The sequence below is a fragment of the Pogona vitticeps genome, chromosome 2 (genome assembly GCF_051106095.1).
Source record: "Pogona vitticeps strain Pit_001003342236 chromosome 2, PviZW2.1, whole genome shotgun sequence".
Lineage (NCBI taxonomy): Eukaryota > Metazoa > Chordata > Lepidosauria > Squamata > Agamidae > Pogona > Pogona vitticeps.
Genome location: NC_135784.1, coordinates 268,537,724 through 268,609,812, shown reverse-complemented (window position 1 = coordinate 268,609,812; position 72,089 = coordinate 268,537,724). Strand labels below are relative to the sequence as shown.

The following is a 72,089-nucleotide window of genomic DNA, read 5'->3' as shown; positions in this document are numbered from 1 at the left end:
CTATCCCATCAGAGAATATTTTCTTAGGCATCATGAGCTCGTTCCCAGAATGTGAAGGTTCATTTAATATGCATGTTGAAATAAATGGGATTTTTTTTTCCTTCTGAATTCAAAGAAAGCAGTGAAAAACAAATTACGAAATTTGGCTGAGGCAGTAGTCCATTGCTGGCTTTCTCCTTCAGCCTTTAGAGATTTCCCAACATCTGAAGACGTCACTAGTGTGAGAAAGTTGACATTTAAGAGAGCGGAAGGAAGGGGAAGCTGTTAACCATTCTCTGACAATACTGTCTGGAACAGTTTTGATTTCCTTTCAGGTTACTAAGTACAATCAGTGTGTTTTCTCTGTTTCCTATGACTTGACTAAGGTTGATTCTGTGCATATTTAATCAGAGGTAAGGCCGTCAATGTCAAGGGCACCTTAGTTCCATGGAGGTATTACAGAGTTACGTCCTTGAGTTTTTAAAAAGCAGATGGGTCACAAAATCCCACCAGGACTCTACACAAAAGGGTATGCTGTACATAGTCAATATTGTACACCCAATGATAGTATGTTTTTCCAGGCACAGAGATCACATGGAACATGATGCAGTGTCCCAATCGTGAAAGTAACTAGTTACAAACTTGCAATTAGTTCCTTTTGCCAATTAGCTAAGGTACAGTATAATGACTCATTATGATTGTAACTTAATGAGGGATAATATTACTGCTTTTGTGTTGTAATTATGATTCTTAATTACATATATAGCTGTAAGAGTATATCCTTAGTAAATTGTGAACAAATATCACATACTTCAAGTGCTGTCTTGCAATGTGCTTCCCATTTTCCTGTGCTCTATTGTGGGTGCTGAGGTAATAATGAGGTGGGTGGAGTGTGTATTATGTACCACACAGAGGCAGTGATTCAGGGCATTGAGATCACCTTGGAAAAATAACTGTTTAAGTTAGTTCTGAGAAAAAGTAAAGAGTTACTGTAAAAAAAAACTATGACTAGAACAGTAAACAGAGATAGAAAATGCTTGGTTTTTGGACTGCAACTCCCAGAATCACCTCCTGGCTATGCTGGCTGTGGGCGATGTAGTCCAAAAAACAAAAAAATTCCAATCCCTAACACTAATTAAATACTTCTTTGGCTTTTGAACTCTAAGTGTAATTGATTACTTTTGAAAAGTAACTTTCCAAGCCCTGGCACTACCATACTTCATTAAGAGCAGGCTCCTGTTGTAACTAAATGCAGTAACTAATCTCTTATGAAAAGCATGGCTACCAAAAGAATCAAAGAGTTCAAAGTAACCCTGAATATTACTTAATCTATGTTAAGAAACCCGTGAGTACTTCAGCTCCTCAAATAGGTGACCTTGTAGCTTTTACTTCAAAACTTCTGAAGGAAACTTTACAGTTTCCCAAGGCAGTCTATTCTGAATGAAATCCAAAGTATATTTCTTTGATATTGTACCTATTTTGTTATGTGCATTTAACCCCCTAGTCTCATTTTTTATCCCAACAGTTCAGTAAATATAATATTCAGTCAATCTGATAGGCTGTAGACCTTTGCAACCTTAAATATTTTTTTAATCTTCATTTTACTTTATCAATGTGATAAAAGAGTCTGCTGCCCTGCTTCTTTCTATTGTGGGGCATGCTGGGCTGGGCAAGGGATAATAACAGTCCCCATAATTCTAAATAATATACGGCAGACATATTTGGCTGACAATAACACAGACACTTAACTGATAAAAGTTATGCTGTCAAGACTATGGCTGGGACAGAGAGGCCTGCAGAAACCACTCAGCCACACGACCCTGACTTTCCTGATGTGGATAACTTGCAGGGACTCAATGAGCTGATGGCTGGGGAAAATCTTCCTGTCCGGTCCCTTCCCAACACCCTGAGCCACTCTGACTCCCAAATGCTCCAGGGAATACTAAGACTCACAAAGCTGTACACTTTAATGTGTACACCAACCATGCTAGGCAGGAAAGCTAAAAATACTAACAAATGCAAAGTGATCCAGTTAATGCCCAGGGTAAGACCTGGATTTAGTAACAACAAAACCATCTCCCAAAATAACCAAGCCTATTCATCCATCTAACCCAGTATTTCTGAAACTGACTAGTGGCTCTTCAAAGTTCCTAGCAAGATTTTCTCCTAGACTTACCCTCAAAATATCAGAAACTGAACTTTGGTGTGTTTTGGATGCAAAATATGTATTCTACCACTTAACTATGCCTCTGTTCATGGTCTTTTTCTCAACAGTCTATGTAGTCTTTGTAGGGTAGGAAAGAGTAAGGATTTCTCCCTTGGAGCAGTCATGATCAAAAGATATGCAGAGCTCCGAGGCATGGATGACAGTGATGAAAACATTTGAGAGTTGACTTTGATGGAAAAGTTTACAGCTATTAAAAATTTAATTCATTTTTTCCTGTCCTTGGAACATTTACTATGAGGAATTATAACTAGCGTTAAGGGTTTCTTCGACACGGAGGGATTTTGTGTTCGGAATGCCATGAAGTTCCTTAGACCTTTACTGAAAGGCAGTATTGCAAATCATAAGAACAAAAGCGGCAAACTGAGGAACGTGAGATCTCATTTCATCCTTTTTTATTCATGTCTTGTTTCACAATCGTGGCTGTGTGGTTGGGGTACAAGAGAAAGGGGGTTGATCACTCCCTTATCTATTGAACCCTCAAATCCGAATCTCTGCTCTCGTAGCTGCAAGAAAGAAGCTGACATTAATGTCAAGGGTATCTTCAAAGCAAGAGCTAATAGCTGATTTTAAGGGTGATGGAACAAGGTGTGTGTGGGGGATCATCTTTTTTTTTTCATCCATAAGATACCTGATTATCTTGTGGAAAGCAAAACTACAGAAAAGCAGAAGAATCCTAGCTGAAGGCTTTCTTTATCTCAAATGAAAAGTCAAAAGGACACCCCCAGCTGCAACTCTGCTTTGGTTCAGAGTTTTTTTACAGTTCTTTCTTTTTAATCAGATAAAAGGACAACAGTTTCAAGGGGCGGTGGGGGGGGAAGAGAAGCATTTCTCCTACAGTCTATTTCCTGAAGCATTTCTCATTGTTCCTCAGTAAGGCCAGGGCTATCATATTCTCTTCAAAAGTTCTCCCTGCACAAGCTGGACAGCATGGACAAAATAGCACAGCAATAAACACACTGCTTCGGCTGATTAATTTTTGAGGATAACAACTTCTAGACTTTCCAAGCTAGCACAAGGGGTTCTGGGAATTGTAACTTCTTAAGTAGACTTTCTAAGATTTAAAAATCCCTCCACTTCTATTTCCTCATGCCATCCCAGGTCGAGATACATAGTGTCCCTGATTGGCCAATTATGAGGTTTTGACATCTTGGGCAAAAAACAAACAAAAAACATGAAACTGCTTACTGTCCTTCTTGCTACAAGAGGCGTCCTCTTTTCTTATTGTAAGGCCAGTCAAAGAACTGGTCAAAACAATTAAGAATATTGACATATCTCAGAAGAAGACTGAGACTAGGAAGGGCAGCAGTGGAGGAATTAGAAAAGATCATCAAGTGTAAAGCTGTACCACTGGAGACCAAGATCATCCATACTCTTGTGTTTCTGATAATCATGCATGGGTGTGAAAGTTGGACACTAAAGAAAGCTGACATGAACAAAGTGATTTGTTAGTAATGTAGTGCTGGAGGAGAGCTTTGCAGATACCCTGGACTGCCAGAAAGACAAACAAGTGGGTTCTAGATCAAATCAAGCCTGAACTATCTCTGAAGGCAAGAATGTTGAAACTGAAGCTGTCCTACATATGTAAAATAAAATACACAGATGTCTTTTGTAACTCCTCAGGCAAATTGGCCAGATGTTTGACAGAGGAGCACTGATGCCCCTGCCCTTCTTTGCTCTGGCAAACATCTAGCTCAGCCTAACTATTAGAATATAAATTATAACCTGTTCAGACATTTTCTGTTTACCAGTTTCTCCTCCTTTTCCTAGTTTCCAATATAAGGACAAGTGGTAGCTTTAAAAATAAATAAATAAAAAGAAATTAAAGAAAGTAAGAGAAAAGAAGAAAAAAGAGAGAGAAAGAAGCCCCATATTCCCATTAAAACATCAGAAAATCAAGGGAGTCATAATATGAATATTGAAATATCCATAGTTTATTTGTCATGCTGTTATTTCAGATTCATCAATATTTCTAAACAAATGACCCCAGTACCTAATCAAAAATCGATAAGAAAGCCATAGTTGGAATACCAACACCATCATCTAGAGAAGCTCACCAGGACAAACACAATTTTTCCAATTCATCTTATGCCAGCAGCAGTCACTGGGTGGGCAACACTCCCAAATTTTAGAAGCCTTTATAAGGTTTCCAGTGTTTCCTGTGATCAAGAAATTTTGAAGTATTAATAAGCAGAATGCCACTGTCAAGCTTTTAAAAGAGAATGAACTGGCTTAAACCTGAGTGATGAAACAGCTGCTTCCTGCCTGAAATCCACACCACTGGATATACATGCTACCAGTTACAATTATTTTAAGGGTCACATTAAAAGCACATTAGAAGCTAAAGCTTTAATTGCTACAGAGCAGACTCCAACAGAATGTTACAATATGTGAAGACATTTGGCTGGAATCTGGATAAAAGCCTTTAATGTCAGAAGAGTATGAAGGCGTTTTTAATGAGTGAACATTTTTGCAGCCTGTAACTGCTCTGAGTCAATTCTTATTCAAAGCAAAGGAAGAAAGTTTCAGCGTCTCATGAATCATCAGCACCACTTCCTGCTACGTGTTGCTTTCCACAGTGACTCCCTAGAAAAAAACTGATGATGATCAAGAGGCTATTTAAAGGGTAATATCCTAGGTGTGTGTAAAGGTAAAGGTTCCCCTTGACATTTAGTCCAGTCATGTCTGACTCTAGGGCATGGTGCTCATCCCCATCTCCAAGCCATAGAGCCAGTGTTTGTCTGAAGACAGTTTCCATGGTCACATGGCCAGCGCGACTAGACACGGAACGCCATTACCTTCCCACCGAGGTGGAACCTATTTATCTACTCACATTTTTACATGCTTTCGAACTGCTAGGTTGGCAGGAGCTGGAACAAGCTATGGGAGCTCACTCCGTCACATGGATTCGATCTTACGACTCTGGTCTTCTGACCTTGCAGCACAGAGGCTTCTGTGGTTTAACCCACAGCGCCACCACGTCCCTATATTGGTGTGTGTACCCGGTAGCTAAAATGATCTACATATTTAGGCCACAGCCTACAGAATTTGAAATACACGTATGTGACCTCTTATTTCCTAGTAATGATATTAAATTTACAGAGTCGCTTTTGTGTATTTGTAAATGCTGTAATATGTAGCAACTTAATGTCCTTATTAATTAGCTTTTTTTACTATCATTGATGTAATTCGCATATTGTGAAACGCAGAAAGTAGTCAAGTAGTAGTCATAATGTCCCTTGCAGGCCTGACATAACATACTTTGACAAAGGTATTAGAAATTCAATCATCATATCAACAACAACAACAAAGAAAAGTGCAAGAATGCTGGATGTAATTAAATAGGCTGGAGACCCACATTTTAATAAAAACTAGAAATACAAATACCTGACAGCAATCAATCCCATCTTGGGGTCTACCAGATGTTCCAGTTTCCAGATGTTCCAACTTCCATAATTTCTGACCAATGGCCATGTTGCCTAGGTATTCTCTAGGACCTGAAGTCTAAAACATCTGTAGGTTGAAAATTATGGTTCCTTACCAGGCACAGGGCATTCTGCATCTTTTTTTTCTACTATAAAAACAGGGGATCCCTTTGGTAATGATAACCTGAATTATGTCAGTAGGAAACGGCAATGGGAGACCTTTGGGAAATCAGTGATCTTCTTATATCAAATTTTGTTATAGCAGTATTTGGATAATAATAAGGACCTGCCATATTTGTTTGTTGCATGGCTAACTCAGATACACACAACAGCCTTGAGCCTTGATTAAAGAAAAGACATCAGACCCTTGTAGCTTGGTCCACTTTGGGGGTGGGCTGGTTTGCTCTTTTTTTTCTAGTGATCTCATAATTCATGGCTGATGGGGTCCTGTCAGAGACTACTTTTTAAGAAAGTGAAAGTAGGGGCTTTGGGAACAATATCAAGAAATTTCACATAGTATTATAAGCAGTTACAGATCTCAGAAATAACACCATCAGAGCAACAAAATGTGGCAATATTAGGAGCAGGATACATATTGCTCTAAGGTTTTTGTTAAGACTTTTATCTATTATATAATGCCAGTCAATGTTTTTATAATTTTGATTGACTGTGCCTGATACTTTTTAATAATAATAATAATAATAATAATAATAATAATAATAATAATAATAATAATAATAATAACAACAACAACAACAACAACAACAACAACAACAACAACAACAACAACAACAACAACAATAATAATAATAATAATAATAATAATAATAATAATAATAATAATAATAATAATAATAATAATAATAATAATAATAAATCACAGCTTTCTTCCACTCCCCCATGAAGGGAGAGACAGAAGGGAACAAGGAGGCACATATTTTTTGTTATTTTTTCTCTGCTTTTCATTCCTTTTAAAGGGAAGAATGGGCTGAACTGGGTCCCTTGTGGTATGGTGTGGATTCTTACCTTGAAACCGTCAAAGCCTTCTTGTGGATGTACTGATTGCCCCAGATGTCATACCTCACCGTGGTTAGCCTAACCCAGTCTGATCCAATTTAGTCACACCTTTTCTTTTTGCAAGGAGAACTGGTTAACATGGCTCTTTACTGCATTTACATCTAAGACACACACAAAAATTCCTTCCTCTAAAGATCTAGTTTTAGATGTAAGGTGTTAACTCTGTTTTCCAGTCCTCGCAGAGACCTATGTCTTGAGAACTAAGAGAAGAGTGTTTGACATAATATATTAAAAAAGAATCTATCACTGCACATGATTCTTTCAAGGAGCAGTCATGATTTTTAGAGACTTCAGTATAAAACTGAGTTTCCCCAAATGCAGCCGGTTACAAATCCAACATGGAAATACTGGGTGGAGAAGGTGGTATGGTGATTGACTCCTACTGGTTGTTGGCTTTTCGACTGGACAGTTTTTGTCTCTTTTTCCTGGAGTGGCTCTTGAATGAACAGACCTCTGGTGAATTTACCTCTTTGTTTGTACATAAAGATAATGATATAATTATAGTACTGGGAACAATACTTAATAGCAGCGTGGATTGGCAATGACTTATTTAGTCTCTAATTACTGATATAAATATTAAAAAATAACTCTTGGGTGTTGTTTTTAAATTAATGTTCATTTAGTTAGTGCTTTAAAAAAGAATTATATGAAGCTAAGTAATAACTGAGTCCAGATCTCTCCCACCTCCCTTCCATCAAACACACATGGTGTGAAACATGTGGAAAAAGGTCTATTGTGTGGGTAGGAAACACATGGCTTCAAAATGTGCACAGCCTTCAAGAGACTTCTCTTGTGCTTCCTAGACTTCTAGCTTTCCGAGAGAGCTTCATGTTGCAGAGCAGTTGTTGCTTATTTGGTTTTAGCCCTGGCTCTAAATATGCACAGTGTGAAGTGCCGTCAGATGTCCCTATGCTTGTTAATGAAGCAGGGGGCCTGCTTGACTGAGGCTTCTTAGTTCATGCCCACTAGCATGCTTAGGGACACATTTCCAATCTTCACACTCCACAAATTTACAGCAGGAAATCCTACCAGGCACAATAGAGACAATTCTCTTCCAAAAAGGGAAGCATGCCTGAAACCCTTTGGACTCAACTGATCAAACGCATTTGGCTCTGTGCTGGGTGGTGGTTGGGATTTGCTCTGTGAACCATTTGGATGCACTGTATGAGACAGAAATGAAATAGTATCAAATTAACCATGTTGACAGCTCAAGCCTGCCTATCCTATACAATGCATCTTCAAGGGGTAAGTGTCATTAGTCCCAAATAATTGTGTATAGCACCGCAGGCTGAGATTCGTATTGATCTAAGATAGTGCCATAATTGTGTGTTTGAGATTTTCCTGAACTTTTTCATGCAAAATGAAATTAAGAATGATGAATTCTACTCAGCACATATTTAAAAAGTGGATTTCGCTCTTCCCATTAGATTCATTTTTTTTAAAAAAAGCACATCATTATTGAATGTGTAGTGCTTTTATTTACTTAAGAAATTCAGATACTCAGTGAGTTAACAATCCACTGTTGCTATGTGCTGTTAAGTTGAAACTGACATACAGCATAGCAACCCTAAAAGGACTTCCAAGGTAAGAGATACACTTCAGGAGTGGTTCTACTAGTTCCACACCTATAGTGAGCTTCCGTGGCTGAATTGGGATTTGAACTCAAGCCTCCTGAGTCCTAGTCCTTCACTCTAGCTACTTCACCACATAGGGTATCCACACTAACATACCATTGGGGCACGACATTTCAAATGAAAAGAAGGAAGATGTTCATTTGCAAGATCAGAATGAATAATTTTATAATTTGTACATTTTAATCAGAAGGTTGTCAGAAAAATAAAATGAGATGCTACATCTGTCTGGAGATGTGACAATTAAGCACAGGTTTGCTGTTGCTTTTTGTTCATGTGTCTTCCAATTGTTTTATAGGATTTCACCTTGGTTTTCCTCTAGTTCTATTTAATTGGATTTATTTTTAAAAAATCTGGTGTAAAATGTTTGGACTTCCAGTGGAATTGAACATATGGATTGCAACCTCATTGGCCAAATGAAAATGGCTAAGTAGTCAACATGGCACAATCTGTACACAGACAAAGAAAGCCAAAGTCATGGGGGAATCCCCATACAGTGGTGCCTCGCACAGCGACGTTAATCCGTGCAGCAAAAAACGCTGCTAAGCGATTTCGTCGCTATGCGATTTAAAAAAGCCCATAGAAACGCATTAAAACCTGTTTAATGCGTTCCTATGGGATTAAAACTCACCTTAAAGTGAAGATCCTCCATACGGTGGCCATTTTCGCTGCCTCTTAAGCGAGGAATTGGCGCAAAAACAGCGGGCGGCCATTTTTTACCCGGCAGCCATTTTGGAATGGTCAATCAGCTGTTAAAAAAAATCATCGCTTTGCGATGATCGGTAAGCGAAACAGGGAACCAATCATCACAAAGTGAAAAAAAACCCATTTAAAACATTACAATGTGATCGCTTTTGCGATTGCAAAATCTTCATTGCTATGCGATTTCATCGCTAAACGGAGTGCCCGTTAAGCGAGGCACCACTGTATTTGGGAAAGTGCAAAAAGTTTGACCACACAAGCACCAAACTCCAAGCACTCGAAGCAGCTTGATGAGGACAGACTATGCTCTGTGGAATTCTGGCTGACCATCGCAGGGATAGAAGGGAAACCAAGGGAGAGTGATTGGCTAGTGGTTTGTCCATATACCACAGGCTGTGGTCGAAATCAAGATGTAGATTTTAAGAGCAGTGAATGCTCCTGAATGAGGTGCAGAAGTTCTTATGTAAGGTGAGATATATTTTATATACATATAGTAATGCTAAGTAAGGTCATATTCTGCTTTTCTTTCCTGAAGCTGTAAGAAGCCCTGTTCTGTGTGTGGCATCTGGATGATTGCTATAATCAACTCTCCTCAGCTATTCTGGCAGGAGAAAGATATGTAACGACTGCAGTGACTCAGAAGAGAGAGAGAAGGGCACAGAGACTGGCTCAAGTAAACATGACTCAGCTTCTCCCTGTAAACTCTTACAAAACACCATTACATTGCATGTCAGCACAGTTCTTAGATTCCATCTTGCTGCTATATAGAGACTTTTCACAAACTCCAAGATGGCATCAAGAGACATTCTTTCCTGTTATACAGATACAGTACTAATTTTTCTCTCCTGTCAAGATCTTGTTCCATACAGAACAAGCATTTGACTGTTGCACTTTCTGAACTTTGCAGATAATATCATTTCACTGAGCATACATAGCACACTCTCTGTCCGGAGCAATTTTAAAAGTTTTTCTTGCAGTACAATCTTATTTGTACTTACACAAAAGCGAATCCCACTACATTCAATACAGCCTACTCTCAGCTAAGAATCCATTGCATTATAGTCTTACAACATTTATTTTAGTATGATAAATACTAGGTGGTAGTATGGTAAGACACTTATTTTAGTACATAATAGGCATGGTGAAAATTTCCATATTTCTCTTATTTCAAATTCTTTCAGGGCTGCCTCTTTTGTTTTTCTTGTTTTGTTTTGTTTTTTCCATGAAAAAGAAAGTCTGTTTTGGGTAATCTGATTCAGATTTCCCACTTCTGTTTTCTAGAACTAGTCCAAAGCACCTAAAAAGGCTTTTTAAAAAAGTAGAGAAGCAAGGCAACAGAGATTCATTCTAGCCCAAAAGCCAGCAACAATGCATGAGAAAGAAAAATCATCATCAGACCTATGTGGACACAAATTTACATTATCGCATTTAATACAATATAAATTCAGTGCCACCCACCCAACAAATCAGATCCTCAGGGCCTGAGCAGCACAATAGGAATGGGGGGGGAAAGGCAAGGTAGCCAGCCAGCTAGGCACTTGGACATCTGCCTCACAGAGACATCTATTCACCAGAACAACTACCAGCGATACAATATTGAGAACAACAAGGGGTAAATGCTCCAAGCTGTGCCCAATCGATCAAAACAGCCACCCAAACAGCCCAGAGGCACACAGTCACAGTCACAAAGTTCAACCCCCAGGCCTGCCCACTCTCCACAGAAGCAAGCAAAACAGTTTCACCCACACACCAAAGATACACCTTTTATAGCATAAATATACAGCAAATTAACCAAATAACAATTTTAAGAAAACAATTTGAGAGTATACCTTACAATCACGTGGGGGGAGATATTAGAATAAAAACCATACAATCTCCTCTCCCTAAAAGCAAGCAAACAAAAATAATACCAATACTAATATTACAAATCATTATCATCATCATCATCACCACCATCACCACCTTGCAACCAAAATTACTACAATATGGTGTTGTTTCTCTCCTCCCTACTACTCAGTGTCTTCACTTCTTTGATTCCAGCTGGCACCAGCAATAATATTCACCCCCCTCATTGAAATATTATTGGAGATAATATTTAAACATTAAAGTAGATACTTAAATGATGTTTGTAGACTTTTCCATGAAGTCTGACTGAAAATCTGATTCAGTCAGACTTTGCACTAAAGCCCCTAACTACTTGTGCTACATTTCAATTTATTATAAAAAGATTGCTGTTTCTTCTGTCATTCCCGGAGTCAAACACTCTGAAAACGTCCCATTCTAATCTATTTTAGTTCATTCACACCGAGTATTGCAATATTTTTATTTATTTAAGTTATTTATTAGCCACTCCCAAAAGAGAGGGAGTTTCCCAAACCATTCCATTTCTTGTTTTATAATTTCAACTTTACTTTGATTCATACTTCTCACAAATATGCAGACCTCTAACAAAGAATATTCATCTGCATCAGGAATATGCCCATTTCCAGTGATCCTTGCATCTCTTTTCTCAATACACACAACATGGTATGTGTGTAGAGATGGGTACTTATATGTACAGGGCAAATGCCACATAGCACATAGATCATGTTTACATTTTTAACTGTATGAGCCAGGGAAGAGGATTCCCCCTGCTTGGTAAAGAGCTATTTAAAAATTGCACACACTTCATGTCATGCAGAGTATGTCGGACGTACCATCTTGCTTTACATTCTTCTACCATTATGTACAGTAGTAAAACCAGCATTGAGACTTTCCCAGCACAACTTTGACATATCCTGTGAGCCCTTCTTGGTGCTTTCAAGTAAATTAGAAGGAGACAACTTTTGGAATAATTTGCCAGAACTATTTTCTTTACTAGCTGTTGCCAATGTAACAGAAAATGGGCAGAGATAAATGAAGCTATTTCAGGCCCGTGTCCCTTTTATCTCTCTTAATTCTTAAGCTCGCCCCATCCTATTCCTGCATCAATCTGTGCTTTAAAATAATTTTTTCCTCCTCAAAGTGTACATATCTTATATTAAAATATGCATTTTTCTATAGATACTGATATATACTGTTTCTTTATAGGCTTGAGCACTGGGCTGAAAACAATGGGATGAAATTTAACAGAGATAAATGCAAAGGAGAAAACCCAAATGCACAGTTACGAAATGGGGGATACTTGGCTCAGTAATTCTGAAAGTGAGAATGATCTTGGAATTGTTGTAGATTAAAAGCTGAATGTGAGCCACCAGTGCAATGTGGCTGAAAAAAAAGGCAAATGCTATGTTAGGATGCATTAACAGAAGTATAGTTTCCAAATCCTGTGAGGTGCTAGTTCCCCCCTCTTCAGCACTGGTTAGGCCTCATTACTGTGTCAAGTTCTGGACACCACACTTTAAGAAGGATGCCAACAAACTGGAGCAAGTTCAGAGGAGGGCAACAAGGATGAACAAGGGACAGGAAAACAAGCCCTATGAGGAAAGACTGAAAGAACTGGGTGTGTTCAGCTTTGAGAAAATAAGTCCGAGGGGAGATCTGATAGCACTTTTCAAATACTGTACTTGAAAGGTAGTTATACAGAGGAGGGGCAGGATCTGTTTTCACTCACCCCAGAGTGCAGGACATGTAATAATGGGCTGAAGCTACAGGATGCCAGATTTAAGCTGAATATCAGGGGGAAATGCTACTGTTAGAATAGTACAACAACGGAACCAATTACCTGGGGAGGTATTCCAACGCTGAAGGCAATCAACAGAAAATTGGACATGTGTTGGAACTGATTTGATTTAGATTCCTGCTTTGAGAATGAGAGTAGACTTGATGGCTTTATAGGCCCCTTCCAACTCAATTATTCAATGCTTCTATGATATGTGCTGATAAGTGAATTGCAAAGATCAGAGAAGTATGTAAAGCAATGGATAATAGTACCATGATTGTAATCTTGCAAATCAGGTTGGCCTGTTTCAAAAGAGAGACCAAACAAAATCATTAAGCTTACCTAGATGTGTCAGTGCCTCCTTTGCACAACCATTGTGCTGAACATCTTAAGCTGCATGTAGAGTCATGAGTTGCTATTATAAGAACTGTCCAGTTTCCCTTCGCTAAGAACTGAAAAAACCTAATAAGGAAATAATGTTGGTGGCTTTTCTCAGCAAAAGGTAGTTTCTTCTGCCATTTAGATGTTCAATGAGCCAATCCCATAAAACAGCTTTTAGCTCCAAAATTAATCCGAGCCTTGACTTAATAGTTAATACCTATACTTTAGGATACAACCAATGGAAGATATGTCACACAAATTGCTATATAAAGTTACATAATTTAAGTCATACATGTGTGTGCACACACATAAACCAAAAGATCCAGCTGAGAAAATGATGGAAAACATGATTTCAAAGCTGGAAAGCCAGTCTTCAAAAGCCATACTGTATAATTAGAAGGGAGGGGGTTTGCGTAAATAAGGATATAAGGTTGATCTTCAAATATTTCCTGCCCTAGAATTAACTAGAATTTCTTAGCCGCATGGGATTTTCCTTCATTGCTGAGGTCTAGAAGGGTGTCACACAGCTGTCCAGATGTTGTTGGACAGCAACTCTTTCACTATTAGCTATGCAGCTTAGTTTGATGGTTGCTACAGTTAGTTGGAGGGCCATGTGTTCCCAACTTCTCTACACACACGCACACACGCACATACACACATGCACGCGCGCGTGCACACACACACACACACACACACACACACACACACACACACACACACACACACGAGTTTCCATGGCTGAGTGGGGATTTGAAACCAGGTGTCCTGGGTCCTAGTTCATCACTCTCTCCACTGTACCCACTGGCTCTCACACCACACTGGTTCTTAGTAATGAAACATCAATAGATTTCAAATCTGTTTAAAAATCCACATCCTTAAAAGCTTTAGCAACCCTTGCTAGTTTACAATTCCAGAGTTTATAGCTGCATTGAATATTTTTAAAACTAGATCATGTCCTATGAGTTTATCCAAATTCTGTTCCTTGTGGATCTATTTAAGGGTCAGTTCAAATGTGCAGAAATGACACATCTTAAAGAGCAAAGGGTCTGTATATGTGTTGGAAAGTGAATATTCATTTCTGATCCTATTCTTGCAAACTGAAATAATTCTACTGAATATGTAAACTTGCCTTAAGTCTATTCAGTTGACATCCTTTTATCAGCAATTGAGGTATGTATGCCTTGCCCTGATAAACATGTCAGACTTTTAGGTCTGGTGGTTAGTAGAAAGTCAATGGTTTAATTCCCCAGTCATAGGGTAATGTTGAGACTTCACAGATTTGTCATGCTGTTCCTGATTACCCCATCTGAATCTTGAAAGAAGGACATTCAAACAGAATAGCATGCTAAGCCACAGACCATAGAAGAGGGGTTACTTCGTTATACTAAGAAGGATTTAGAAGGGCTTCCAGCATCTCCTTCCTAGTATGGCCAGATCTTGCCCACCATCTACCGATGTTTGCTTCACAGGGCCAATTAAATCCCTCTGTTAGGGTCTGTATTAGGGGGTGATTACACTGGAAATTTGATTTACAGTTTGTATTACATTTAGACCCCTTCATGGATTGCTGCCTTGTTGTGGCGAAGGGGCTTGAGTAATTCAGAGAAGCTATGGGCTATGCCGTGCAGGGACATCCAAGACGGACAGGTCATCGTGGAGAGTTCTGACAAAACACGACCCATCTGGAGCAGGACCTGGCAAGCCACTCCAGTATCTTTGCCAAGAAAACCCCATGAAAAGAAACAAAAGGCTAAAAGATATGGTGCTGGAAGATGAGCCCCTCAGGTCGGGAGGCATCCAACATGCTACTGAGGAAGAGCAAAGGACAAGGACAAGTAGCTCCAGAGCTAATGAAGTTGTTGGGCCAAAGCCGAAAGGATTCTCAGCTGCGGATGCGCCTGGATGTGAAAGGAAAGTCCGATGCTGCAAAGAAAAATACTGCACAGGAACCTGGAATGTAAGATCTATGAACCCTGGTAAGCTGGATGTAGTCAAACAGGAGATGGCAAGAATAAACATTGACATCCTGGGTGTCAGTGAACTAAAATGGACGGGAATGGGTGAATTCAATTCAGACTATCATATCTACTATTGTGGGCAAGAATCCCATAGAAGAAATAGAGTAGTCCTCATAGTCAACAAAAGAGTGGGAAAAGCTGTACTGGGATACAACCAAAAATGATAAAATGATTTCAATGCGAATCCAAGGCAGACTTTTCAACATCACAGCAAGCCAAGTTTATGCACCAACCACCAATGCTGAAGAGGCTGAAAATGACCAATTTTATGAAGACTTACAACACCTTCTAGAACTGACACCAAAGAAAGATGTTCTTGTCATTATAGGGGACTGGAATGCTAAAGTAGGGAGTCAAGAGATAAAAGGAACAACAGGTAGGTTTGGCCTTGGAGTTTAAAATGAAGCAGGGCAAAGGCTAATGGAGTTCTGTCAAGAGAACAAGCTGGTCATCACAAACACTCTTTTCCAACAACACAAGAGGCAACTCTACACATGGACATCACCAGATGGGCAATACCGAAATCAGGATGATTATATTCTCTGAAGCCAAAGATAGAGAAGCTCTATACAGTCAGCAAAAACAAGACCTGCAGCTGATTGCGGTTCTGATCATCAGCTTCTTATAGCAAAACTCAAGAGTAAACTGAAGAAAGTAGGAAAAACCACTGGGCTAGTCAGGTATAATCTAAACTAAATCCCTTATGAATACACAGTGGAAGTGAAGAACAAATTTAAGGAACTCGATTTGGTGGACAGAGTGCCTGAAGAACTTTGGATAGAGGCTCGTAACATTGTACAGGAGGCAGCAACAACCATCCCAAAGAAAAGGAAATGCAAGAAAGCAAAGTGGTTGTCCAACGAGGCCTTACAAATAGCAGAGAAGAGAAGGGAAAACAAAATGCAAGGGAGATAGAGAAAGTTACAGAAAATTGGATGCTGACTTCCAAAGAACAGCAAGGAGAGACAAGAGGGCCTTCTTAAATGAACAGTGGAAAGAAATAGAGGAAAATAATAGAAAGGGAAAAACCAGAGATCTGTTCAGGAAAAGTGGAGATATTAAAGGAACATTTTGTGCAAAGGTGGACATGATAAAGGACAAAAAATTGTAGGGACCTCACAGAAGCAGAAAATATCAAGAAGAGGTGGCAAGAATACATAGAAGAACTATACCAGAAAGATCGGGATGTCCCGGAGAACCCAGATAGTGTGGTTGCTGACCTCGAGCCTGAGATTCTGGGAGGCAGTGGAAGACAGGAGGGCCTGGCGTCGTCTGGTCCATGGGGTCACAAAGAGTTGGACACGACTTAACGACTAAACAACAAAATTACATTTGGAATCACAGTGAGTGCTCACACAGGGGTTGATTAGGGAGTTTCCTGTTCATACTAGATGCGATATGATTCTCATTCCAGCCTACAGCCCCATCTTGTTTCCTCTGGTCCCACCTCTGCTGATCCCTTTATGGGGCATAAGGTGATAAGCTGATCTAGCACTAATCTCATATATGTATGGAATATAAATAAAATTTTAAAATTTTGGAGGATAACCAAGGGAGAGGAAAGAATATATCTCAACCATGTCTCAACTGCCCATTTCACCAAAGCACCTCTTCCAGGCATATGCACCATCTTTACACAAACGTATCACAACTGACCACATGTGGGAAAGCCCTTTCAAATAGTTATGGCTTGAAAATATGGAAACCACCCATTGGCAGAGGGGGAGAAAAGGCACTTTGGGAGCAAAACGGGCTAGAGTGATGACTCAAATCAACCTTTGCATCATGTGGTCAATAAAAACAAAACAAAATAAAAAACCTTCAATTTCTCCCTTTTTATAAATTGCATTTTGTAAATCCCATGGTATTTGACCATGTGATCGCAGCCTTAGAATGTGATACCACATTGTTCATTCTAACACCATGACTACATGATCAAATACGGCAGAATCAGTTTGGATCATTAGCTCTTTTCCTCTGATGTTCCTGAGTCTGCACAGCCAGTTAAACAAAGCATGTAAATTCGTAACACAGAGATCTCACTTTTGGACTGAATGATCTCTGACTATCAGAAAGTTAAAACATTTTTCCCTTTTGCAAGATAACCTATTGGCTCACCCGTAAAAATGGGATGATAACTTCTTTCCAGTCCTTTGTTCAACAGAGTTTGAACTGACCCAAGATGCAGCCTTCAAGTGCAAATTCTGCAGCATGTAGGTAGGATTACAGCCATTCATTTCATTTATGTCTTGGTGTATGGTAGTACTACAACACTGCACTGCATTAGACATGATACAGTATATTCCCAACATTGTCTCCATGCAAGGAAAAGCTTTATGTGTTGATTTCTGCTCTATGTAACTGTTAAAGGCATAAAGGTTCTGCTTATAAGAAAGTATGCCAACCAGTCATAGATTGGGGGAAAGACTTTTAATTAGCAATCAACTACAATCAGGCATGGCAGACAAGACATTTTTGAAACTGAAATGAGCACAGTGTGAGAAATACAGAATGTGTACAGTTACTCTAACTTAGCAAGTTTAAGACTCTTATGAACAGAATTACCCATACTCCATTGTATGTTCCCTTAACATACATTATTGCAACTCATCCATACGGTTCTGATGTAAGCATTTGAGTATTTTCAATTGGGTTCTGCAGCTTTTAACAAAGAAGGTGAGAATGGCCTTGGCATAGTTGTGTGATAACACTTTCTTTTTACATTACACATGGATGATCAAGGATAGCCTCGTTGTCTTTTAACAGACATGGCTCTCTGTGACTGTGATTTTCCATGTCCATAGGCACCTCCTCCACCAGTGCAACTGTAATTCATGTTCCACACTCTACTGCTAAATTACTCAAACCCAACTCTGTCTCCTGTTAGCTCCAGCTCACCTACAATTTTGTAGTCTGGGACCATCGCACCTCTCCATTTAAACCTTCCATCATCACTTTACTTAGTGCCTATGTCTGTGTCAAATGTAGTTTTATTATTTGTTTTATACCGTGATAAATCAAGGTGGAGCCCACAGTAGCCTGATGACTGCAGAGTTGTTTGCAGTTTCCTCCCCTTGGAAAACAAGTGTGCTGGGTCAAGTTAGGTCTCATGTTTGAAGTATTAAATTGTGTTCTGAACATGTATATCAGTGTCTGATTTCAGCACTTTTCCAGTGTGGGGGTACCACAAGGTAATGAACTCATTTCTTCCTTCCTTGAAACACTTGATAATGAACTGGAGTTCAGGCTGAAGCATATAATGCTGCTTTATATGTGTATGCCAACGTTAATCCCAATGCCATTTCAGTTTCCAAGAGACAGATAACATTACATGGCTTTTTATATCTGTCTTCCTTTCTTGCAGAACCGGTACTGGAGTCAAGCTGGGACTGACTGTTAACAATACAAAAGTCTGATTTGAAGATACAGAACAAAAAGTCATAAAGTAGCTCTGAGACTAACAACTTTTGTTTGGCATGAGCTTTTTTGCAGACAGTAGCCCACTTCTGCAGATGCTTTGAGTGAGCAAGAATCCCACAGAGCTTCTGCCAAACAGAACTAAGTGTATCTTAAAGACACCACAAGTTTGTCTGTTGTTTTTGTTGCAACAAACCAACTTGGCTATACCCTTGGAAATACCTAGTACTGTATAGGTGTGTGTGGGGCTTCTTACTCCCAATTCCCCCAACTACTCCCTGTACACTTTAGGAGATATTTGAACCTACTCCATTCCAGGGTCCTTGACATTATCTGCCTACTTCTAGATCTCCATTAAAAAGCATCATTCCTGCAAATGGTGGGTGGGGAAATGTAAGCAGCTAAGACTTGGCTGTTTGTGTAATGCAGTGTCCTAATTGTGTGACCTGTCCTTTCAAAGTCCTTACAATAATCACTCTTCCATGGTCTCTCACACACTTCTATTAGTGTAATAATATTTCAGTTAAGTTTAGTAAGCTAAGGTGAGTGAGTGAACAAAGAAAAAGAATATTCTAGAATGCAAAAAGGTATTCTAAACAATGATGCAACTCTTCCTCCTGTAATGCCATGAAACAGCTGTCAGAGTGGGTGCAAATGGACATATTTACAGTAACTGTGCAGAGAAGCTTAGTCTGAACCCTCTTCACCGCCCCAAGGACTGGAGTGTCCAAGGGAGCATTTTGGGGAGAGTTATCCATGGATGCACTGTGAAGATGGTCAAGGAGAGTCCTTAAGCTTCCCTGTGGAATCTTAATTTTGACATTTCTCTAAATGGACAGAAGTGCATTAAACTATCACACACTCTCCAACTTCACAGAAAGAAGTGTAGATAAAGTGTTCACTGAGATCAGTAACCGGAGGCTCCAGCTGTGAGACCCGGATCTCCAGCCATGTTCGTTAGGAAAGTTGACTTGGCTAGCAGGCAGCTTAGTTCTGCTAACTGAAGTCAGGTCAGCAATCCATATGTATAACTAACAAACTTCGTTCCCTGTTTTGAATCATTTCTGTGGATGCTCTTGGAATCATCTGTCATTTGCCTTCTTTTTTGGCATCAGCAGTTTAGTCTACTGTATTGTTTCCATTTCCTCTTTCCTCAGTTCAACTCACTGACTTCTTTTTAACCCTACGAAAGCCAAGGGATGCATTGTGGTGTTGCTCTCTACCAGAAATGAATAGTAGTCCCTTGCTCTGCCACGTAGTTGTCCTGGAATCATATACAGTTACCCCGATTCTGTCCATTCTTCAACATTCATACAAAGAAACTTCACATGTCTAATTTTGAACATGTGTACCCACTTCTGGTTAATACTGTATGTCAGTGTTTAAGGGGGAGGCATGGTCCTGCATGTACATTTCCCAGTCTCATTCACACACAGCTGCAGAGATTTGAGTTTAAATGTAGAAGTTTGGCTGAACAGGGGTAGCAGATTTCATTCTAATATTTCAGGAGTCAGTGGAATTAAATAAAGTACTAATTAATGGAATACCAGATTGCTGAGTGGAATCAATCACTGCACTTAGCTTAGTAATTAAGTACAGTAATGCTGTCTGTCTTCTGCATGAAACAACTCCACAGCCCGGGTCAAAGATTCTTTAGGGAAGATGTGCATGAAAGGAGGGCCTGCACAGACTTTGGTTACAACATTGATGCACACTGATTTAAGCACTGTTCCAAGTGAATTTTTTAGGAATAGGAGAACAAACTTTTGCTTGGACCTTGGTTTAGTACATGCAAATAGTTTGAGATGTGTTAAGTATGAACTGCCAGTTTCCTGTCTCCCCCACATCTATGCCAAAGTTTTGTACCCATTTTGTATTAATTTGATCCACAAACTTCACATTTTGTCTCCCTAACAGTGCAAACACAGCCTCACTATCTAGGGTTCCTTCTTAACACTGCAACCTCCAAATCTCCTGTCTCCCCCAAACTTGTCACAGTTTTGTGCCTGTTTTGTTCCACATAGTTTTGAGGTTGATATAAGATGGTGTGGGTTATACTTAGCATAGCTACTGGGCTGGCAGAAGCAGATTTCCTTGCTCCATCCTTCCCATGACAACCCTCCAGCCACCTACAAATGCTATGCCGAGAGCCAGAAGACCTTGCCTAATAGTAGGGGGAACTGTCATACAGGGAGTGTGGGAGAAAGGGAATCCTTAAAACTGAATCCCTCTTCTTTCAGAAGCTTCTCCAACCTCCAATTTCAAATGCAGCTTAGAGTACATTTGATGGCCTCCAACATCCATAATCCCCCAGCCAGTATGATCCCTGGCTCTGGGGTTCTGAAAGTTGGAGGCCAAAAGGTAACTTTTCTAAATTCTGGTTTCAGGAGACTGGAGAGTTGTTTATTCATATATTTATTGAACTTCTGTACCACCTGATTAGTGCAAAACACTATTCTAGATTGTTAACAATGCAAGTAATACAGTGTAACAATAATAAAGGAATTATAATAAAGTATATCAAATCAATAAACATAACAATAAGTCAATATCAGACAATAGGTGGACAGGCAAGCACAATTTGGCAGTCATCATGAAAGGATGACCTGAAAACCTGACGAAAATTGTCTTCAGGAGTCTCTTGAAGGTTGAGAGGGAAGGGGGACCATGAGCAGCTCAACCAGAAGCCCATTCTGGAGGGCTGGTGCCACAACTGAGAAGGCTCAATTTCTGGTGGAAATCTTTCTGGCCTCTCTCGATGTGGCAATACAAGGGAGCATGGCCAGCAAGGATCTGGTTAAGTAGGGTGTAGAGGTCAAGGTAAGTCCTCTTTCCCCATCCCAGTCACACATGCCTAAATCTGGATACAATCCTTCGAGCCTTGCCCTCCTGTGACAGTAAACATGAGATTTTTATGTACATTCTCTGCCTCCATAGCTGAATTCTACTCATAGAGTAATATGTCTTTATTTCAAGCTAATTCAAGTTATTTTGAAAATTAAAACACCTTTTCCAGGATACATGCAATAGAAACCACATCTGAGTGGACTAAAAACTTTCCATGAGGCATCAGCGAAGATTACTCTTCCAATCAGCTGAACTAAGGGCTGTCAGCTCCATGTGAAAACAGAGCCAAACATCAGCAGTAAGCAGAAGAAACGTGATGACATCATGAAGATGCTTTAGCAAATGGCTCTCATATCTCCGGGTTACTTTTGCATGAATGAGCTGCCACAGGCAATATAACACCAACAGAGGTTAGAGTAACTTCATGTATATGCACTAAAGATTGTACCATCTGGACCTGATACAGGTAATCTATACAGGTGAGACAGAACCAAAAAGGAAACATGGTTTTTCATTTTTAGTCTATGTGCAAGAGCCATTCAGCTGTCTATTTGAATATATGAAGTGATCTAATCTTCTTTCCACCTTCCCACTTGCTATAAGAAGCAACCAGGTTCTGAAACAGAGAAATGTCAGCTGTGAATACTTTTGAAGAAGCCAGTCTAAGTAAACAGATACGTGACCCTGGCTATGGGGACATGCTCAAACGTTTCCTTTGCCGACCTCAATGCAGTAGACAGACTGTGACCACAGGCTTCATCCAAATCAGAAACTATGAGGAGATAATTCTGTGCAGCTCACATGACAGGGAGTGTTCGCCATGTAGGATATGAAAACAAACACACACACCCAAGACTGTATTGTGTTAATAGCTTTATTATGCCAACCCCAAAAGTCACAAAAAGACACACAAGCTTTTGAGACTTTCTAGCACCCTATTGCCAAGAAAGCAAACAGGGAAGGAAGAGGTGTGAAGTGGGGAGACTTGAAAGTCATGTCATGCTTCCTAAATGAGGACTTCATTCTATAAGGATTCACTCCCTCCAGTCACTAGGTAAACTTGCCCAATGTGGCTTCTATTGATTTTCAGCATTTAATCTGGTCTCTAAAATTATCTCCATCCCAGTCACCAGTGACCTGTGCTGAGAAAGGAATGAATGAACTACAAGAAGGGGAAGAACGAGATTGTATTTCTTGCTCTCAGCCGTGCTAGGGGGAATTCTGTGGTCACCCTCATATCATCACATGACCTTATAAGCCCCATTTATGAGTATATAGATCAGGGGTGTCCAACCTTTCACCTTCCCTGGGCCACATTAGAAGATGGAAATTTGGTTTGGGCCACATATAAATTTGGTTTGGGCCGCATGGGGGGGCAGCCCTAGCTGTCCTCCGCAGCTCCGCTCCAAGCGCGCTTACCGGCAGCTGCGATCTCAGACAGCAGAGACTGCCAGCTTCAACTCTGGTGGCTTTATGGGGCCGGGAGGGGGTCCACCTATTGATGGGGATGGCACAATGCAGTCACACAGCCCCCCTCTCCCCTCCCCTCCCACTCCTTCCTTCCCTCTCCCCCCCTACCGTTGTGACGTGCTCCAGCCGCATTCCGGCCGCAAGCGCCAGCAGTGTAACTTGAAACTTGGAGTTTCTTTAAAAATAAAAAATTGCACTGGGCCGCATTATGAGCCAACCTGGGCCGCATGCGGCCCTCGGGCCACAGGTTGGACAAGCCTGATATAGATAATTCCTCCCCATTACATCTCAGAACAACATTAAAATCACATGACTTTTAAGATTAATGCTCCCTCCTCTGCCTGATTTTCTTTGGTAACATCTTGAAGAGATCTGATGCTCTCAAAAGATTGCACATATTTGGTTGGCCCAGTAAAGCTATTATTGCACAATGGATTTTGGAATCCTTAGAAACAAAGGGTTTGGAAACAGAAGCTTTTTAATGTATATAATGCTTCTACTCAATCCAGTTTTCAATAGTGAACAAGCAACTATACAATCCAACACCTGTCTAACTATGCAACTCTCCTTCCAACCTCTTTGGTCTGCTTGAGTGACACTGAGGCTTGACACCTGGCATCTGCTGCCTTTCAACATAAGAAAAACTGACATGGTAAACAGTTACCTTTGCATGTAATCATTGCCTTGCATTACACAAATGGGCCATTGCTAATCCAACTGGCTGCATTTTCTTTTTTCTTCTGGCTGCTCAATCCCTATTTAACCCTTCCAAAAAAGTTAAAGTGTTGGCATTTAAAGGGTGCTTCACGGGGTACTTTCTCTCTTCCCTCCCCCACTCAACTTCTGAACTCTATAGGAGGAGATGGAACAACACCAAGAAGACAATGACACCAGAAGATTTTTCCTCCCATTGCTATCAATATTTTACCTCAAATCAGAGCAATCCAAAAGTCCAAAACCCAAAACATACACAGAATGCCACATGCTTTGTTAGGAGGGCAAAATTCCCAGCCTCTTCAAATAACCCCTTTTGTTGCCCCTTATTAGAAATGTCACCATATTTAGAAAGATCTATGTGCTAAGGAAAGAAAACATCTTCTTATAAGGTTAAAAAACACAACACAGTGTCCCAGCACAGAGAGTCCTTGTTTGAACTTGCAAGAATGATGTTTTGTGTCAGTAATAAACAGACCAAAATCCTATAATGAAGCTCCTGCTCAATCCACTGCCTCTACTTCTTTTTCTCTTTTCTATGCTCATTTCCAGAAACTGGAAGTAGTACCGTCCATTTCTGATGAGATAGCAACTGGGGATTTTTACTCTGTTCTTTACCTTTCCGTAGATAATTTCTAATCCTGAGTCCTAGTCCATCACTCTATCCACATAGGGTACCACTCAAGATCTGCATCTTGTTGTAAACTCCCAGGCAGTTATTAAAAAAAAAAACAGTGGGATTAGAAAGTTATCTCTTTGCTTCATGTAAGATCAAGTCACCTTTTCTCTTTTGTAGGGTTATTCTCCACCCACTCTGGGCTATATTGAATGTCTATAAATGGCTTTAATAACATTTTCATTCTTGGCCAACGAATTGATCCTTCAGGTAGTATTGCCAAGCATTGGAGGAAATATAAATTCTGCAATCCAGGTTCCATTAAATCACACATGCACAACTATGATGGATTAGGAATCCAATTACACCCACTGAAATTTGGAGGGGGCCCCTTTCTGCTTTGAAACAAGATGCGCTCCCCCGTCACAACTTGTTTTGAAACAGAATTGCATTCCTGGGAGGAATGTGGATGCTTCTTGAAAACAAGACATGCTCTTACCGTGTGCCTTCCCTTATAGGAAATCTTCGAGTTTTCTAACTTCTCCACTGAGTGTGTTGGAGAGTGTTGGAGAATTTGGCAGTGACAGTGATGGAAGGCAGCAGTGACCACAAAAACAGTATTTGTGTGTGTGTCTGTGTGTGGGTAAAATCCAGGCCAAGAGCAGTGTGTTGCTTGCTTATCTCTGTACCAGAGAAAGGAAGAAGAACAGGACTCGCAATGACTTTACGGCCACATCACACTTCAGAATCTGAGGCTGTATTCATCAATTTGGGGGGAAAGGGTTATTGGCCTTCATGCTCGTATTGACTTCCCAGATGGATCTGGCTGGCAACTGCAGCACACAGGATGTTAAATTACAGATGTCCTTGGTCTGATCCAACAGATCTTCTCTCATGAAGTGTTTGGGAGTTATTTTGTTTTGTTTTGTTTCTAGTGAACTTTGCACTGCCAATTTTTCCTTTTGGCAGGCAGCCTTCTACTGTATGGCCTTAATAGCTCTGGAACAGAAATTTGTGAAGGGGTCTGCTCATGACCGCTATGGCTGCATCTGCATGTGAGGAAAAGCTTCACTTGCTGAACTACTTATCGTATCGCTCTTACCAGATGCAGGAGACTTGTTTGAACCTAATGTTGTTTTTTTAACTTCTAAATAAATATGCAAGGCATTGCTGTGCCAGCAATCTTTTCAATATGGCCACAACTTTCCATTATGACACTTTCTTCATGGCTCCCTGTACTGCTTATAACATGGATTATTGCAAGTGGACCAAGAAAACACTAAAACAGGTTTCGAGAAGGCAGGGGGCTGGCAACACATCAAGGGGAAGGTTTGTGTGTTCCTTTTAATGACATTCAAACATGTCTACTCCTGAAACCGAGAGGCATGTTTTTATCCTTGCCACCGCAACAGGTTCACCCATGCCACTAAGTGGAAACATAAAGAAAAATTATTTGCTCCTCTGGTTACAGATTTGCAAGGAAAGGGTTAAGTTCAGGACAATGGTAGTCAATGATGTCAGAATTAACATCACCAATACTTCACAGAGAGCCAATCAGGCTCATTTGGGGATCTTAAAACTACTGGGGTGCCATCAGTGGCACATTTAGCCCACTGTTTGGTCTGCTGCAGGGAAAGGTTGGGTCACTTCTTTTCCAGGCAATCACACAATGTAATCACTGGAGTGAACCCAATAATCTCCAAAATATTCCTTCCTGAGCCCTGTCAAGAGCTTCTACTTTTAAAAATGCAGGTAGGATTGTTCTGGTTTGGTCTGCTTCCAGTGCATGTGATTGGCGGAAATGGACAGCAAGAGAGCTTCCTGGCTGTCAAGTCTTATTTCAGTTTGAATTTTTGATAATTGTGAAGTAGGTTAATAAGCGAGCCACTTTGGGATGTCAGCAAAGGGAGGACCTCCTTTGCTCCTTGGCAGACAGGCAGTGGAAATGAATTTTGCATATAATAGACCAGTGCTGATGTACTCTATCACTTATACAAAACATTTTTTTCCTTTGCATGGTCTGAAGGGCTGTCAAGAAACCTTCCACAGCCAAATCTGAAATTCACACTACTGTATCAGGCCAATTTCCTCTTCTGAAAAGATCCACCTGATTTCTTGCAAAGGAATGAAACCTGGAGCCCCCTCTTTCAGTAAACATGGAAAAGAACAGAGAGTCAGCTAAGAAAAGAGGTAGGTGGAAAAGAAGGGGAAGTTACTGATAAAAGTCTGTGAACAGCAGACATGTTGGTGAGGGAAGGAGGAACATTTTGTTGCCTGAGTGAGAGACAGCGAGGGGAATCGGGGATTGTAGGACGAGAGAAGGAAGAAAGTTGTGGTGATCTTGAGTCAGAAGAGGGATCCCTGTTTATACCCTCAGGATGAACTTTTGAACTGAGATAGGAGTTAAAGCTGCCCTTTCAGTCTGAAAGGCCAGGGAGACTGAGTAAGTTCTGGGACAAAATGTGTTTTCCAAAACAGACAGTTCTCACATCATTGAGCAAATCTCTAAAAGGAGCAAGTGGTATTGCTTCTCTTGCCATCAAGGGTGGTGTTTTGAGCTTTGAGGAGCCAAAGATAATCCCCTGTGCCAAGGATAAATCCTTGTGATTGTCTCAGTTCTAATAAACATAGAGACTACAAAGTAGTTGTGTCAGTCTCTGCTAGCATATCAGGAAAAAAAAAAAAAGACAAACATGTTGTGACACATTAAAGACAAACTGCTATATTTTAATGTGAGTTTTTGTGGACAAGCCCACTTCCATTTGGCACTCCTTTTTTGAACTGGAATACTAATCCTAACTAGAGATGGCTCTTACCGCGGTTCGATACTTCAGCGCAATTTGGTGGATCAGGCCCACATGGGCACCCTGGATCCCATGCCCTGTAGCACCCCCCCAACTCCTCTTGCAGGTGCCCCATCAGAAGCAGCGCCAGATGCTTCCCTGCTGCTGCTCCTCCTCCTCTGAGTGGGTGCTCACAGAAAGAGGCAAGATGTGGAATCCAGGTGCTCATGCAACACCTGTGGGCCTAATCCGCTGAACCACAGCAAAGCACAGGAAATGCCCATCTCTAAGCCTGCCTAATCCAAACTGGTAACCATTCACAACATTATGGTGTGATAGTGAATTCCACAGCTATGAGCTATGAAATACTTCCCATTACCTCCCACTGTTCAGCTTCACTTGATGACTAGGACTATGAGAAGGCCAACAGTGCTTCCCAATCTGTTTTGCCACCATGTATATTTTTTTTAAGTTGGTGTAACATGTTTTCCCCTTCCTTGCCTTTTATCTGAACCAAGTGATGTAACCTTTGCTCATAGCAATATTGATTATTTGGCTTGCCCTTCTCTGGCCCTTTTCCAGCTGTTCAATATTCTTTTCTGGGGTCTGGTGAACAAATTGTAAAGTAATCCAGACATGATAAGGGACTCTCTCAAAAGTCAGTTGGACATCCAAATGAACATGTCAGATCACTCCTATCCACATATTATTCACTTTCAAAAACTGCTAAATGATTAGCAAAACAGGATTTAGCATTGCAGAAGCTACGTTGACTCTTTTTTGGCAGGGCTTGCCATTCTACAAGCTTGGAAATTTTCTCTTTAACAACACTTTCCACAGATTTACCTGGAACAAATGTTAAGCTAAGTGGTCTATAATTTCCCAGACACCTCTGGATGCCACTGGCCACTCTCTAGCCTTCTGGTACACAGACTGATTTAAAGGGGGCACCATCAATTTTGTTAGATCTGCAACTTATTGAGAACTCTCACCTGCACACCATGTGGGCCATGTAGTTTGTCTAAACAGTGTGGAACTACTTCTCTTCCCTTGTCACCATTTATTTGTTCAGCTCCTAATTCCCACCTCCCTGAAAGACCATTTCAGGCTCACGTATTTGCTCTTTATCTCCAGCAGTGAATACAGGTAAGAATTCAGGGCTTAACTATGCTGCAATTATACTGTATCAAGCACTTTCAATTTTGAATTACTGTATTTCCTGTCAACTATATGACATAAAGCTATTTACAAGAAAATAATTTTGTACCATAAGGTCATCAACTTTTACTTATGGTGAGCCTTTTTCGGGGTTTTCTAGGTAGAGCATACTCATAAATGGTTTACCATTCCTTTTGGGGGGGGGGGGTCCTGGGACTGTGCAGCTTGCCCAAGGCCACACAGGCTGGCTTTTCCAGGATGCATAGTGAGAAATTGAACTCCCAGTGTCTGGAATCACAAGGAAGCTGTCCTTTTTCAGGATCACTTGTTACATTTTACTTGGTCAGCAGGGTCTACTTTTTTTGTCTTGATTCTTGTACATTGCTTTGTTGTGATTTCTAGCATGTGCTATTGCCTGTATCAGTTTTTTTTTAAATGGTTCTGGCTGTACTGCTCATGGTGATCCCTGTTCCTACAAGCTTTACAGCTGTAGTGGGCTGGACACAACCCAAATTTATAATAAAACCAACTGCTTTCAGTTTCTTTATATAAAACCCTTCAAATGATTTTTTGTAAAAAAAAGTTTTATTATCCACAAGGAAGAGCAATAGGAAAAATTGTTTTCCACGTTTTTTTTTTGAAACAAGAGTCTACAAGGACATATTCAGCACCAAACTGAAAAAAAGAAAATAAAAAAGAAAATATAATACAAACAGCTACTGAATATAACCTATAAAGCAAACATTAAATATTGCACTTTGTTGTTTTTTTTCTAACATTTTGGATTTTACTCATTTCTACCCCCCCTTTTTTAAAAAAAAACAAGAGATATTTTAAGTACTGGACTAGTATTTCTGAACCTTTTATTTTACAATGTCCAGAAACTGACCAATATTTTATGAAATCAGAAATAACAGTAATGCCACAGAATAGATTTTTTAAAAAAAATGTTTAATAGTGTTTACATTTTTAACCAGCTCACAAAATGTGAGGCAATGCCAATTACTGCAATATTGGTCAATCCCACTTCATTTGGAAACATCCATCATATGGTGATAAATGTAATGCTATGCAACAGCAATTGTTCCCTAGTTGCTTGAAACAAAAACTAAGCCCTTCCCACCAAAAAACAAAACAACCCCCCCCCCCCCAAATAGAATCACCAAATGCCCTTTTATGCCACATTCCCACATTTTAAATTAAATCTTCTGTGGAAGAGGGACATTCACAAAATTGCTTAGCAAAATTAAAACGTAAGTTCCATCACTCAATTATTTTATTATCGAGTACATAAAGTCTGCTTGCTGAAGGCGAAACTCTTTATAACAGAATCACATAAAACGTGACTCGTTTTTATACTGTTTATTTTTCACCCTGTTATTGTTCAAACATGAATTCTTGTCCATGTTTTCTTAAAGGCCACTTATGGAAAAGCCTATCCTGTTACAAAGCCTCAACAGCAAGACAGATGTGAATCAGTGGAGTTTTACCTAGGAGAAAGCAAACCTTAAACCAGTCAGGCTGTAAAACACAGGATTAATCAGTACAACAGCTACACTGTTGCCATTTGGAACAAGGATGGGTGGTTTTGGTAAAAATCAGCTATGAGTTTCTTTCGGAAAAGGACAGTTGTGCGTTAATGTACATCTTTTATGCTGATAAACCAGCATTTGAGGGCTTCAAACACATTATTCACCAACTGACCCTTGGTAATCTGTGCTGAACCCGCACTCAAGATTATATAGTCAAAGCAATTTTGTGCCAATTAGTTGGCTACTAATTTCACTCAGTATTTCTTTAGTCTTTGAGAGAACACATTCCAAGTGGTACTTAGTGGAAAATATTTCTGAAAATGCTACTTCATGCACATGTACAGTCATGGAATAAGTACTTATAAAAATTAATTCACTTTTCCTACCCCAATGACTTGAGAAACCCCTCTCCTAAGAGTATATGACTAATACACAACTTTTCCTCAGTAACTCTTAACTGACATATTTGCTGCGTGTTACCTCCCTGTGGCTGTTCTAATGTTTGGAAAGACAATAAGAAATGAAGATGCATTCATTTGTGTATGTCCCTTTCCCAAGTCGCCCTTTTCCAACTAAAACAAGCCATGTAACAAAAACAGGAAAAGGAAAAAACAAAAACAAAATTCAACAGTGCAACATAAACAAATAGCATTTCAACATTTTGGCAAGTGATGAGTTCACCTGAGATTAAGTGATTTTAGGCAGTCTGTAACAAAATTCTTCTTTGCAGTAATAGTAGAAAGGCAACAAATTCTTAAAAAGGAATCAAGAATGTATACAATCTTGACTGAGACTCCTATTAGTTTCCTTCTGTTATTTTTTGCCCCGTATATCTGTTGCTTGTCTACTACAGTAGGCTGCAAAACATACAGCTAGGATTGGCTTGAAGGCATTTGATGTTTGTAATAAATCCACAACAGGATCCAAGCTGAAGAGGTGATATATGGATCAGTTTTACTGGGACAATTCTGAGCATATGTATATGCAGAAAAAGTCCAGACTCTTTATTGTTTGTTTTCTAAATAAAAAAAAATCAGTGCATTTGTCATCAAAGTTTTCAAAGCTTTCTTTTGCTCCTTGTTGTGCGGACCACAAACAAGTCAGAAGGGGTTAATAACAGTCCAACATAAATGAGAAAAAGCTGTAGTGACACTGAACCGCACAACAAAAGCATTGAGCATGTGCAAATTTTCAAATCAAAAGAGGAAATCACCCCTCTTGCAACACAATGAGTGTTTTGACACACGAGTGTAGGCTATTAAGGCTGCTCTTAGCATGTGCCGGTATAAACGGAGGGAAAGCTCAGGTCTTCAAGCATGAAGAGCAGTCCTATGATGTTTACTGTAGGCTTCAAAAGCATTATCACAGGTTGTTTCATTATTTCACCTTTTTCTTCAAGCAACAACTTCCTTTTAAGGTGTGTCTCTCTGTGGGACAACTTTATTCCCATCACTGTGAAAATACAATTCTGACCCAAGTCAACTCTTCTTAGGAAGCATTCCTTCAGCGGGAGGGGCAGGATGGTCTGTCATCTGAAGGCTGATCTGGGTTTGGGTCAATCTAAGGGAAAGGGGCAGGAAACAAGGTAATTAACTGCCTCTTTAAATTAAAAAACGATCAATATTTTTCTAAAGCATTAAAAGAAATTTCATCATGAATATGACCAGCACAATGGAAGTTCCTTTCCCCTTTTGCCCTCAGAACTGTCTCCAGACCAGTGCCAGAAACCTTACTAGCACTGCAGAGCAAGTTTTGGGGTAGATTTCAGACTGCAGTAGAAAAGGCAGATTTCCTCCCCAAACCTCTATGTGTTCTGCTGCTAAGCTAGTAGAAATCAGCATTCTATGCTGCCAGACTGATCACAGATACTAGCAGATAAAAACTCATTATCTCGTCTTGGCACACCTTCATTGGCTCCATTAATTTTCGTACCCAATTCAAGGTGCTGGTCGTGACCTATGAAACCCTTAACAGCCTGGGATCTCAATATTTGTCAGAATGTCTCTCCCACTAAACAGCTACCTGTCCCACCCACTCCTTACAGTCCATGAAGTTAAAAACAGCAACATCTAAGGAGGCTGAAAGAGTTAACACCAGGAACTGCACTTTTCTCACTAGTGGCCTCTGGAATAAGCTTCCAACAGAGATTTGTCAGGCACCATCCCTCTTAGTTTTCAGGAAATCAGTAAAAAACAAACCAGATTTAAAGCTGCCTTTTATTAGTGCTTTCAACCACTGACCTGAGATGCCCGTATTTGTTTTAAATTGCTGATTCCTAGTTAAATACCGGTTTTTAGATAGTGAGTGTTTTATTTATTTTATGGTATTTATTGCATTTTGTAATGCAATAATGTGATTTGTTGTCCTGTGAACAGCCCAGAGAGTGTTCATGCTATGGGGAAGGACTCTATACAAGTTGAAATTATCTACTGCTCTAAGCCAATTAAATAGTAAATTACAAACTAAATTCTACCTTTTTGTTATGAAAACAGTTCTTCCAAATAAATATTGTCCTCCTGAGCTAGCTATGTAAAAGATGCACTGCAGCAGATGGTTGTCAAAAAGATGGTAATCTAGTATGGGAAAATCTGAAGGAGTTGGCTAGCTTAACAAGTGCTAACAGTGTCTGCAAAAGTCTGACCAATATTTACAGAACAAGACCATGCAGAGTGCAGTATAGACTGCATTAGCTGCTCTTGGTATGTTCTGGGACACTTCCCACAAAAAACAGGAAGTGCAAAAATAGAATGCTTTTAAAACGGAAAGCAAGTTTAATATTCATGTGCAAACTCACCTCTGAATAAAGTGGAGGAGGCAGGAATCGGAACTCCTGGATGTAGGCGAATAATGGTCCTTGAAGTGCTCTTTCAAAGTCATCACAAGCAGCTACAGGAGCTAAGTTGGACTGTCTCTGCTCCTCAGTGACCACTTCTGCATAGCTAGGAGGTGCTGAAGGTAAAAGTACACGCAGTTCGAACAATGTTCTTATGCATGTCAAGATATATAACATGACAAATATATTAAATTTTAGTTATGATTTCCACAAGGTAGATACAAAGAAAGGGTAAATTGCTATGTCAGTTTTAACTATCCTGGAGTTCCAGAAATGTGTCAATGGTCTCCAAAACAGCTTTGCCATCAAGTTTAGCCATAGACTACCCACTTGCTTACACTCATTCTCTTATTAGGGGAAGTTAAGTGCAATCACTGCCACCTCTCCAAAATCAAAGTGTAAAATGCAAGTCAGTCCAGTCCTGGGCTCTAGTCCCCACTGAACCATGAAATCTATCCACTGGGCTTTGACCAATCACTTTCTCTCAGTCTGATTATATCACAAGAATGTTGTGAAGATAAATTGGGAGAGAAGAAATCCATGTATGCTGCTTTGAGTTCACTGGAAGTGAGATACAAGTGTGAAATATATATTTTAATAAATATATAAATATGGAGGCACGGAGATCTGAACCTGCAGATACACCTGGATACTGGCAGTTTTTTTCTGAACCAGCCAGCTATGACACCACAGTGGCCAGAATGTTAGACTAGAACCAAGATCTAGTTTACAGTACCCTCGGAGCCATGGAACCCACTGGTTGATTTTGGAACAGCTATTCTCTACCTGATCTACTCTCACAGGGATGCTGTGAGGAGATAATGGAGGAAAAGCAGAATACAAATGTAACAAAATAAAATAGACCTTCAACCATTCAGTCCCTTAAGCCAAGGGTCCCCAACCCCTGGTCCGTGGCCTAGGCAGGACCGGGCAGTGGATACAGATTTCTTGCCCCCCCCCCGAGCACAACACGCTCCCCCGCACATACATGTGAACGCTGCACGCCCCCCCATGAGCGCAGCACACCCCGCGCAAGTATGCCACCCACACCCACCCACCGGTCTGTGGTTGGGAACCACTGGCTTAAGCAACAGCTTAGTCCTATTTTCATGGTTTGTGAGGGGGGAAAACAGGCAGTTGTATTGTCCCTCACTTGGAATGGTAACAAGGAGATCCTTTGTGAAGTGTTCTTTCTATAAATTTTGTTTAGATGACTATCTAGATTTGCATTAGTACACTCTAACAGAATTACAGGTCTGCAAAACATGGAATCTATGCAATCGAATTACCTTCTGGTCTTTCAGGCAGTGTCAGACCAAGCCAATTCATATTCATGCTACATTGACTGCTCACACTCGACGTTCTGCTGCCAAAGGGATGTAAAGGAATAGTACCAATTACAAGTGGTAAATTAAGAAACAAGTCCATTGCACCTGGAATATCCACATATACCTAGAAGACAAGAAAGAAGAAATTATGAGAACCTCAATCAAAACTTTTATAAACCAACTAAGAGGGTGATCACACTGGCATATAGCTGTTTTGCTTTTGGTGCAGTTTGGTTTGCCCTATTTTCTGGCACCCACATGTGTTTTCAGTAAAAGTGATCCATCCCTCCCTCTTTACAAGCTGCCTGATCTTTTCTGACATAGGGTTGGACTGCAATTTATTTGCTGTAATTAGGAGTGCTGCTGATTATCCTATTCTGTAGCGGTTGATTTAATTTGCACCCAAACAGAGCTGTGGGCAGTATTATCTGAGGTGATAGGCTTGTGATGGGTTGTAACATTAAAAGGGAGGATGGGAGAAAAACCCTCCTCTGTTGTTCTTGTTGTTTTTAATATTTTCCTAACTGACGCAGCACAATTCTAATACATTTCAGGTGTGTTTCAGTACATTACATATAATATGTACAGTATAGCATGCTAGACTGATTCATTGCTGCAGTAGTGTGTCACTTACTTTAGGGATGGGGCTGTCAATAATCAAGAGGGAGACAAATCAGAGCAATCCAAAGAACTGTCTGGATCCTTCTCACAGGAGAAGAAATGTCCCCATGTGAATGGAAGAATCACTTAAGTGTGACATAAAATAGCTCAAACTAAAGGTAACGGGCCTTCTAAGCACAAACTAGATCCCTCCAACTTCCCCCTTCTGGTTGTGCTCAAAGTAAATCAGTTCTGATATGCTGAATATTAAAGAAACTACACTAAATTCCTACCATTAGTGAATATTCCACACGGATTATGCTACAGTCGAGAATTGAAGGGGAGACGGGTGGAATTTTTAACTGTTTGCCATTCCAGGTTTCAGTCTTCCCTGATGACAAGGATTCCCCACGCAAGTTGGCAACCAGCTGCTTCACTTCCTTCATTTTCCCTTTGGCATAAAATGCCTGTGTTTGATAAATGGCAGCCTTTGGCACCACCATCCGGGAAGAGCAGTTCTCAATCTCCGCAAAGATATGAATTGATTCACCTTGAATAAAAGGAATATTAATGTTAGAAGGAAACACTGCTACAGTTCATGATAGTAATCTTACTAGTTGCAAAAGACACAAAAACAGACAACAGTTTCCAAACAGGATCTTCTACATATGAGAATATTTGCAAACTTAATGCTACTCAAGTCAATGGCAACACTCACACCTGGTTCAAGGGATCAGGAGTGTGGTATATCTGTGGAGCTTACATTTAATGTAGCCTGTCAATAATCCATATTTACTATTAAAATATAGCTCTCCTGTTAACCAGGACATGGTGTTATTTAAAGCTCATAGGACTATCTTATATTGTTGGTAGTGGACCTACATTTTTTAGGCTCTGAATCTTGAACTGTTATGGGTCCCCCTATAAGCTTTATTAGAGTCACAGTAGATCCATCCCTGTATATTGTTAACACACACACAGCTTCCATAAGAATTAATGTCCACATACCTGGGGTATAGCCCTTCCTTTCAATTTTGGCACTTAAGGATATTGGGCCTGAGGTACAAAACCAGCAACAGAGAGTCTTTTCTTTTGTGCCTGCTTGGGGTGACTGAAAGGGAAAAAAATCACAATTAAAATTAAACTCTGTAAAAATAATAATACTCTACAGCCTAGGGTTGCTTTCAGATAGCAGCTTTTGAAAGAGGGTTAACTACACACCTGGACGCAAAACAAGAAGAACCTAATAAAACTATGTCTCCTATCATGGGATTTTCATCAGTGACGGTTGATCCCCCACTTGCTGATCCTGTTAGTACTTCTGGACCAGAAGTGATTAGAACAGGATTGGACTGAATTGATTATCTGGCCATTATGTTACCATGCTGGTTACTGCTACAACTGCAGCAGAAAGACAACATCTGGAAACATCCTAATGCCATCTACCAATGATATATTCTCTCTCATATGCAGCAGCTACAACAGCAATTAATAGTCTGGCTAAGTTTATTATTAATTCTGCTCCAATAGTAAGAGGAATGCACAGACTATAGTACTTATGCTTTGGTTGTCTAAATGTCTTTGATGGTTAGGAAAGGGACAGGGAAATAGCTAACGACAGAACATATGTTCTGCATGCAACATGATTCAGGCTCAATACCAGACATCTCCAGGCACAGCTGGAAAAAAGTCTAATAGGGAACTCTGGAATGCTACTGCCAGTCTGTACAGATATTATTGAGCAAGTAATACTAAAAGTCTGATCTGTAATTAAATGGTCTCCTTTTGAAGGTAAGGGAATTGATTACTCTAATCTTATGAAGCACATTTTTAATTTCATGTATTAGACATGAAAATTGACTTCAATGAGATTTCCCCTCAAATCTGCCTCCTGAGTAGAGCCTTATAATGGAAAAACAGCAATAGATTCTACTGTGAGGCATAAATCTATAATCTAGGTGAGCTAAAAGTTTTGGTGTTACGCCCTGCAAAACAAATGTACAGTTCTACACAGGACATTCTGAGTATGTTCTGGGATTTTGATCAGTTTCACTCTAAAACTATTCATATCTGGGAATAAGCCTTACTAAAATCAGTGAACATTCCTTTCAGGTTAATGACTATCCAACTGGTTTAAACACTAAATTTTTGGGAATATATTTATTGGGATACGTAAATATAATTTTCTCTCAAATACATTTTATTTATAAATGCACCATCATTTTAGCTGGCAAAACCATGTATTTGATTTACATTCTAAGTGTTTTCATGATTGTGGCTTTATTGCCATTATAGTAAAGGCAAAAACAGATGAGTTTTTTAAAATTAAATCTGTATCCATTACAATTGAACTTCGGTTCACGTAAGAATCATAGCTGGCGAAATGCTTGTTTTTTTATTCTACTGCTAACTCATTGGGTGTCCTGTTGTACTATGTTCTAAATGGTCCCTATTCCTGAACACTAGCGCTTTGTTTCAAAATATTCTTGTCCCTGCCTACACTTTTCAAAATCTGAGATTGCCCACCCTTGGTTAGGATGGTATCCAAGCAATGTCCTTGCCATTGTACTAAAAGGGCCTTGTCTCAAACTCACAAAGTTTAGTGTAAACATTCCTGTAGGGTTTTGTGAGTTTCAGATGAGGTCCTCTATAATCCCAAATAATATGATTTTTAAAGATAAGCAAAAGAACCCTGTTTCAATGGACTTTTCTTTACATGTTCCATTTTCACATTTTTATTTTAATTTAAAAAGCAAGTACATATAATTGTGTTTTTGTCTTTTTTTAGGTCAGATTGAGAATCTTATTAAGTCATTATTAGCTTTAAAATAATTTTATATGATAACATACAGAAGTATGATCATTTCTCCCCACTTGATACATAAATTATTAGTAGCATAGTAAGAAATAATGCACTGCAGTACAATTTTTTTTACATTGCTTCAAGCTGCAAAGTTCTTATGCCGAACTTTTTTACAAGGCTAAAACTGTTCTGCACACTAGTAAGTTAATCTTTACTAGAACAGTTTGAAACGTATTATTTTTAAAAAGACGCAGCTTAACAATATTCTTTAGATTATTATACAAAATGGACCTCTTATGGGTTGTTGGGTCATCATATCCTTATGCTTTATTTATTTCAACATACTTCATTACTGTTAAATATTTTGATATTCCAGAGTCTATATACTACTATTTTGAATGGCAAAAACAAAAAATGAGTAATTCTATCCATTCTTACCAGTAATGAAGGAGTGTTGATATCTATATGTTCAAAGACTGTAAATTCCTTCTTTAATTTTACTGGTAGAAGCCAAGGCCTGTGCAATTCTGCTTTCACCCAATAGCGCACACTGCCATGTCTGCCTTCAAATGAGGTAGCAAGTGGTCTGTTCAGGACACAAAGGTCAAAACTGAATAAATCTTTATCTGTTTTTTTCCTTAATGTAAGTATACACTCATTCCAGGTAGTAATTAGTTGGTCTGTACTGTTAATGCATCATAGTATGCAATTAAAAATAATTTGTTTATAGGATTTTTGTGATCAATTAGTTTGGGAGAAATATCTCTGTAGTTACAATTAATTTGCTCAGTAGATCTATAAAAGTATAACCAAATTTGTACCAGAAATTGCACCATTATATGCTACAAGAGACATTAATCCAGCCCACAACCCAGTCAAGCTGAAGTATGTAGGTTTTCTTGATTTAGTCCCACTGAGTTGAGTGAGAATTAAACCTGCTCAGCTTCAAGCACTCCAGTTTAACTACACTGGGGAGCAGACAAAAAGATTCCTCGTTGTTACAAAGGGTCACTTTTTAATATCTGTGGAACAGGGAAAACATGAAACATTACAATGAGGTCAACATATTTATTTGAAATAACTGGCTTCCCTGGAGCACCACATCTTATCTGAACAGTTTTATGCTAACTGTTCAACAGATGTTTTCATGGTCAGAGCCAACATCCATAGGGGATATTCCCTTAATTCATACAGTGCCTGGCTGTTTCTAAGTACTTCCCTTGTTCATAGGTTCAAGAAAAGAGTTTAAATAGATAATGTTATTTTATCTAACTCCTTTCTTATTGTTTATCTCAAAGGAAACTTTTTCGGAACCATTAAACAAATAGCCTTTTCTGTACTTTAGTCTTTTACTGAAAACAAACAGAATTTTATTTAAGGTGGGATAAAATCTTCTTTAATTCCAAGAATGTCCTAAAATTCCTGATTTAAAATTACAAGGACTTCCACACTCCATGTGTTGTGAAAGAGCAGTTATGTTCAATCAATTGTCCAAACACCTCGTTATGCTTCCAAGGAGCAGGCTCTTTTTTCCTTTTTAAAAATCTGTTAGAAACTGAGGGAATGGTTTTGATACCTATTAACAGGTATTGCATTCCCAGTTCTGTAACATACAATGGGTTAATCCAATCTTTTCTTGCATTTTTTTCACACCTTGAAGGAAATAACAAGTACCTCTGGTTGATATTTCTGTTCTGTTTAAGCAGTAAACAATTAGTTAACATAATTTCTGCTATATCAGACCCAGTAAAGACAGGTTTTCAAAAATATTACTGTTACATCTAGGGTAATAGTAAATTCTACCAGGCTACCTCTTTGAGAAATAACCCCACGTCTTGCTCAGCACCTGCAAATGCTATAGACTAAAAAAATGCAGATACTCAAAATAATGTTTGCTATAAGCTTTAAATATGTGACACTGAAGCACATAATTATAATCTTAGGTTTAAATTATTTTCTACATGTTGGTCCCACTGCCTCATCTTTTTTTTTTTTACAATATATTATCTTCAACATATTTTGAGAAGTGCTACACAGGTCCTGTTTTTCAGAAACATCTATCCTGTGTTTTAAAGGTTCACCTTCCTTTGACTTAAGCATTTCTTCTCCTCTCGCCCATTGCCTAATTCTTTTACAACGTCTACCTTACAGATACAAACCTATAGTCTTCATTTACCATTTTTCTAGTACTCACTCTACCTTATTTTATTCTGATTTATGTCTTCCTGATAGATGTTTCAACATGTTCAGCTGAAACAGCCAACTTTGCTCACCATTAAATTAAACAGGAAGTCATGCCAGAACCTCTGAAATGAATAATGATCAAACCTCTACCCCATTAGTAACTAGTAAAAGAGATGACATGGGCTGAGGAAGTGAAAGATTCTGGATGTGCAACAGGTTTCAAAAGGAAATGTTGACCGAAAGGGATTAGTTACTTCAGATTTTTCCACTTTGAGTCACAGCAACTTTGCAGGTGTTTACTATGGACAATGTCCTTGTAGCATGTTCTAGTGCAATCCTTGTGACCATTGAAAAGGGTTTTTTCTTTCCCTGGCTGTATTTTCATACACAACTGTTTACAGATCTGCTGCTCAGTCTTCTCACACAGCTGGAAAATACTTACGTCTGTGGAAGCTCAAAACTGAATGCATATTCGTGCCGTCCTGAATGAATTATGTGGAGGCCTTCTTCGGAATTATCATCATCTAGGAGTAAAAAACCCAATGTTATTTTATCTGAAAATGTTGTATACATATGACATTATGATCACATAATTTCAACTAACTGAAATTAGAAAAGGAAGAAACAAAATTGCAAACCACACCCTCACTTGGGCTATCTCCACTGATCTTAAGGGCTTTTTATTCCAATGACTGGTCTGTGACTAATTCCTAGGATAACTTTTAGCTTGAATACATTAATCATTCTTGGTGTACCTTTAAATTTAAAAGTGAAATTCAGCAGTAGTAATACTAATCCCTGCTAATCATTCCTCATTTCCTTCTTCCACAGCCTTTCCTAATGTCTAAATGCAGACATAAACTATGGGGGTGGGGTTGCCTTACTTCAGTGGGGTTCCATTTTGATTATTTGACTTTTTAAAGCAGCATTAGCACAATCCTGATTAGATCCATTTTTGAAGGACGTTTTTAATGTTTAGATGGCACAACAAACTCTACTGATCTTATACTTTTTACTTAGCCAAAGTCCTAGTAATTCCAATCTCCTATTTTCAAGCAGTGTTTTAGAGGCAATGCTACTGATGAGCACATACTGCAGCATACAACTCGCCTTTGAAATTACACTTTGAGAGCATCAAAATGTGACAAACTTTGAAACTCTATAATTACAAATATTTCAGAAGTTTTTTTCATGTCTTGATGGAGAAGAAAATCTAAGATTGTTTTGAAGAGAGATCTTTCTTCTTTTTCTAATGGTTCTTGACAGTTAAATATCCATCAGAGGAGGTCTGTGAAGTTATGATCCTGGTCTCTTCACTGGCCTCAGTTGGCATTCTCCAGTCAATGGATTAATACTGGATTAGAAAAAAACAATCGCTTTTGTGATGATGCTGGGGCCGACGCCTCTCCCCCACCTTGTAATTGTGTCTTTTAATTACTTGCCTATACCCAACTTGGTTAGATACCCATTGCCCTGCCGACCAGTATCTGCAATGTCCTCTGTCCTACCACTCCCCAACATGTACCCACTGTCTCCGAGAGCCTAAAAGGCTCGGACCAAACACCACTAGAAATAAAACAGTGTCCTCAAAATTTCAGGGCAGATCTTAGGTGTGGAAGTATGCAGGGTGTGTCTTCCAGCACCCATGAAGGGCACAAGGCAATGAGGTCACCTTTTGTAAACCACCCCTTCCATCACAAAGGGCCACCTGCTCGCCTTTCTCCCCAAAATCTGATAGCCGGAGTGGCCCACATCTAATTGTGAGGTAAGATTTATCCTGCCCCTCAGCATCTGGACCTTTTACGCCATTATTTTAAAGAAAAGACGATTTAGAAATAAAACCAAACCCTGAAACCACTACTGAACGAAAGTCTGGGTTGTGTACAGTTCATTAAAAATAAATTTCACGTTGGAATGCTGAACCATTTTATTTTAAAGAAAAGGTTTCCCTTCCACCCCCCTTCCTTTCTGCCAGCTCAGCAGTTTCCCTTCAGCCTCAGCAGTAGGAGCAGCAGCAGCAGCTCCCGCCGCCGCGCTGTGGTAAACAACTGCTGAGCTGTCAATCACAGACTAGATTCAAGCAGGAGAGGACCGGCCTAAACCGGTGCGAGCAGAGTCTCAGCCAGCCGCTTATATGCATACAGTATACATTGCACTCCCCAGCCAGCGTATTTGCTCAGTGGCGCAACCAAACCTGTTAGTCATAGGCAAGAAGGGAGAGGGAGGGAAGAAGGGAGTGCGCGCGGGGGGGGGGTGAGAAAGAGAAAAAAGCCGCTCTTTTCTCTGGAGCTTCCGGTCTCCCAGGCTTGGCCGGACCGGGCAATTCCCTTGTAGGTGCCCGCTGGAAAGGTGACGCAAGGCCGCCGTTCAATGGAAGAAAGCGGGTTGGGGGGAAGGACACGGAAGGAACGTGGGCTCGTTTCGCGAAGCCACCTCAGAGGCATGGACTGCAGTGTGTGTGGGGGGGTCATCTGGTGGCGGCGCCGGTCTTGAACCCCCGAGAAGGGGACCAGGCGGGATGGGGCGCCCCAGAAACCTGGCGGCCCCTGTTGCTGTGCAGGGCAGAGTTCTCACAGGGACGTGGGGGGAGAGCTCGGGGAAATCGGCCCACGAAACGAGGACTCTGCGGACCCCACCCCACCCCCGGTTTCGGCCGGGAGCCTTTCCAGGAACACGGAAGTGGAGCGGGACACACTCCATGGGTCTCTCGGGGGAATGCAGCGCTAGGGGCCCTTCCCAAACCTAGGCGCCTCACGCACCGAGGTTTGCCCAGGATCGGGTGCGGCGTGCCTCGCACTGGCCCATTCATCTCCGAATAAGACGAGCTATTGCCGTCCGGTTTGGGGTGCAGGAAAAGGCGCTGCTCTGCCGAGGAGCGGGGCTTCGGAATAACCGAGTGTGAGACCTCGGGGCTTCGGAAAAGCACCCGACTCCGGTTGTACGTGACAAAGTCCACATCCTTTGCAACACCGCCCCCCCAACGCCCCCCACCCCCGCTGATGGAATCCACATGTGAAATCTTATCCCGTTGCCAAGCGGCCATGACTGGCAAGACGTGGCAGAAGGCAGATCGTTTAGGTTTACAGGCTGTTTTAAGACTTAATTCGTGTCTTCTGAGAGACGCGTCTGCAAGTCCCACTGACGTGCTACAGCGACCAGAAGAAAACCAGCCAGACAAAAGGCAGATGAGGGGTAGAGGCAGCTGGGAGCGTCTGCAACGCGTGGGAGCCAACGCAGCAAGCGCTAAATGCGGCTAAAGCTTGCCTTGAAATAGTTTTGGGAGCAGATCAAAAGAGAACCTCGAAACTTCCCCTCGCAAAGTTAAGCCAGGAGGACACAAGTCGCGGCGGGGCTGGACGGGACGGCTTAAAGCATGCGTTTGTACACGTGAAGCTGAGAGATGGAAGAGCGCTGCTGAAGAAAAAAAAAGCGGAGGAAGGACTGGGCGGCCCTAGCGGGAGCCACCACAAGAACCACCTCTTTCCCCCTCCCCGTCCCCCGGTTGCCAGTTTTGCAGGCGTTGAGAACTAGCACCTTGTCTTTTAATCGCTCGCCGCCTTTAATCGGCTCACCCGCCTCCCAATCAAGCCCTGGCATTGCCTTAGCAACAAGCTAACAAACCCCAGCGGACCAATAGCCGCGTGAGGGTGGGGCGGGGCTTCGGCGAGCATGCTAGGCTGAGGGCGGGTGGGTGGTTGCCTGCCTGCCTGCCTCCTCCGCTAAGTCATTGAAACTCCTGCCTGGTGGTGGCATGGCTTGGCGCGAGGCAGCGACGGCGAGGGGGGTGAGGGTGAGGGGCAATGAAAGGCGAGGAAGCCGCCCGCCGTTACGTGGAGACGAGAATGAATGAGTCAGGCCAAGTCGGAAGAGAGACGTACGTCGCCAGGGCAGTTGGCAAGCTCCAACACGAGCTGCCCGACCCCATTAAAAAATACCCTGTGTCGCCCCTGGCCTTTTGTTTCTTCCAAATAGTGACACACATAAAAGGAGCCCAGGTCGTGCCGTGCAATACCATATTTAGCAGGTGCAAGCGCCGGTTTGCTTTCTGAAAAGATGGCAGCGAGCCGCCGGTGCTTTCGGTTGGTAGCCTCCCACTTCCTCCAAACCGGCAGGTAGAATTGGATCTACGGCACCTTTCAGTACTGTAAGTGGGGAGGTACTTAACGCTGCAAATTACACGGAAGGGCTTCCCGTTCATGCAGCAGCTGGCTTTAAAGCACCGTGGACTTGCATACATTTTCATAATCCAAAAGTTTCGTTCCGCTGACATCATGTTTGAACTGCATTCTCGGGCGGGGGGGAGAGAGACCCCTTTCCTTGGAAGCAATCGAATGCATTACGTGCAACTTCCTTGAATTAAGTCGAGGAGGCTAATCCTATTTATTTCTCCCCATATCTGCAATCAATCTACTGCAAATTTATTCATACAGTATATGGAGATATATTATCTCTATATACCTACCTATATATATATCTACATATACGGATACAAAAGAGCAAGCCAAAATTACATAACCAGTTTTAACATTTTCTTGTGCTAGGAATTAAGTCATCGCCACCACCTGACGCGTGTAACCAATCTGCTGTGAGGAGAAGGAGCAACCCCTCCCTTCCCTTCAGTACTGGTCCCAAACAGGATTGAACCGCTTCTAACAAAGGGTGGAAACTTCAGAAAAACAACCTTAGACTCTCCTATACTTCCACATCAATGCCATTTGAAACAACAGATTAACCATCTGAAGACCTAGTAACCCGTGAGAAGGGTGATTCCTATTGCCCTAACCAAAAACATGCCCCATTTGCCGAGTTCTTCGCTATGACATAGGTTTCATTGGTCACAGAATCCCCCCAACTTAGAAATGATGCCCTAATTCTTTGGACAAAGTGGGGGCTTGCCCCCCCCAGTCATAGCTTTACATCCAACTGGTTGGCAGAACCATGACAGAAAAACTGGGCTGATTTACCAACTTTTTCGAGTTTAGGCATAAGGGAATGCGGATCTGCACGTGGGGTGCTGAAAGCAAGTGTCAAAATACACCGCAGGGATCCCTTTCTTAATAATCCTCCATCCTCGCAAAGCAACATCGCCCAGGACCCCCAATCATATAGAGTAATAAAGCAATTCTTAAGATATTTTTTTGGGGGGGGGGTAAGCCAGTAACAAGAGAGCACCCTTCTAAAATCAATTCATTTTTTTTTTTTTTGTGGGAAGCTTTAAAATGGATGGACGGGTGCAAGGGTCTGCAATCAAAAGAGCAGACTGATGGAGGAAAAAAGTCTAGTCTGCAAGCACTGCAGACGCACCACGATGATCTGTTGAGGATTTAAATCGCTACATTTCCATACGCTAGGTACTAACTACACTATACCACACCATACCATACAGACATCTTAGGACTCACTCACTGAGGAAGAAGTGTCATTGCCCTTAATATGGCTTACTTCTGAGTAATATGGCTCATGTCACCTAATAATCAAGAAATTGACTTTTTATGTAGAAAACTGCTCGAACATACTAAAAAGTAATTGATCGAAATCCAGACTTACCCCTTTCGTGCCCAATTAAGATATCCTTGTGGTTGAAATATTCTACTTCTTCCGTGTAATTCTGTGTATAGGCAGTGTTGGATCCAGCATTTCTCGATTCCGTCCAGCGCACTTTTGCATGTCCTCTTGCATGGATTTTAAGCGATTTGACCCTAATTTCCCCAGTCACTTCTAAATTCACCCTTCCTGAGACAGTGTCCCCGCTAGAATAGACGGGGACATTACTGTCATTAAGACAGTCGAAGCTTATCGTCAAACTCTTCACCTTCCCCAGCACCATGTTGATTTTTTCTTTTTTTTTTCTGTAATTACAAAGTCTATAAAAATATACTGTAAGAAAAAAAGGGGAAGGAAGGAGAGTCAAGATCTCACATCGGAAAAAAAAATGTGATCTTCACTTGACACTGATCTGATTTCTCCTGCCCTGCGAAAAAGACTGCAGGCAGGATCAGTGCGTTCTCCTACGAGCACTTCATTGGGATTCCTTTAAAAGTACCCACGCTAGAAGAGATGCTGCTCGCAGCGCCTCTCCCGCTCTGTGGTCTCTCTACAAAGACAAGCGCTCCGCCGCTGCCAGCTCACTTTAAGGGGAGCTTTGTGAAAAACAACCCCCGTGCGCATGCGTGCCGCCGGTGCCGCGGCTCCCTTTCTGTACAGGAGGTGTGTAAACGCAGGCAGAGCCGCGCTCCTCGCCCGCCTCCGGAGCCCGACGTTTGTCAGCCGCTCGCCCAGGAGCCTTCCTCGCCGGACCAAGACGGGCTCAGAGAGAGAGAGAGAGAGAGGCTTGTCAGCCAAAGCCGAGAAAAGCTGCCCCCCTGAGCAGAGCTTCAAGGAAGGGTCGCCTAGTGGGTAGTGCTGGCATGAACACTTTCGGAGGAGGAGGAACGGGCAGCCTGTGAATAATTTGGGGCAGTATTTCGGAGGGCAATAAACAGTGTGTTGGCTTTTCAGAGGTATCCTATTGAGCCCGGAGTCAAATGAACTGGGAAGCAGCGAAGGGATTTGCATCGCCCTAAAGGGAAAAGCAGCCACATACCAGAAGTCGAGGAATTACTCTGCTGGGGCTTCTAGGTCTTTTTTTCAAATCCCCAAATCGGCCCCTCGCCACCTGGAAACTATTCCTCTGCAATAGATCTCCAAACTTAGGCAGTAACACTACCGGGGGTCTTACAAGTCCCAGACGTGGGACTTTCACAGGTGCCTCTTCAGTCCCAGCCTTCAGTGACTCGTGTCTCTATTGTGTGATTTATCTGTCCCACTCTTGGCTCCTGTCCATTGGGGTCAATGTCATAAAGGGTAAGCGAGGTCACTGAAGGTGGAGCCAACGGGGCCAGGTGTTACCATGGGAAGATCCAGGGGCAGGTGGAGCCAAGGGTCCTAATGGGCAGGGTCACTTGAAAAGATGGCTTAACTTCAGAACTGCGTTTGGGAGGAGGGTTCAGGATCTGACCTCTACAGCAACACAAAATCACTTCCTGGAATCCACATCCCCCCCCCCTCTGGCAGCAACCCCTGGTATTGAAAAAGCAGAGTGAGGCAACTAAATAAATAAAGAAGATCACAGTTTCATAGCTGAGGGGCAGGGAGTTTACTGCACACAATGCCACAGAAAAAACACTCCTTTGAATGTGTGTTTCTGTTCCCTGGACCTAGAAGGCATGCAAAGATCAGAAGTGCAAGAGACGAGTGGAAGAGTGTTTCAGGCAACCCGTTTGCACTTGTCTTTTTTCCTCCAGCAGGACCCCATTTTTCAGAAAGGCAAACTGAGTTTAGTTTTTTTAAAATAAAATCTTCAAAAAGAAAAGGAAACACTTAATTGGGACCAAGAGAAGAAATCAAATCAGAGTTGGGATAAAAAAGATGTATGCTCAGCAATGGACAAATGATAGTGATTTCAAGGCAGCAGGTAGCAGCATGGCTATCTCTTCAGTTGTTGATAGTTATTGATGGTGCAGACTTGGTAAGATCTGGGAGATAAGGAATAAATACGATGCTTTTGGATGAGAAAATAGAGGATATAACACTTTTTATCTCTGAGCAACAGACCTCCTCTGTTCTGTCTTCTACAGTACTTAAAATGTAATTTATTAGCTAGAGTTATGTAAATATTGTTATTTTTAAAAATAAAATGTCATGCAAGAACAAGGCTGTTGCTGTTTCAGTGTAATGCTATTATTATTATTATTATTATTATTATTATTATTATTATTATTATTATTATTATTATTATTATTATTATTATTATTATTATTATTATTATTATTATTGAATCATAAGAGTTGGAAGGGACCTCAAGAGTAATATACTGCAACTTCCATGCAACACAGTTAAGTTTGTATAGCAATTGTAGTTTACAATTACCACAGTGGGAATGAATTATGTGAATGTGGACGAGGTTGATGGGGGTTATAGGTCAAAACACATGAAAGACCAGCTTTCCCATCCTAGTGTATACAAACACATCTTTAAAACCACAAAGCTTTTAGTCAATAGGTACAAGGATCTCTTTACTTTTCACACTTTTTGGTATAATAACTGCATAACCATTCTAAAATTCTAGTATTTTGTCCCCAGCGGTTTTGCTTTGTTTCATTTTTGTTTCCACTTGTCCAACTCAAGACTCAAGTCAGCATTTTCCAAGTTTATAAAAATAGTTTTATAGGTTATAATATGAGTTTAGAAACGTGTGTTGAAAGTGATTGCTGTATTGTTCCAGTCAGAACCTAAGTGCAGGGAGTAGTTGGGGAGGAAGGAATACTTTGCTGGGGACTCAGGCTGGAACTTTTTAATGGTAGGGGGGAAATTGAAACAAAATTGTAGACTGTGTTTGAGCCTATTTATGGAAATACGTTTTTCAGCATTTCTATATTATTGGGTACATTTTGTGAGATTTCCAGGGGCCAATTAAAAAGAGTGTTAACAACAGAACAAACACTTTCATGAAACAGTAGGAATACTTGATGAATGGCAAGCTGTATGTGTGTGTTATTCCAGACCATCCTAATCCACAGCCACTCAGTTGATTTGCACCTTTGAGTGGAGACCATTCCAAATCCATATCCTTGTCAAATACCATGAGGTGGTACAAGGATTGCCCTTAACACATTTTAAAATCTTATTTTAAAAACCTCCTTCCCTGCTACAAAATACAGCAGCTGCTCTGCAAGTTGAAGTGGGGACAGAAATGCTGTGCACTTTACAAAGAGGCCTCCATTGCTACTTGAGGGCAACCATACAGTTTCTGTGGGGAAGAGTCTGTGATCATGCAGCTTTCCTCCCAGGCTGTATTTAATATGTGCAGCAGCTGTTGTACTTAGTTGTGGTTCCAAACCGCTAGAAAAACCTAGTCTGAAAGATTTAGAATGTTTAAAAGGCAGCCCTTATATCCCCTTAATCTCCTACACACATTACAGTCTGAAAAGGGATGGAACACACAGTATCAGTCAAGATCCATTGGTTTGAATGGAACTGAGTCCAATCTGTTCATGTCTATGAGTTGCTGGCCCAGGCTCTTCTCCAGAATAGAAAGAGTACACTCATACATTTAAAGCTAGAACTTGTAGATTCATGTTGAGATTTGTTTATCTCCAGCTTAATAAATACCTGCCTTGAAGTCCTTGTGTTCAGGCCAGAAGAAAGAACAATGCCCCAGAACAATAACTGATCCTGGGGACTGTGAGAGCCAGTGCTACTGATGCAGTTCATTGGCCCACAATGGCCCGAATCCTGTTACTTAGTGCAGTAAATCCCAGTAGAGTAGGCCCGTTGAATCAATTGAGATTATGGTAAGTGAATCAGCTCCTCCATGTGCTTCATTGGCTCACTTGTGCCTACGTTTAACTGTGACATGCTATGGTGAAATAAGTCACACATAGAAAAGGCCCATTTGAATCCGTGGAAGTTATTGAGAGATTTACTTTGCTATGCAACAGGATTTTGGCCATTGTACGGTATATGTCTCAACATCTACTTTGCATCTAAATACCATGGTGCTATGTTTGGCATGAAATTATAAGGGATGAGACTGTAATATGTGGGTGTAAGGGGGGGGGCTAGGTTGTACATTTGTAGTGCCACACTTGGCAATGCTTGCATCCTGTTTCCACCAAATAGTTATTGTTTACCTAAAATTCAGGCCTGCTGGATTTAGTAGGACTTCCTCAGAATGTGCCCTCCAAGCCTTTTGAATAAATATTTAAAGATTATACTGTAGAACTGCAGTTCTAAGCATACATAACAGGAAGAAAATTCCACTGCACCCAGTGGGATTTATTTCTGAATAAGTGTGTTTAAGGGAATAGGACTGTAAAAGTTTAAGTGCACAGAATTATTTGGTCAAAACAGTAATTTCTGTTTTCTCTTGGTTGACACCTTGTGGAAATTTAAGCATTCTTCTGTGATTCATTTTGTATTCCTCTGCCATCTTGTGGCGATCCTGATACATCCACAGTTGTAAAGAGCTCTCATTTAATTGAATTTGGTTTGTAGCTTGCACAGAATTTCAGTTGGTGTGTCAAAAGCAGTGGTTCCCAACCGTGGGTCCCCAGATGTTCTTGGACCACAATTCACAGAAATCCAGCCCAGCACAGCTAGTGGTGAGGGCTTCTGGGAGTTTTGGTCCAAGAATATCTGGGGAACCAAGGTTGTTTTTCTTTTTTAAATTGTTTTTTATTATTTTCCAAAACAAATACATGGATACAAAACAATACAAATATACTGACTATACAATCTAAAACCCAGTGCACCCCCATACCCACGGGACCCTTTCAAGTAATTCTTTTATTACGAACCTCTTTTCCAAAATTGTATTGATTGTTGTTTAGAGGCTTTCCCCTTTCCTTTCACTAATACAAATTCAATAAATCTACCCCAAATAGGATAAGAAATATTCAAACTTATTTCCCTTCTTTTCATCTTTAGTTCAGTAGTCAATTTGTCATTTAACACAATGTCCCATACTTCTTTATACCAATCTTCTAATTTGATGTCACGTTTATCTTTCCAGTATCTAGCTATTAATATATATATATAGTCTCACATGTGTTTATTCTGAACTGTATCCTCACAGACCCTGCTACTCTTCTGCAGTTTTTCATAATCCCTTTTTGTATCAACCATACTGAGCAATTTGGTGTTTGTTGTCAAAATTTTGTCACCCCCATGTTCACATGTATAAGCAAATTTATAAATACCAGCACCTATACAGATCACTGGTGGACCCAAGTATTTACTGGCCTATATTCTAAAAACTGTTATTTTACCTGCACTTTCAATTTTTTAACAGTCTCTGATCTATAATATCTCCCCTCTGATCCCATAACTGTTACATCTGCCAAAATGTCTGTAGTGAGACATTTTATTAAAGGACTTGTAAATGCTTGGATGAATTATGACAACTGGATATCCCCTGTGCAGATGCTTCTCTGCATTTTAAAAGAACTCTTAAGAATTTAGATAGGACTTACTTGTAGAAGCAATGCTGATTTTTCTTTAGCAAGACTTTTATTGTTCGTGCTTGGTGGCTTTATTTTTTATAATCCTTTCTACCCATTTACCTGGAAGAAACATTAAGCATGTAATTTCCTGGATCTCATTGCCTTCCATTTTTTTAAGAAATTGGGATAATATACTAGGTTTGCTAGGATATATACTTTGAATGTTATGTATGAATGGGTACACTGCCATGGGCAATTTATGCTGTATAAGTGAAGTTGCTTAAGTTGCATCAACAAATTGCTATTGATTAGAGAGATGCTGGTTGCATTACTGCATTTGTGCCCAATTTATATTCTAGTGAAATGGACATAAAGAAGGAAACATGAACTTGATATTTCTTGCTAACAAAATTTCCTTCATCACAGGCTGCCTTTGTTTCTTTTTCTTCTTTATGAATAAGAGCTGATCTGGCCTGTTATATTTAAACACTGGCTGAAATCCAGTTGTGTAACTTACACCATGTAAGGCTGATGACATTATCAGTGTTATATGACATAAATTAAAGCAACAGGATTTCAGCCGGTATATCTTACAATGGAACATTGATTTTAATCCCTCCCCTATTTACTAGAAACCTAATCCTTAATTAAATAATTAGGGAACAGGAGACACAGGATTATTCTCAAGGTCCATATCATTACCCAAATTAAATTTGCTCAAGTTGGTTATAACTTGCTCAAGTTGGTTTGGTCTTGCTTGGGAGGCTGATTCTTACATGTTTTGCTCTTCTATTTTGACAAAAAGCTCCAACTAATGATCTGTCACTTGATAGTGATTTGCTGTGGATTTGCTGTGATTCCGTTAAATATATGACAGAGAGTTTATACTCTTTAACTGCTTTAGCAGAAGAAGGAACTCCAGGAAGTAAGTAAGTAAGTAAGTAAGTAAGTAAGTAAGTAAGTAACTAAGTAACTAAGTAACTAAGTAACTAAGTAACTAAGTAAACATACATACATACATACATACATACATACATACATACATACATACATACATACATACATACATACATACATACATACATACATACATACATACATACATACATACCACATAGTGCATGGGTTATTTCAGCACTGTAGCTTGGGGGAGTGGAGGTTAAGAGATCAAGCTGTGAGCTAGGAAATGCCTGGTATAAATTTCATCAACACTATAAAATTGGTAGACAGCATGAGGCAAGATACTTCCTTTCAGTCAGTTATGCACCAGTAATATAGAGATAATGGGCTAAATTTAATCTTTAATCCCACCGGAATGAATGGAACTTTTGAAGTCACCTTTTATGTAAGAATGGTTCATTCGTGGTTCTGCTCTAGTTGGGACAAATAATTGGATTTGCCCCATTATGCCACTTTACCAGAAGAGGTGCTTTAAATATTACAGTATTGAAATAACATATTTTGCACATCCTTTTTTCTTTTTTTCTTTCTTTCTCCCTCCTTCCTTTTCACTTTTTTTCTCTCTTATTTGCAATACATTTCTAAAAATAAAAACAAAAACAATTGTCATGAGTGGATGTGTTTAGAAGGTGCACCCACTGGAATGTTCATGTCTATGTGATTGTTACATACACTTGAAGTAACCTGTATTGTATTTTTTTATACTTTGGCATCAAGGCTTCATTTCAGTCTCCCTACCTGCTGTTGCATTTCAAATTCATTGCACTTACAGGTTTGATGGTAATTGCACCCCGTGGGGCAGTCTGGGAGGTGTAGGATAGTATAATATTATTATTTGTACCTGAGCCACAGCCACTGAAAGAAGATAACACTGAGCTGAGGGTAGGGGTGATTTGACTGTTATGTAGCATGAGGTAGCCGGCTCAGATGGTAGGCGGCAGTAGGGGCAGGCCTCCAACCACTCTTTGTGAGTCACATCTCCATTTTCTTATGATGGTGAACATCATCTCTGTGCCTCATGACCTGCCTTGCACTCCCTAAACCAGCCTGCTGCCCTCAGGTGACAGAAGGCACAATCCCATGTGTTTTCTACAGTGGACCCTCTACTTACAGAATTAATCCGTATTGGAACAGTGGCTGCAGGTCGAAAAGTCTGTAGATCGAGTCTCCATTGACCTACAATGCATTGAAAACCAATTGATCCCGTAACCGGCCGTTTTTGTTCCGTTTTTGTAGGTCAATTCTCCGGCTGCAAGTTGAACCAAAATTTTGCGGCCAGAGAAGTTTGTAACTCGAAAAGTCTAAGTCAAGCCGTCTGTAAGTCGAGGTTCCACTGTACTGAGTACAGTCCAGCTTGGTTCTAGGACAGTTGGTAAGATTGCAGTTTTATACTGCAAAATGCATACCAAGGAATAAAATCCAAAAGATTTATATCCAACACACATGACGGGCCACTTGCTTTGAAGCTCTTTTTTGCCTTTTTTCAATAGTGGCATTGCCACTGCAAAGAAACTTTAATTCCTTTGGTTTGTTTCCCCCATTAAACAACTATAATGTTAGAATGCCACCTTGTGGTAAATGGCTGATATTGATATTGTTTCTTTCATCTCATGCCACATACAATTTAATTTTCTCCTGTTGTGGTAAGAAGCATAATTGCTGTGGTAAAATAAAACATACAGAGAAACTGCGAATGGTACCAGGTTGCTATTGTTGTTGGTTTACATAAAATGATAATCCAAATAAAGTTAAATAGATATGGGGTGTAATTTTACTTTAAAATACATCAGAACAAACAAAAATAGGTATATTAAGCGATAGCACCACCTGCTGTTATACTGAAAAGGGGAAAAAAGTAGAAAAGCTGTACAGGAGTGTGATCTGATTGGTACAGTATTTAGTCCATTGGTTGGTCCACTGTCAGGACAGGTTGGTTTGCTTCTTTTTCCTGAAATCATGCAACATAATAACTGGAGTGAACCAAATTCTTCCTCAGAGTGTTCCTACTCGTACTTTTCAAGTGCATGTAGAATTTGCTCTGATTTGGTCCACTTCCAGGCCATAATCACTGGAATTTCCAGTATCATGAAGTAGCTTGATAAGCAAGCCACTTCAGGATATTGAGAAATTGAACACTTCCTTTGTTCCTTAGCAGGGAGGGTAAAATGAGTGATTTTTAAAAAAGACTGTAGTAATAATAATAATAATTTTAGAACTGTAGAGCTGGAAAGGACCCTATGGTTCATCGAGTCTAGCCCCTGTCAAGGAGGCTCAGTGGGGAATCAACCTCTCAACCTCTAGCTCCACAGCCAGATGCCTAAACCGCTGAGCTATCCATCAGACCATCGCTGATGTGCCGCATCACTATATACATTTAAATTCTTTGCCTTGACTAAAGTTGAAAAACTGCTCAAATAAGGTCTCATGAGCTCCGATATGCTATTTTGGATATGAGATTAAGCACACACACTTACCATGGTGTAGCATTCACCCTTTGTTAGGTATAAGTCATGTATTATTCATGTCTATGCTAATAAGGTGGAGAGGCGGAGCCAAGAGAGAGTTTAAAAGGCGGAGCCTGAGAGGAGGAGTCAGTCAGTCAAGAGTCAGTCAAGAGTGAGTCAGTAAGTTAGAGTCAGAGGCTGAAGAGATAGAGGTTGAGTTAGAGACTGGTTAAGCTAAATAGATAGAGAAGGTGGAAATTATATGGCGAGAGTATAGTATGTACATCTGAAGAACTTCTGTGATTATTAAATTGACTTCACTTTAATAAATAAGTTTTGTTTGCATTCACCATACAAATGTCTTATCAAACGTCATTTATTTTGTCGATTGAGGTATCTGATGGCAGAAAGTGAGGAGGAATTAAAGAACCTTGTAATGAGGGTGAAAGAAGAGAGTGCAAAAAATGGTCTGAAACTCAACATCAAAAAAACTAAGATCATGGCCACTGGTCCCATCACCTCCTGGGAAATAGAAGGAGAAGATATGGAGGCAGTGAGAGATTTTATTTTCCTGGGCTCCATGATCACTGCAGATGGAGACAGCAGCCACGAAATTAAAAGACGCCTGCTTCTTGGGAGGAAAGCAATGACAAACCTTGACAGCATCTTAAAAAGCAGAGACATCACCTTGCCAACAAAAGTCCGAATAGTCAAAGCTATGGTTTTTCCTGTCGTGATGTATGGAAGTGAGAGCTGGACCATAAAGAAAGCAGACCGCTGACGAATTGATGCCTTTGAATTGTGGTGCTGGAGGAGACTCTTGAGAATCCCCTGGACTGCAAGGAGAACAAACCTATCAATTCTAAAGGAAATCAACCCTGAGTGCTCACTGGAAGGACAGATCCTGAAGCTGAGACTCCAGTACTTTGGCCATCTAATGAGAAGAAAAGACTCCCTGGAAAAGACCCTGATGTTGGGAAAGTGTGATGGCAAGAGGAGAAGGGGACGACCGAGGATGAGATGGCTGGACAGTGTCTGCGAAGCAACCAACATGAACCTGACACAACTCCGGGAGGCAGTAGAAGACAGGAGGGCCTGGCGTGCTCTCGTCCATGGGGTCACGAAGAGTCGGACACGACTAAACGAAACTGGTGGCGGTGAAAGGAAAAGGACTGGAAGGAACCTTTGTGAGGGGACAAAATGTAGGTGCCTCAAGGAGGTGAACATCACACATGGGAACACTGTTGTCTGCTGAAATTCATCAGAGCCGTTTCAATTTTATATCAATTTTTATCTTTTTTGTTGTTTGTGCAGAGGTGAACTAATGCTAACCTAATGTAGCAATGCAGTAATAAGATGAACTAGTGCTAGATTCAATCATTTGCTTTTTAAAAGATAAACATAAGTACTTTGAGGTGACTAGGGAGAAAGATTATGGGGTGGATGTTCCCGCTGTCCCAAAACATCATGCCCCAACTTACTGTATCACTAGAAAACTACCCTAAGTCATGTTCCCCCATCTGTTTGTGGAATGAAAGAGAAGATCACATAGAAAAAAAATGTTCAAATCGTTCCAGCTTGAAAAAAGTAAAAGCCCTCAGCAGCGGGGAGAGGGGTGTCCAGATTGGAAGGGAAAAAGGATGAGCTGATTTGCATTTTTCTTCATACCATGTGATCATTGAAGAATGCTTTGAATTCACCCATGCCAAAGCAAATGCAAAGTATTTTCCAATGTAGTTGAATGCTTAGTCTGGAGAAGGGAAGTCTGAAAGGTCATAAATAATACCCATCTTCAAATATTTGAAAGGTTGCAACTTGGAAGAAAAGGACGTGGTGGCGCTGTGGGCTAAACTGCAGAAGCCTGTGCTGCAGGGTCTGAAGACCAGCAGTCTTAAGATCGAATCCATGCGACAGAGTAAGCTCCGGTCACTTTGTCCCAGCTCCTCACCAACCTAGCAGTTCGAAGCATGCAAATGTGAGTAGATAAATAGGTACCACCTCGGTGGGAAGGTAAAACGGTGTTCCCTAGTCACGCTGGCCACGTGACAATGGAAACTGTCTTCAGACAAGCGCTGGCTCTACGGCTTGAAAACGGGATGAGCACCGCCCCCTAGAGTCGGACACAACTGGACTAAAAATGTCAAGGGGAACCCTTACCTTTTACCTTTACCTAACTTGGAAGAAGCAGCAAGCTGCTTTTCTTTGTTCCAGAGGGAAGGACCCAAAGAAATAGATTGAAATAATGAGAAAGGCATTTTCTCGTAAATATTAGGGAGAACTTCTTGCCATTAAGAGCTGCTCAACAATGGAATGGGCTGCCTTGGAGGATGTTTGTCTGTCCTTGTCACTGCTTGACAAGTGCCAACTGACCCTGAATCTTCACAACAGAAATTGATTCATAAGAACTCAACAATCCCTGAAGGGCTTACTTGGATCACTGAAGATAAAGACAAGCTGTTTCTCTGCTCCAATTTGACATTTATATAAATAGCAAATAAATGATCTGAAAAACCACTTTGTTTTACTACTTTCCCCTCTTTCTTTATTGTGATGGCATACTATTTGCATGTGGATGAGGTAACAAATAAGCCATAAGCTCATTGGCTGTCTTAAGTCATCTGGTAAGGATGACCTAGATACCATTGTTGAACTAAAGTCTACTGCTACCAGTGATACCTAAGTTACTGTAACTCCCCTGTATCTCACTCTTGTCCAGAGGAGAAGATGCCATCCATAAGAGAACACCTTAACACCCAGACGTCATGAGAATAAAGTATCATCAAGTTCAGCAACTGTTCTTTTCCCATCCACAGGTAAGAAAAAAAAGTGACTATCTCTTTCTTCCCTTTGTATTGTAAGGTTTACAAGCTTCCAGAAGGCAGTCATGGGTTTTTCAGCTTGAAATTAAAAGAGCTCACAGATATTATGCCTAGATGATGTCAGATAAAACCACCCCAAGTTCTAGTAGCCAGGAACAATTATTTTTATAGAATTCCTCACTCCTAACCTCATTCATTGCTGTTAAGAGGCCAAATAGTCCACCAGGAAGAGGGGCTGAACCTGTCTTTTTCAGTGATCAAATTTGTCATAAAGGAATAAGAAGGAAAATCAGGAGAGTTGGTGGACTGGAAAAGAAACCAAGGACAGAACTTTTGATAAGGTATTCCTTATTTTTAAACAGTGTTCATTGTGAAGGGAAAGTAGTTACAAGGGACTTCTCATGATCAATAAAGAGGTTGTATGAAGAGAACACTTAGCTACATTAAATGGATTGGAGTCTCCAGGGTGAGATGAACTGCACCCAAGGAATGGAATTTACGGATGTAATCTCCAAGCATCTGTCTACCGTCTCTGAGAATTTTTGGCGAACAGGTGAGGACCCTGAAGAATACAGGGCTGCAGATGGTGTCCCCATCTTCATAAAGGGAGAACAAGAGGACCTAGGTAACTCTTAACAAGCTAATGACATCACAACCAGAACAGTTCTAGAACATATAAACGGGAGATTGATGAATGCTTAGAAAATGATGCTGTGATTACTAAGGGCTGGCCTGGTTTTTCCAAAAGCCAGACATGCCAGACTAATTGTACTCCTTTTTTGAAGACTTATAAGCTTGGGGAATGCTGTGGAACTAGTGTATCTAGATTTTAGCAAGGCTTTGAGATAGGCCTCCCATAATATTCTTGCAGACAGGCTGGAAAAATAAAGGCTAAATGATGCCACTTCTGGTGGATTTGCCATTGACTGATGGGCTGTAGCCAAAGAGTATTAACTTGTGCTTCTTTGTCATCCTGGAGAAAACTAGCAAGTGGGTGTTTTAGGGTTCTGTCCTGGGCCTGTGCTGTTCAACACCCAAATAAACGGTTTGTATGAAGGAGTGGAGATGCTCTTCATCAAATTTGTGAAATACACCATACTGGGAGGTGCAGTTAGTGTCTGAGAGAACAGAATCAGGATTCAAGATCAACTTAATAGACTGGAGAAGTGGGCCAAACACAGGGATGAATGAAAACCATATTTAGGCAGGAAAAACTAGATGCCCAAATATAGGATGCTGATATGTAGCTTGACAGCAGTATGTATGAGATGAATCTGGCGATCTTAGTAAGCTACAAGTTAAATATGAATTATGTGATAGTGTAAAAAAAAAAAACTGATGTAGTTCCAGGCTGCATCATCAGAAGCAGGGTGCCAAGATCAAGGGAAGCAATCATACTCTTCTATTCTACTGTAGTCAGACCTCATCTAGACTACAATGCCCAGTTCTAGGCAGCACCATTTAAAAAAGGATACCATCAGGTTGGAACAGGCCCAGAGGAGGGTCATCAAGATGGGAAGTGATAAAAGTTAAAGGTCTAGTAACAGATGCCTGAAAGCTCTCCATTGTTCTGGTGCTGTTACCACCTACCAGGCTCGAGGTAGCCAGCTCATTCGTCCCTCCACTCAAACTTTGGTGCTGTTGAATGCCAGGTCTGTATCCAATAAAGCCCAGCTAATACAAGATCTTATTCTGGAAAAAGGTGCAGATCTGGTTTGCATGACTGAGACGTGGACAGATAGTGAAGGGGGTATACCCCTGTCTCTGGCCTGTCCCCCCGATTATGCTGTCCAGCACCAGGGTAGACTGGAGGGTTGGGGTGGGGGAGTTGCCATTGTTTATAAGGACAACCTTGAAGTTGTCAGGCATTGTGCCATGGCGATGCCAGGCCTAGAGGCCCTCCACATGTCACTTGGGGCCAGGGATGGTATTGAGATCTTGCTGGTATACCGTGCTCCCCACAATCCAGCCAACTCCCTACGGGAGCTAACTGACTTTGTCTCTGAGGCTCTGTTGGGATCCCGGAGACTGATTGTCTTGTGCGATTTCAACATTCATGCAGAGGTGGTGGTTACCAGTCCGGCTCTTGAGTTCTTGGAAACCATGGCTTCCTTGGACATGTCTCAACATGTTAACGGCCCCACACATGTGGGTGGCCACACTTTGGTCCTGGTTTTCTCCACTGAGCAGAGAGAGTGTGGCCTGATGGTGGCTGACCTTCGGTTAGTCCCCTTGTCACGGTCGGACCATCACCTGATAAAGTGCAATCTCACAGTGGCCCTCCCTGTGGGGAGCAGAGACTTATTTTCATGGTCCGCCCTCACAGGCTACTAGATCCTATTGGATTCCAGGATTCCATGCATGGGATTCCGATTGACTTGGCTGGCACTCCTGCCAAGGCCCTGGTGGATGGCTGGTATGCCGCCGCTGCCAGGGCTGTAGACATGATCACTCCTAAACACCCTCTCCATTGCAGAGCCCAGCCAGCACTTTGGTTTAACCACCAGCTGCAGTCTATGAAGTGGAATAGAAGAAGGCTAGAGAGCGTTTGGAGGTGGAACCTGACAGAAAATAACTTAAAAGCTGCCAAGGTTGCATCTAACCAGTACCTTGCTAAGATAGAGGCTGCTAGGAAAGCCTATTTCGCTGTGCGGATAAGCGAAGCATCCAATCAGCAGACGGAACTTTTCCATATAGTACATGACCTATCCAGAATTGGCCACAATGATTGGCTTCCATCTAGTATTTCTTGTGACCAATTTGCAGCATTTAAAAAATCCAAAGTGGAGGCCATCCGCTGGGATCTTGCACCCTATTTGAAAACAGTGGATCGAGCTGAGACATCCAGCACACCGCCTTGTCCGTTGAGAATTACTCAGTTTCAACCTGTGACATTCGCAGATGGACAAGGCCCTTGATTGCTGCCGAGCCTCCTCCTCCTCCCTTGACCCTTGCCCGGTTTGTCTAATCAAAGCTGCCAGGCCAGTGATAACTGAATGGGCCACTGAAATAATAAATGGGTCTTTTCTTGAGGGCAAGGACCTTGCCCTTAAGGAAATGCTCATTAGGCCCATTAGAAAAAAAACCGAGCTTGGCAGCAGACAACATTGGCAATTATAGGCCCGTCACCAATGTTTCTTTTCTCAGCAAGGTAGTTGAGAGGGTGGTGACTGACCAGCTTCAGGCTCTCTTGGATGGAACCGATGCCCTGGATCTGTTTCAGTCGGGCTTCAGGCTGTGACATGGCATGGAAATGGCATTGGTCGCCCTGCTGGATGAACTACTTAGGGAGGCTGACAGGGGCAAAATGTCGTTGCTTGTCCTCCTTGATATCTCAGCCACCTTTGATACCATTGAGCACAGTATCCTCCTGGGGAGGCGCTCTGAGTTGGGGATTGGTGGCTGTGACAAACCCAGACCTACTGGGATATGCCACAGTTTCACTAAGCTGCCACCAACCATTCCCTATAAGAAGTCACACAGACCAGGGATGGATTTTCAACAAATAAAAGAACAAGGTTTATTAAATAACACACAGGGAAAAATAAAATGATCAGGTGAATAAGATACAGTAACGTGGCTTAGTCTCAATCATACATACACACAGTTTGGCTCACACAGAACACTTAACTTGAAGCACAGACCCTGAACCTATCAGTTCTGGCTAACCATACAGACACCTGAACCTATCAGGTTGGTACTGACTGACACACAGTAGTACCCTGTCTGACACACAGACTCCCACTCAAGCTTCTTCTCTCAGCTTTTCCTTCAGCTTCTTCTCTAGCTTCTCCACACACACTCCACATATATATACAGTACAGCCCCTCCTCCTGATGTCCCGCCTTCCACTCCCCATAGGATGGAACTTTCTCTCCAAACCCATGACAGACAGGTAACATCAGTGCTGTATGTAACACCTCCCCTCTTTATAAGTTGTTTTGTAGGGGGAAAGCTAAAGTGCTTTTCTCCAAAAAACAACCTGGATCCCAAAACATACCAAAACAGTTATACATACAATATCATACTTACTTATACTTACACTCTATTAGGCATTTAAACATTTACCATTAACAATACATCAAGTTACCTTTATTCATACAAACCAACATGTTTAATAAACAGACACATTTGACTTTCTGTCATCAAAATATATACATAGTCCATGTTTCTTTCGCCGTCTTCATTCTTCAGGTCTTCTTGACAAGGCGTCAGCAACACAGTTCACTGACCCTCTGACCACCTTCACTTCAAAGTCATAGTCTTGCAGGTTTAAAGCCCACCTCATAAGTTTACTATTGTGGGTTTTCATTGTCTTTAACCATTGCAGTGGTGAATGGTCAGTGCACAGAATAAAATGTCTTCCCCAGATGTAAGGCTTGGCCTTCTGGATCGCGTAGACTATGGCCAGACACTCCTTCTCCACGGTTGCCAAATGTCTCTCACCTTTCTGGAGTTTCCTACTCAGGTAGGACACTGGATGCTGGTCACCATTCTCATCCTCCTGGCAAAGAACTGCTCCTACCCCGCTGTTAGACGCATCGGTGTAGATGATGAACTCCCGGTCGAAGTCTGGAGCACGCAGCACTGGATAGTTGATGAGCGCCTGCTTCAACCTCTGGAACGCCTCCTCACAGTCGCTGGTCCACGGGATGCGGTCATCATCCTTCTTCCTCGACAGATCGGTCAGCGGAGCCGCAATCTCGCTAAACCTCGCGATGAACTTTCTGTAGTAGCCCACCAACCCAAGAAATGATTTGACTTTTTTCTTGGTGTTGGGTCTAGGCCAATCACGAACAGCTTCTATTTTGGCCTCCAGGGGTTTTATCACTCCTCCCCCTACCATGTGACCCAAGTATTTTATTTCTGGGCTACCCAGCTGACACTTGCTCTCTTTGCAGGGCCTAGGCCAAAGCACTCCCTCCCCTGGGTCAAGGTGCCTCTCCCTGCCTTCCTGGTCATCCCAAGCTTTCTTTCTGACCTTTTGAGCTTGCAGGGTCTCTGCTGCTAGCTCTAGGTTTCTCTTTAAGTCATTCCTTAAAGTGCATATGTATGTCACAACGTCTTGTGGGTCATCCTGGGTGATCTGCTCCCAATTTTGTTTGATTACATCAAGGGGCCCTTTCACCCTTCTCCCAAATAAAAGTTCAAATGGACTGAACCCGGTACTGGCTTGTGGCACTGATCGATAAGCAAACAAAAGGGATTGCAGCTTCTGGTCCCAATTGTTTGGATTCTCTGCCAAGTAAGCCCTAATCATGCGCATTAGAGTCCCATTGAACTTTTCAGTTAACCCATTACTTTCAGGGTGATAGGCAGTGGTTTCCTTGTGTTTAATTCCACAGATTTGCCACAACCGTTTCATGAGCTTCGATGTGAACGATGCGCCCAAATCTGTGATTATTTCTGAGGCAAATCCCATCCTGGACATATACCCCACCAAGGCATCTGCCACTGTGTTAGTTTCAATGTTAGTCAAGGGTATGGCTTCAGGGTACCTCGTGGCATGGTCCACAATGGTGAGAATGAACCTGTTCCCCCTCTTTGTGGCCTTGGGCAAAGGTCCCACAATATCCACCCCTATGCATTTGAACGGAGTGTCAATCACAGGCAAAGGGCACAACTTTGCTTTGGTCCTGTCGCGGTTATTCCCCTGCCTTTGACACACATCACATTGTTTACAGAATTCTTTGATCTGCTTCCCTATTTCAGGCCAGTAAAAATTCTGTGTGATTCTCTGCTGTGTTTTGTTCACCCCTAAGTGCGCAGCAAACATGTCAGAGTGCCCCCTTTGTAAGATCATGGGGCGATACTTTTCAGGTACCACCAGCTGACTTCTGATTCCATCTCCCCCTGTTGAGATATTCCTCAGGGTCTCTCTATATAAAATCCCCTTTTTCTCTAGAAATCTCACTGGTGTTTCAGGTGCTAGCTGGGCGTCAGTCACCTGTTCAAAACACTTTTGGAGAGTGGCGTCTGCCTTTTGCTCTTGTCCAAATCTGCTGTCTGTGGTTAAGGTTTCCACCACAGCTTCTGAACTCCCCCCACCTGCTTCCGTCTCTGGCTCATCATTACCCCCCTGAACTGTCCCCGTGGTGGCTTGTGAACGTGTAATCACTAGCACCCGTTTCACATGTTCAGCCAGGTCATTTCCCACGAGCACGGCTGCTGGCAGAGTCGATGAAATCGCTAGCCGCCAAACTCCCCTCCAGCCTTGAAAGTTCACAGGTACCTCCGCTACTGGCAGTGAGATCACCTGCCCCTCAATCCCTGCCACCTTCATGCTCTTATTTGGGATTACATACTCCCTAGGAATAATATCTGGATGGCACAGGGTCACCTGGGAACAAGTGTCCCTTAGCCCCCGATACTGACGGTCAAGTATTCCTACGTCCACCCCTGCTGTTTCAAACAACTGAGAATCTGTTCTCACCAGTAGGCAGCGCCTGACCTCTACAAGAGGACCATTTTCCTCAGCCTGATCAGCAGATGTAGCTGTTCCAGATTGAGTAGCCATGGCAACAGGCTCCCTCAGTGACAATGAGCCTTGCTCTTTCTGGACACAGAACACAGCTTTTGGCTTGGTTCCACTCGAATCCTGAGGCACAATTCCTTTTAGCTGCTTTAATTTCTCACACTCTGAGATTAGATGGCCCTTTCCCTGACAGAAATAGCATTTTCTGGTGTATTTTGAGTCTCGCTCATCTTGTTTTGGTTTTCCCTCCAAAATCTGAGGTCTTGGTTTCATGTCTGAGGGCTTCCCTTCACCATGGGCCCCTCCCCCTTGCTGGCTTTTCCCTGGTCCCTGAGAGTACTTGCTGTAGGTTTCTTTGGGTTTACCTACAGATTTCCCCTCACCTAAGGGCTTTCTTATTTGGGAAATAAAATCTGCGATCTCGGCTGCCTCTGCCACAGATTTCGGTTTCCTTTCCCTCACCTGGAATTTCAGTTCCCCATGCAGGACTGAATAGAACTGTTCCAGCGCTATCAAGTCTTTGAGCTGCTGAAAGGTCTCTGTCCCCTCCTGAGATAGCCATTTCTCTAGCAGCCTCACCAATTGGGCCCCCACTTGGGTAAAAGTCTGCTCTGGTTTCTTGGTGATTGACCTGAATCTTTGCCTCAGCTGTTCCGCATTTATCCCATGTCTGGCAAACACCAGTTTTTTAAACTCTGCAAAATCTTTCATCAGTTCCTGTGGCATCTCTGCATAGACTTCTGCCAGGCTGCCACTGATTAAAGATCGCATGATGGTCATCTTCTCAGTTTCCCTTACTGAGAAGTCCACAAACGCTCTTTCCACTAGGGAAAAGAACACCTCAGGACAATCTCCCTTGTGGTACACAGGGAATTTCTTCAGGTCAGCTTTAGACAATTGGCCCCCCTCAGAATCCCTATTGTTATTATTGTTCTGATTCATCAGTTCCAATTTTCTTAACTCAAACGCCATTCTTTCTTTTTCCAGAGCAATTTTCTCTCTCTCCCTCTCCATTTCAAACGCCATTTTCTCTCTCTCCAATCTTTCTTCTCTTTCCATTCTCTCTATTTCAAATTGCCTCATCCTCAGTTCATGCTGTTGGGCTATGAGCATTTTTCTGAGTTCTGGGTTCTGTTCTCCCGTGCTGTCACCCTGCACTGAGCCAAATTCATCCTCAGAACCTTGGTCTACCTGTGGGTCTTTCACTTCACCCATTTCTGCCATTTGGCTTCGAGTCAAGGGCATAATCCCCCCCCCAGAACAGGCTGCTTTCAAAAGTCAAGCCTCAAAATAAAGCGACCACTTTTTTTTTCTTTTGCCTCAGAACCAGCTTTCTATAGATTGCTGCTGTTCTTCAGCACTAACTTGCAACAGTTGCGAGCCAGAGTCTACCCCCCTCTGCTAGGCCTCTCAGCAGGCAGGCTAGATCACTGCTACTACACAGTTTTGCCTCAGCTTTTTTCCCGCCAAAACAGGTTGCCTCAGAGCTCCCTAATCTAGTCCCCAATCTGAGGTTACACGTTCTTCTACTAGCGCACCTCCCCGTGAGGTACACCTAGAAGATTACCTACGTGCTCTCAGATTGTCCCTGACTAGACCCCCCTTGCTCTGGGCACACTTGCCAAGGCTTTGCTGGGCCACTGGACAACTGGACCAGTCGTATCCCACCGCTGCCACCAATCAATGTGACAAACCCAGACCTACTGGGATATGCCACAGTTTCACTAAGCTGCCACCAACCATTCCCTATAAGAAGTCACACAGACCAGGGATGGATTTTCAACAAATAAAAGAACAAGGTTTATTAAATAACACACAGGGAAAAATAAAATGATCAGATGAATAAGATACAGTAACGTGGCTTAGTCTCAATCATACATACACACAGTTTGGCTCACACAGAACACTTAACTTGAAGCACAGACCCTGAACCTATCAGTTCTGGCTAACCATACAGACACCTGAACCTATCAGGTTGGTACTGACTGACACACAGTAGTACCCTGTCTGACACACAGACTCCCACTCAAGCTTCTTCTCTCAGCTTTTCCTTCAGCTTCTTCTCTAGCTTCTCCACACACACTCCACATATATATACAGTACAGCCCCTCCTCCTGATGTCCCGCCTTCCACTCCCCATAGGATGGAACTTTCCCTCCAAACCCATGACAGACAGGTAACATCAGTGCTGTATGTAACAGTGGCCTTGCTCTCGCTCTTCTCAGGTCCTCCTTGGAGGGCTGTTCCCAGAGAGTACAGCTTGAGGAGAATGTATCGGCCCATGGTCCCTCAGTTGTGGGGTCACGCAGGGTTCAATCATCTCCCCAATGCTGTTTAACATCTATATGAGGCCATCGGGGGGGATCATCCGGGGATGTGGAGCTTCATGTCACCAATATGCTGATGACACCCAGCTCTACATCTCCTTTTCTCCATTTGCAGTGGATGCCATTCCATCCCTTGGGTGCTGCCTGGAGGCCGTTCAGCAATGGATGCAGTCAAATAGACTAAGATTGATCCCAGACAAGACGGAGGTCCTGCAGGTGGGGAGCCCTGATGTCAGTGCTTTGGGGAACTCCCTTTCTTTTTTGGGGGGGTTGACTCTTACCACAAAGAATTCCATCTTGACCCGACGCTTGCCATGGAGACCCGGTAGCATCTGTGGTTCGGTCTGCTCACTTACATCTTCAGCGGATTGCCCAGCCATATCTAGACACGGGGGCGCTCACCATACTGGTCCATGCGCTTGTAGTCTCAAGGATACACTACTGTAACACTCTCTACATGGGGCTTCCTTTGAGACAGAAAGGGAAGCTTCAGATGGTCCAGAACACGGCGGCCAGGTTATTAACAAGGGTGAAAAGATTTCACCGTATTTCCCCCTCTTTGGCCACATAACACTGGCTACCTATCCACTTCCGCATTGATTTCAAAGTGTTAACCATTACATATAAAGCCCTTAGTGGTTTAGGCCCTTGATACCTGGCAGAGCGCCTTCTTCCGCCCAGTTCTACTCGTATCACCCGCTTCAGTCAGGCTGAGCGGCTGAGGGGCCTAATGCCAAGAGAGGCCCGGTGGGGAAAAAAACAGAAATCGGGCCTTTTTGGCAGTGGCCCCTCACCTTTGGAACATCTTACCTGTTGAGATCCACCTGGCTCCCTCACTGAGGGCCTTCAAGACTAACTTGAAGACATGGCTATACAGGCAGGCCTTCCCTACAGCCATTACCTAGCCTATCTCCCCTTTTCTTTCTTTTCTTTTCTCTCCTTCCTCTTTTCCCACCCCCTCTTTCTTTTTTCCTTTCCCATCTTGGATTAATCTGGATGTTATCTTAGTTTATTTTTATATTATATGTAAACCACCCAGAGTAGACATGTTCTAGATGGGCGGCATATAAATCTAATAAACAAACAAACAAACAAACAATTAATTAAAAGGTCTGGAAACTTAATACCTATGAGAAATGGTTGAGAGAGCTAGGAATGTTTAGCATGGAATAAAGAAGACTGCAAGGCAATAGGCTAGAAATCTTCAAACATGTTGTTGACATGATAACAATCCTGCATGCACTAACAACAGATATCTGTGTATGTGTGTGTATGTGTGTCCGACTTACTTCATAACCTAAGGTAATTGCCCTTTGTCACTAACCTATTAGTAAAGTTATTTTCCACACCTCTTGCATTTGAGGCAAGCCCACACCCCCTCTTCCTTTTTTGCTCACTTTTGTATGTGCTATTGGTAGCCTTCTCTTTGGATGGAGCTCTCTTTCAAGTGGCAGACTCCATATATTTTCATTTTTATTCCTGTGAGTGTAACTGCAGATTGTAACTGTAAGTAAAGATACCTTTTTTCCTACATAAAATGGTCCTAAAATGATATATTACATAAAGTGCTAGTCACTGTGAAAGGGAATGGAGTGCTGGGACTTGGGTTATTCTCTCACATTTCCTGGCTGCTTTTTATTTTTATTTTTTTAACCTCATACTCTGCAAACTATATACAGAATAATAATTCTGTGGAGTCTAACCAGTCTAGGCCCCGGAATAAATCTTCAGTGGCCCCAACCAATAAAGAGGGTTGAAAACTTGATATTTTCGGCAGGAGAATTTATTCCCTTCAGTCCTTTCTACTCAGAGTTGCCAACTACCAAGCTGTGACGGGAGCTTATCAGCACCAGCTTTGGAATAAAATTTTTCCCATCCTTGTATCAGCACCTGAGTCCATTAAGACTGATGTTATTAATGCTCATACAGAAGCCACAACTTTGGCTACAGCAAAGAATTTCTGCTAGACATACGGCGGACATGGCATTAACAACTCTGGCATCCTTGATAGCGTTGCGTAGGCACGCATGGCCTGTTAGATGATGCACAGTTAAGGACAGAAGACCTTCCCTTTGATGGCACAGGACTCTTTAACCAAAAGACGGACGAGACTATGGAAAATCTCCATAAGATATGAAAAACCGCAAGATCATACACTAACCAACAACATTTCAGATAACAATCAGCTTAATACAGACAGAATCCATTCTATCAACAATCATTTCAACAACCATATCAGAGATTTCAGTCATATTGACAATTCAGATCACAACCAACCGACAAGTCCTTTCAAGGTCCTCTGCCGTCAATGTCATCCCCAACAATGCCAACACTTTTGCAGACCCCAGAAAAAGGGTAAGCAATATCAGCAGTATCCATAAACCTCATATACCAGTAAACAGTTTTCAATACCAATTTCATACCAGATTAAACCATTTTTTCATTCCTGGCAAAATATTACTACTGAACAATGGGTTCTCTTTATTATAAAATATGGCTATTTCATTGAATTTGAATCTCTCTCACCTATAGGAATAATTAAAACTACCCCATATTCTGTAGTTCTTCATGAAGACGTTTCAACTCTTCAGAAAAATGTCATAATTAAAGTTCCTTCACTTGATCTGTATAATGGTTTCTATTCAAGATATTTCACGGTTCCTAAAAAAAAGATGGATGAGTCAGTTCTATCTTTGATCTTAGACACCTTAACAAATTCATTTGACCCCGAAGATTTAGAATGTTGATCCTGGACACTATTATCCCTCTCCTCTCACAGGGAGACTGGTTTGTTGTGATTGACCTACAAGACACTTATTTTCATATTTCAATTCATCTATCTCATCAAAATTTTCTCATATTCCAATTAGACGACATCGCGTACCAATTCTATTCCCTCCCATTCAGTCTATCCATGGTACCAAAGACATTCACAAAGTGTATGGCACCAGTCGCAGCACATCTTTGACTCCAGGGTATAAACATCTACCCATACATAGACGACTGGCTGCAACATTATACCACAGTGCCGTAAGAGCTACAAACATCACCCTAGACACACTTCAAAGCCTTGGACTCAAGGTGAGCTATACAATATCTCACCTCGAGCCAGCACAAACAATCACTTATATTGGAGCCCTCTTTGACTCTTTGCAAGCCAGGGCTTTCATTCCTCAAGAACGAATTACAAAGTTATAGAAGGCTGTTCGACCCTTCCGATCTTGAGCGCCAATACCAGCCCATCATGTCCAACATCTCCTCAGGCTCATGGCATCCACAACGTTGGTGATTCAACATGCCCAACTCAAAATGAAGTCACTCTAGTTGTGGTACCTGTCTCTGTTCAACTCAATGAGAGACTACCCATCCATGTGGTTAACAGTAACACCAGAGTTAGCCAAACAACTCATGTGGTGGACATGACCCTTCTTGTTCCTCCAACTGATGATGTAGGTCATCACCGATGCCAGCCTGTCCAGCTGTGGAGCACACTGCCTTTGGCATAAGATTCATGGCCTATGGACCAAACATCAATCAACTCGAGCTCTTAGCAATCATCAGGGCTTTCCATGCTTTCCTCCCAATCATAGTGAGTCAAGTAGTGCAGACCGCCGAAGAATTGATGCCTTTGAATTGTGGTGCTGGAGGAGGCTCTTGAGAGTCCTCTGGACTGCAAGGAGAACAAACCTATCAATTGTAAAGGAAATCAAGCCTGAGTGTTCACTGGAAGGACAGATCCTGAAGCTGAGGCTCCAGTACTTTGGCCATCTGATGAGAAGAGAAGACTCCTTGGAAAAGACGATGATGTTAGGAAAGTGTGACGGCAAGAGGAGAAGGGGACGGCCGAGGATGAGATGGCTGGACAGTGTCTGCGAAGCAACCAACATGAATTTGACACAACTCCGGGAGGCAGTGGAAGATAGGAGGGCCTGGCATGTTCTGGTCCATGGGGTCACGAAGAGTCGGACATGACTAAACGACTAAACAACAACAGTGCAACTCACCATGGACAATACCACTGCCCTATATTATGTGAACAAGCAAGGAAGCACCCATCCTTTATCCCTCCTGTACCTCGCTATCAATCTGTGGGAATGGTGTTACCACAACATCACATCTTCCCAATAGCAGTGCACCTTTCCATGGATGAGAACTGCATAGCAGATCACCTGGCCGTATGACATCGAGAACACAGGAGTGGTCTTTGAGCAGTCAAGTCTTCGGTCCACTTTGTTGTTGATGGGGGACGCCATCCATGGATGTTTTTGCTTCAAATACAAATGCCAAATGCCGCATCTATTGCTCTCAAGCCGGAGCAGACGAGCACTCCATCGGGGGGGTGTTCATGATATATTGGGACAAGGGATTACTCTATCTATTCCCACTAATACCACTCATTCAATGGACAATCATCCAAATCCGACACTTCAAATTGAATGTGATCCACCTAGCTCTTTGGTGGCCAAGGCAACCATGGTGCACTCACCTCAGGTTGATGTTGACGGACTCGTTTTGGCTCCCTCTGGTTCCTGACCTCCTGACACAAGACAGCGGGATGGTCTACCATCCAGACATCTCATCGTTGAGTCTGACAGCTTGGAGGATACTCCCACTTGAAAGCATGTTTTGGATCAAGCTTGAAAGCTTTCAACACAGCTCGTATATGCAAATACAGTGGTGCCTCGCATTGCGACGTTAATTCGTTCCACAGGGAACCGATCATCGCAAAGCGAAATTCCCCCATAGGGAACATTGCAAAGCAATCGCAAAAAGTTCGTCGCAAAGCAATTTTGTCGCTAAACGGAGTGCTCACTAAGTGAGGCACCACTGTAAATGGAAGTCATTTCTTACCTTCACTGAAACAAATAACTTACCTGCAGTACCTGTCTCCTTGAAGATACTACTTACCTTTTTACTCCATCTATCTGAATTCGGACTCTATCATTCCACTTTAAAAGTTTATACCTCAGTCATTCTTGCCCACCATCCGGATAATTCAAAATCAGCAAAACTTCTCTCTCATCCTACAGTGAAAAAATTTCTCAAAGGACTCAATAACATTCCTCCACCACGCCAATGTATTATACCCCAATGCTCATTACAGATTGTCCTTAACGCTCTCATGCACCCACCATTTGAACCAATAGCTTATTCAAATTTTAAATTACAGTGGTGCCCCGCATAGTGACGTTAATCCATTCCAGGATTAACGACGCTATCTGGATCCTTCGCTATGCGGGGGGGGGGAACCCATAGAAACGCATTAAACTCTGTTTAATGCGTTCCTATTGGGGAAAAACTCACTGGTAAGCGAAGAATCCCCCATCCGGCCGCCATTTTCGCCGCCTCGGTAAGTGAGGCACGAAAACGCTGCGGGCGGCCATTTTCTCCCAGCTGGGCGGAGCTGGCTTCCGAGCGCCCGCGGTGGATGCTCCTCCAGAGGTTGTTCTGAAGCCTGCACCACCCAGCTGGGCAGCGCAGGCTTCAGAGCAACCTCAGGGGAAGTGTCCACAGCGGGAGCTCTGAACCTTCTCCCCCCAGCTGGGCGGCACTTGCTTCCGAGCGCCGGCGGTGGACGCTTCCCCGGAGATTGCTCTGAAGCCTGCTTCAGAGCAACCTCCGGGGAAGTGTCCACCGCCGGCGCTCGGAAGCGCCCGCCGGTCAGCTGGGGGGAAATGGGGCCTATGGGGAAAAATCTCAAAGTGATTTTTCCCCATAGGAAACATCGCAATGCGATTGCTTTTGCGATCGCAATATCCGCATCGCTATGCGGATTCGTCGTTAAACGGGGCACTCATTATACAAGGCACCACTGTGCTTTATCTGAAGACATCTTTCCTAGTAGCTATAACATCTGCTAAAAGAGGCAGTGAACTTGCCTCTCTCCGTTCTGATCCACCTTTTATCCAATTCCACTCGGACAAGGTGACTTTGTATTTTGATGTCTCTTTTCTGCCCAAAGTTGTATCAGATTTTCACCTAAATCAACCAATTATATTATCATCATTCTTTCCATCACCATCAACTCCACATGTTTCTGGAAAACTAGCAAGCTTTTCCTGTGTTTCCGTGGTCCTCATAAAGGAGGTCCGGCATCATCACAGTGCATTTCCAGCTGGATTGTACAAACCATTTCTCTGGCATACCAACTATCAGGTAAACCACCTTCTGATCGTTTGACTGCACATTCCACTAGAACGCTGTCAACGTCTACTGCCTTCCAGCATGGAATCGAGATACCTCACATCTGCCGTGCTGCAACATAGTCTACCCCGTCAACCTTTGTCAAACACTACTGTCTGGATGTTAGAGCATGCAGTGACACTTGATTTGGCAGAGCTGTCTTGGCATCCTTCCTACCGTGACGTCCCACCATCTGGTAAGTGAAGCTTGCTAGTCACCCATTTGTGTGCATTCACAGACGACCACTAGAACTATGGTTACAGGTAGGTAACCTCTTTTTTAAAACAATTTTCTTAGTAATGTAATCTTACTTGCCCTGCACATTTCTGTCCCTTAAGTGTGAAAGTTTCAGTCTAGAGTGGTTTTACAAAACATCTCTTGCTGTTTGCTACAGGAAGACTAGAAAATGACAAAGAGACAGGTCTACAGTAATAGCATACTTATTTTATTTATTTATTTATTTATTTTATTTAACTTATATGCCGCCCACACTACCCAAAGGTCTCTGGGTGGCTTACAACATTTAAAATACAATAA

At 41.7% G+C, this 72,089-nt stretch overlaps 1 protein-coding gene across 7 annotated transcripts; it reads right to left on the bottom strand.

The window, feature by feature from the left end:
* Positions 1-28,648: 28,648 nt before the first annotated feature.
* Positions 28,649-45,525, bottom strand: ARRDC3 (arrestin domain containing 3). 7 transcript variants are annotated; one of them, XR_012084466.2, is made up of 8 exons: positions 44,910-45,525; positions 39,805-39,886; positions 37,617-37,764; positions 35,384-35,486; positions 34,669-34,925; positions 33,737-33,899; positions 32,409-32,598; positions 28,649-31,174 (listed from the first exon to the last, which is right to left on the bottom strand). XR_012084466.2 is itself a non-coding variant. In XM_020783774.3 (8 exons), the coding sequence occupies exons 1-8, from the start codon at positions 45,187-45,189 to the stop codon at positions 31,118-31,120; spliced, it is 1,245 nt and encodes a 414-aa protein (XP_020639433.1). In that variant the 5' UTR covers positions 45,190-45,525; the 3' UTR covers positions 28,649-31,117. The 7 variants fall into 7 exon arrangements, 6 of the variants coding, with proteins under 6 accessions (XP_020639433.1, XP_078242489.1, XP_078242490.1 ...); XM_020783774.3 differs by having other exon boundaries at positions 32,409-32,563; XM_078386363.1 differs by lacking the exon at positions 44,910-45,525 and adding an exon at positions 40,532-41,740 and having other exon boundaries at positions 32,409-32,563.
* Between the last annotated feature and the right edge of the window lie 26,564 nt (positions 45,526-72,089).

Coding starts and splice junctions, on each gene's coding strand:
- ARRDC3 (XM_020783774.3), bottom strand. CDS start 45,189: ATGGTGCTGGGGAAGGTGAAGAGTTTGACGATAAGCTTCGACTGTCTT. Junction 37,765..39,804: donor AGTTTTGAGCTTCCACAGAC/GTAAGTATTTTC, acceptor TGTCCTGAACAG/ACCACTTGCTACCTCATTTG. Junction 33,900..34,668: donor GTGTGGAATATTCACTAATG/GTAGGAATTTAG, acceptor CTTGTCTTCTAG/GTATATGTGGATATTCCAGG.